The sequence below is a fragment of the Micromys minutus genome (genome assembly GCF_963924665.1).
Source record: "Micromys minutus genome assembly, chromosome: 15".
Lineage (NCBI taxonomy): Eukaryota > Metazoa > Chordata > Mammalia > Rodentia > Muridae > Micromys > Micromys minutus.
The window spans coordinates 42,657,657-42,729,745 of NC_137984.1; the positions used below are offsets into that span (position 1 = coordinate 42,657,657).

Sequence of the window (72,089 nt, forward strand, 5' to 3'; positions counted from 1 at the left end):
CTGTAACCCCACACCCAATAAAGGCTTAATATCCAAAATATATAAAGAATGCAAGCTAACCATCAAAAAACCAAAACCAAAACCAAAACCAAACCAAAACAAAACAAACAACAAAAAAAAGAAATAAAAACAAGCAAACCAATTTAAAAAAATGCGGTATATGGGGTATAGAACTAAACCTAGAATTCACAGCAGAGGAATCTCGAATGTGTGAGAAGTAGCTATAGAAATATTCAAAGTCCAAAGTTATTGGAGAAATTCATATCAAAACAACCCTGATATTCTACCTCACACCAGTCAGAATGGCTAAGATCAAAAACGTATGTGTTACCATATGTTGGCAAGAATATGGAGAAAGAATACTCTTCCATTGATGGTGGGATTGTAAACTGGTACAACCACTCTGGAAATCAATTCAGAATTTTTTTTTTTCAGAATATTAGGAATAAGTCTAACTTAAAAACCAACAATACTTTGCTTGGGAGTATATACAAAAGATTCCCCATCATGCCCCAGGGTCATGTGCTCAACTATGTTCATAGCAGCCTTATTTGTGATAGCTAAAAGCTGGAAACCACCCAGATGTCCCATGAGTGAAGAATGGGTACAGAATATTTGTTTCATTTACACAGTAGAATACTACTCAGCCATTAAGAATGAGAACATCCTGAGTTTTGCAGGTAAATGGATGGAACAAGAAAATATCATCCTGAGTGAGGTAACTTAAATTCAAAATGACATGCATGGTCACTAATAAGTGGATATTAGTCCAAAAACGTATGGGATACTTCAGATACAGTCCACAGAACTCAAAAAGTTCAAGAAGCTGAAGGGGCCCAGTGAGGATGTCTCAATCCCACTTGGGAGGAAGTAGAAAGCGAGTATAAGTGAGGAGGAAGAGAGGAAGGGACCTAGAAGGGAAAGGGAATGAGGGCAAGGGGAACATTATCTGCCATTAGGTTGGAGCAAAGGCCTGAAGCCCTGAGGGCCAGCAAAAAGAATGGAAACAGGCAACCTCTGAAGGTAAAAGGTGCAGCGGACACTCCAGAATGTACCAGAGACCTGGCAGGTGAGTAAGTCTCAGGACTCAAAGAGAGGAAACCCTAGATGACATGTTCCACAGTAAGATGAGGGAACTTGTAGAGCTTACGCTCCAGCAGGAGACTGGGCATTAAGTGAGGGATAAGGTTGCTATCAAAAACTCTGATCCAAATTTGTTCTTGTCTGAAAGAACTGCAGGGATGGAAATGGAGAGGAGCCTGAGAAAAAGAAGGTCCAGGGAAAGGCCCAAAAGGAGATCCAGCTCCAGGGGAGTCCCCAAGACCTGACACTATTACTGAGGCTATGGAGTGCTCAAAAAAGGACCTGCCATGACTGCCCTCTGAAAGACCCAACAAGCACATAAAAGAATCAGATGCAAGTATTTGCATCCAACCAGTGGACAGAAGCTGCTGAACCCTGTGGGTGAATTCGGGAAAACCTGGAGGAAGTTTAGGAGTAGGGCTATGCTGTTGGACTCCCAAGATCTCAGACACTAGATTACCAACCATGGAGCATATATGAGGCCCCCAACACATACACATTCGAGGATTCTCCGGTCTGGGTTCAGTCAGAGAAGATACACCTAACCTTCAGTCGACTGTAGGCCCCTGGAAGTTTAGAAGTCTGGCTATGTGGGAGGGGTGGGGAAATCCACATGGAGACAGGATGGCAGAGAATAGGTGTGGTTGGTGACACAGTAGGAGGGTGGACCAGGAGAAAAATAAAATCTTTGGGGTTAAAATAAAAATCAATAAATTAATTAAAAAGAAAGAAAAACATTAAAAATATTCAATTTGATGCCATATTAAAAAAAATCATAATTTGTCAAAAACAGTTTCAATCTCTGGAAATTCATTTTTAAAAAGAAAAAACATTTTTGTGTAAGAAATATGATTTTATTATGTAAAAACTTATTTAAATTAAATGTTTTCCTTTGGTCTTTGCTTTTTTCTCCCTCCCTCCCTCCTTTCCTACCTCTCTCCCTCTTTTTTTCTTTTCTTTCTGTCTGTTTTTGATTCTTCCTTATTTTCTTCCTTCATTTCTATCTTTCTTTCCTTCCTTCCTTTCTTCCTTCCTTCCTTCCTTCCTTTCTCTTTCTTTCTTTCTTTCTTTCTTTCTTTCTTTCTTTCTTTCTTTCTTCAATAATTGTTACATTAATTGGAATTCTAATTTGCATTTCTTAAATATTCACTTAATATTGGTGTGGCTTTGCAATCATCTCTTATATGCCTACAATTCCTTGTTTAAAAAGAACTGGGTATCACGATATGAACAATCAATCAGAGACATACTCTCTAGCAACTAGAAGAAATTTTATTGTAGAAACATATTAAAGAATTCCTGACAAACTTAGAAAAAGCACAACAGTTTCTGGGCTGAAAATGCCTGAAAGAAAAAAAATATGAATATAATATGAGAGTCTCACAAGGATCTTTAGGAGGAGAAGATTTCGTCCTGAGATTCTATGTGGTGTTTCAATTATGTCTTAAAGTGCAACTTGCTATCTAAGTGAAACTATGTGAAGTAACACTGAAATACTATAGAGAATGAGAGAAAAAACTTAGAAGGAACAAACTCCACATTCAAAATAAAGAGTTCAATAACTAATATTTAAGTGCATCCTTTATGTTTATGTTCTGCAAGCATAGTCGCTGGCTAGTAAGAATTATTATTTTTTATACTTCTGCTGATAAAAAAAAATTGCATTCATTTCTCAACCAAATCACAGTATAGTCTATTAAATAAATACCTGTATTGAGGGTGAATATCATCATGTATGTGCAACAAATAAATACCATTTTTGTCTCTACACCCACCGACTCAAGGTGCACTGAGAGACAGCAGGTGAGCTATGTGCATGTCAGACTTTGAAGTAAAAACATGAGAAGACAAATCAATTGTTCCGGACTTCTCACAAGATAACACAAAAGAGTAAACAAGAGAAATGTGCACATAAATTCTCAACCAGTCAGTGCTGTTTGTCATGTAGATGTGCAATACAGTCAGTCACACATGATCCAGCAGGTAGGATGCAGTGTTTAAAAATATGTGGTGTTTTTGCTTATGGAACCCCAGAAGTGGTCTAAGGTGGAGGGACTGAAAGACTCATTTTTGAAGACACACTTTTCTTAAAATGTTCTGTAAAATGCACCCTGCTTAAATAACTCATCACTGTCTTCTATTAAAGGAAGTCAAAATTGTCATTTGATATGGACAGATAACCAAGGTGATAATTAGACTTCACTGAGACTTTCAAAAATGTCTTCAAAATATATAATCAGGTAACTGACAGTGATTATATATTTTTCTTTAGAAATGATTTAAAAGACACTGAATTTGGGCTCCTAGATCTACAGAAATTAAATGCCTTCATTAGTATAGAAAAGGTTAATAGATGCAATGTATGTATCTTTTTTTCTTTACAATAATGACATTAGGTAACTCTCATTTATGCACAAAATAACTGAAAACAATCTAACTTGCATTCTGTTTTTAATCTTATATCTGATATCTGAACCCTTTATCAGTGATTTTTCAGCTGAAGTAGTTATAACTGCAAAGAAAGGATAGGGTTTTTGCATTAATTGTTTAAGTTATGGGTGGTTGTCTTTGCTTCTATTTTAAGTATATTTAGATTGCTGATTGTTACAAAGATTTGTACGTGAATATGAGTAAAATCATATTAAGTATATATATATATGTATGTATATATATACATATATATATACAGATTTTATAATTTAAAAGAGTCCATCTGCTTCTCTGTTGTGTTATAACATTTATTCATTACTCTGAAAACAATCATGTAAAATTGAAATTTTAAAATACTCATAAAAATTAATTGAGTTTCCTTTACTACCACTATGAGCTTACTGTATTGTTCATTGGATGAATATATATATTTCATTACTGTACTTTTCCATCTCATTATTCTTTCTTGCAATTGGATGAACATAACAATCTGAAATTTAAAAAGTTGTGAATTTTAAATCTGCATGAAGGCTCACTTGTAAAAATATATGATTGTCAAAAATAAATTAGGATTCTTAATCTACAAATGTAAAATATCAAAACTCACCTAAGACCTAGTTGGCACCATTCATCCATCCTCTAAGCCATTTGCATACAGATGCAGGTTATTTTTATATTTCCTCAATCTTAATAGAATTCACTAATTTTAATGATAAATGTATTGCTACTTGCAAATAATTTATGTAAATTTACTTAATTATATTCATAACTATTCTATAAAATTGATTTATTTAAAATATGTGAAAAGTTAAAGACTGCCACTTAAAGTTGTGACTGTATTGAGCAGAAGCCATCTTATTTTACATGGTACTAGGTCCACATTTTTGGCTCCTGTTACTTTGCTTTTAAGGCTCACCAACTTCAGCCTTTACTTTTATAAATTAATTAAATGTCTGGCTACCAAATATTAAAAAGCTTAATGGAGTTCCAAGACTTCCTGCCATTTAAATTTAAGAGTTTTCAATGTCAACTTATAGTTTTATTTCACTATCAACTAAACTATAAAACATCAATCAAGCTATGTACTATTTACCTTAACTAGATGAATCTAAATGTATTCCTTGCTCAAACAGAATAAAGCATTAAACATTATTTCCACCAATGTCAAACAACTATTTGTCATGTTCTGTATACTATTTAAGTACATTTTAATTTATTTGCTTATGTGTTTGTGTATATGTGTGTGCAGAGAGAAGCAGAGTGAATGAGTTTTTGAAGTTGAATAGTACATTTCTGAGTCTATTCTCTTTGTCAATCATGAACTGAGATTGTTATTCTTTTGGCAACAATCTCTACCTGCTGAGATATTTTACACTCCTCATTTCTCTTAAGTCTGTTTCTTTTGGCATACAATGGGTTTTCTTTGTTTACTGATACTTTTTACCAAGGAATCTTTATATAATTGGAAAAATATTTTCTGCACATTGTATGGGTTCATCTTCTATATGCCAGGAGGAACTCTCATGGCATACCTATCATAAATACTTAATTGCATTGTGAAATGTATTCTGCAGAGACTCCTTACAATACAGAGAACATTTGTACTAAGAAGCATACAGTACATCTCTGCATCTTTCTATATAGATGCTAACTTCCTTCCTCCTACCCTCATTTCTCAAATCTTAAGAAAATATTAGCAAATAATTGCTGATATGGCTTGATAACTATGGTTATTTTAAGGGCATCTAATTGATTTTTTGTAATTAAGTTAAATGCCTGATTTTTATTCACATAAACAAACCTATCCATATATATGAATATTAGTGTAGATTACCTTTTTAAAATATATTTTTTAGCCATACTAATTGGTGTAAGATGGAATCTCAGGGTCATTTTGATTTGCATTTCTCTGATAATTAAGGATTTTAATGTTTCTTTAAGTTCTTCTTGGCCATTCAAGTTTTCTCAGTTGAGAATTCTGTTTATCTCCGTGCCCCACATTTAATTTGGCTATTTTTTTTGTAATCTAACTTCTTCATTTTTTGTGTATTTTGTAAGTATTCCCCATCTGTAGGTTGCCCTTTCATCTTATTAATATTGTCCTCCACATAATAGAGGACTGGCTTGTCTGGCATCCATGTAAATAATTAATAAAAATGGAAAATATATTCATTGAACACTTTTATCTAGAGGTCTTATATTTTGCTCTATCATGTTAAACTTTGTCATGATAAAATTCGAATGCTTTGAGAAATATAAAATGTATATTAGGTATCATCTTACTTTGTATTTTACTTTTTTTTAATAAAAACCTATCATATAGTTTATATAAAACTGGTTGTAATGGCAGCTCTTATTACATGAGGAAGACTTTTTAGGTGATAATCTAAAAAACTAATGAAATGCAATGATACTGACATTTTAAAATAGGAAACATAACTATAAGTGAAATAATTTTATATAAAATTCTTAAGCATAAATCCACTGAAATATTTAACCATAGATTAAGCTAAGTGTCTGGAGACAGGCTGGATTTAGGGTATTTGTTCTTTCAGGAATCATGACTTGCTGACCCATACTACAAGCATTAGTCCTTTAGAAACCCATTAATTATGTCATAATTTTGACCATTGGATTTGTTTTTCATTTCAGTGTTTTTGATAATTTTGGCTATTATTTTTACTTTGTTTTTTCTTTAAAATACATATTTTTTGCAACCACAAATTGAGGTAAAGTTTCAAGAAAACATAGAGAATTAAAGAAAAGGGTGGTTTGTTAGTTTTCTTGTTGGTTAAATCAATTTAACTGTTCTTTTTGCAGAATTATCCCTCTTATTTGAAATATTTTAAAATGTACTTCTACTGAATACATTTTCTTGGTTCTAAATTATAGAATGTATTAAAGTATAAGAAATCAAAGAACATTTATATTAGGAGCAAACATAAATCAAATATATGCTCTGAATAAAAGGAATTACTGTAATTCAAATAATTATTTTGTCTTCTCAATAAACTGTATCATGAATGTTTTCTGAGCTAACACAAAAGTCAGAGTTAATCTTAATAACATTTTCTGATTTAAGTGAGCAGAAAGAAGTTATGTGGCCCAGACTTTGGAAATGATCTGAAGCATCCTGTCATCTTGTTACAGTGTTTAGTATATAGCAGTGGAATGGCTTCAGGTGGAGATGGACCACAGAACCGTGCTTCTGTTTCAGACAGTAGAGCCATTTTATCCCTATGCTTAACTTTAGTTTCATCATAATTAGTTTACCTGGCAAAATTGATTACCCAGTTTTAAAAAATTATAACTGTGAATAAACTTTTACTAAAATCACATCAGACTTAATATTATAGAGCAGTGAATATCTCTACATTCATTGTGTTTCCATAGTCTTTGATCCACCACACTCCTAAATTTCACATTAAGCATAGTTTAGAATTGCTCATAGTGTTTCATCCTGAAGGAAGATATTTCGTACTAGTTTCACATTGTACCTCATAAGAGAGCCCAGGATATATACAACTCAAGATTCCACTTGATTCTTTAACAAGAACTTATATGAAGTGTTTCACTGAATACCCTGTTGACAATGTCCAAAGTACTAACATCATGGGGACAATAATTCTAGAAAAAATAAATTGGATTTGTATTTAACAAATTTTGGACTTTATATTATTTATTGAATCAAATGGATTGTACTTTTGGTAGTGATTGGCACTTTTGGTATGAATTCAGATATGTAACATTAAAGGACAAAAGCAATTATTAAACAGAAACAAAGACAGTGCTTCCAACCCTGGCAAATGTAAGCTCATGTAATGAAAACCGATGAGAAATTATTTTCACTGTCAAACAATTAATTTCTAAAACCTACAGTTTTTAATTTTGTGTCAGTCTTCCTAAAGAACTCCCTGAATATACATACTATTAATGTATTCTGTTTCTTTTTAGTAAAGTTAATTATTTGCTCATGAAATTATTGCTTATACTTGCTGAACTTATTATTATGTAGTTTATGATTTCCATTCTATTATAAATAAGAAATTTATATTTGTAATTAACTTTTATATTTTTTATAGCTAATGTGGGAATATAATTGATTTCAATACTGGTTTTTATCATGCAGAATTACTGAACTCAACTATGAGTTCTAATTATTATTCCATAAATTCCCCAGTTTTTTTTTTTTTTTTTTTTTTTTGTGGAGTCATCTAATTTACAGAGAGTAATATTTGTTTCATATTTTCTAATCATTATATTTTTAGTTTATTTCCACTTATGTTTTCTAAATAGTCACCAGACAACTGGTCATTTTAAAATTGCTTTATTTAATAGAAATATACTAAATGCTTGTGATTTTGCTAACTGTATTTTATTTAACATAAGGTTTTGTGAAATTTTTTTCACATATTAATTATGATGATAAGAAATATAGCTTTATACATAGCTTGCTAAAAATTTTTGTCAGTGTTTTCTGGCCAAATAATGTATGTATATTAAACATCATTTTCATTAAATAGCATTTTGCATTTCATATTTGTAGATAAGAGCATGGCATACAGTGTATGAACAGCTGAATACTGTTATCTTTCTTCATCTCCTATGAAGAAAAAAGTGTGGCATGGGTGGGATGCTCATGAGTATATCTGCGTTTTTAAGAAAGCTCAGATGTGACTGTAATCAAACTGATAATTCCAATAAATTTCACAACAATTGATAAGTGGTCCTTTATATTGTTATATATTATTTAAAAATTTATTTTACTATTACTACATGGAATATGTACATGGGTGTATGTGAAAATGATGTGAGTGCAGCAATGCATGTTCCTCAGTAAAACTATGGAGGTCAGAGGACAACTGTTTGAAGAGTCTCTCCTCCTTGTCTGGAATTTGGAGGATGAACTCAGCTCCTTTGGCTTGTATTAAGTTCATAATCTCACTTAGCCATCCTGTTTCTCCTGTTGTTATCCTTTAAAAAAGCCTGAAATGTCTTATTTTATAGAATAAAAAGTATGAAAGCAATATAGAAATATATGACCTAGAGTATGAGAGAAAATATTTGCATGCCACATAACTGATAAATGCTTTACATCAAGAATATTTAAAGTAAACAGCAAAATACATTTTAAGAAGAAAATGGATCAAATGTCTCTATAATTATATCCCCTAAAGATACACAAATATCAAAGGTATGTACAAAATTACTCAACATAAGTATTCATTAGAAAGAGGCAAACCAAAATCAGAGCTAGGTAATCTCTACATCCTAGAGTAGCAGGAATCATCTCATTTTCAATATTAGTATGTTTTAGTCAAATGGAAAAAGAATATATTTAATTTTTATGTGATACAGTCATTATAATTATAGATATATAAATTATTCAAAAGTAAGTCTTAAAATATATAAAAATTTGTCTTTGCAACAGAAAAGGACTACTACAGAAAACCATAAGCAACATAGTTTTAGAGACAGTCCCATGGTCTCACCATCATGCATTACCAAAGCTAAGCCTCTAGGGACATTGGAGAGGAGGCTGCCAGAAAATTGCCAAGAGACAAAGGATCAGAGAGTTTGCTGTGAGATTGTTTCCTAGTAACAACAGAAGCATACCCATAAACTACCACAAACATGGCTATCCAAATTTGAGGTGAAGAAGAATGAAAACAATGAACATGTTAAACTAGACAGAAAAATGCCCTGGAGGATTCAACCTCACAGAAAGAACTATAGGCAACTATGTAAAATACAGAGTGGTCTATCAAGAGCCAAGCAAGTCTGCAGTGAAAACATACACTGGGCATTCTATATTTACAACTATGCAAAGTTATACAAACCTATATGTATATAAAAATGAATATAAGTATGTATTGACAATGTTTGTAAAGTGAAGCCATGAATTATCAGGAGAGAGGGAAACATGGGAGAGTCTGAGTGGAATAAGGGAAGGGAGAAAGTCATTAACTATGATTTCATAACTTTTAAAATCTGGGAGGAGAGGAAAGAAAACTTTGGTTGGGAAGCAATATATAAAAAATAAAAAAATAAATATGAAAAAGCAAAATAATATTTATGGTATCAGATATTATATCATATACTCATGATTTCTATGACAAAAATTTCTTTTTAAAAATTGAAAATGGTTTGGTGAACAGAGTATTTGTCACTAAAGTGTGAGGACATGAGTTTGGACCCTCAGGATTTATATATGGAAGTACATGGAGGCACAAGGTAGTGGCATCTGTGGAAGGAAGGAAGATGGATATTGAAGAATATCCAGAAATTTGTGGGAAAGCTAGTGAGATACAAAAGACATGCAGGGAAGGTTGATTTTGAACTCTGTGATACTAATATTAGTTGTCAACTAGAAATTATTGAAAATTACCTAGAACCCAAATTGCTGAGCACACCTAAGGATATATTTTCTTAAATTACATTATTATGAGTAGGAAGACCTACTTCTAATCTAATTTGAAGTGATAAAATCCACTTTTATTTCAGATTTATTTTTTTTAGGCGAAAACACCTGCCTTTAATTTTTACCATCTGAATGTAACCTATTTAAAGGACATGGGAGAAGGTGGATTATTCTCTTTTTGCCTGCTTGCCCTTATTGTTATTGGCAAATCTATTATTGTAAAGGCACTAAACTTAATTACTGAGGCTTCTGACAATTACTGAAAAAGATCTAATACATTTGCCACATATATTTTTGGAGCTTGAATTTTTGGACAGTAATTGTTGGACATCTCAAAGATATTAAAATAAATTATATATAAATGAATATATTTTCATTGTATAATTTTTGTTCTTTTTTTCTGAACAACTTTATTTTAAAAAACAAAGATAAATGGACAAATTTTCAGCATTTTTGCATAAAAGTATATGGATACATTTTTGTCAGTGCTTGGTTTTTTTTTAAGGCTTGATAATGTGCATTAAGATCATACTAGTTACAATGAGCATAAAGTAAATGCAAATGAGGATGTAACCTGGAATTATTCAAAGTTTTCTTGGTGTGTAAGGATTAAGCATAATGTTTTTTTTTTCTTTTTTTTTTTTTTTTTTGAACTTTATATAGTCTGTGAGTTGTTTCTGGGGCGTTCAGAACTTTCTGGGGTTAGTATCCAATAATCAGTGACTGCATATTATGTCTGTTCTTTTGTAACGGGGTAATCTCACTCAGGATGATATTCTCTAGATGCATCCATTTTCTTAAGAATTTCATAAAGTCATTGTTCTGATAGTTGAGTAGTACCCCATTGTGTAAATGTACCACAATTTTTGTATCCATTCATCTACTGAATGACATCTGGGTTCTTTCCAGCTTCTGGCTATTGTAAATAGAGCTTCTATAAACATTGTGGTGCATGTGTGTAGGTTGGAGCTTCTCTGGGGTATATTCCCAGAAGTGGAATAATTGGGTCTTTAGATAGTATTATGTCCAATTTTCTGAGAAATCACCAGACTGATTTCCAAAGATTTTGTACCAGTTTACAACCCCACCAACAGTGGAGAAGTATTCCTATTGCTCCATAACCTTGCCAGCATCTGCTGTCCTCTGAATTTTTGATCTTGGCCAATCTGGTTGGTGTAAGGTGGAATCTCAGCATTGTTTTGATTTGTATTTCCATGATGGCAAAAGATGTCAAGCACTTCCTCAGATACTTCTCAGCTATTCAATCTTCCTCAATTGAGAACTTTCTGTTTAGCTCAGAACCCCATTTTTTAATTGGTTTGTTTGATTCTCTTGTGTCTATTTTCTTGAGTTCTTTGTATACCTTGGATATTAGGCCTCTATCTGATGTAGGGTTGGTAAACATCTTTTCTTAATCTGTTGGTTGCCATTTTGTTTTCTTGACAGTGTCCATAGCCTTACAGAAACTTTACAATCTCATTAAGTCCCATTTGTTAATCTTTGACCTTAGAGCTTGAGCCATTGGTGTTCTGTTCAGGAAATTTTCTTCTGTGCTTATATGTTCTAAGGTTTTTCCTACTTTCTCTTCTAATAGTTTCAGTGTATCTGGTTTAATGTGGAGATCTTTGATCCACTTGCACTTGAGCTCTGTACAAGGAGATAAGAAAGGGCCTATTTTCATTCTTCTGCATGCCTTGTGACATTTATACCACCACCATTTGTTGAATAGCCTGTCCTTTTTCCATTGAATGTTTACAATGCATTTGTCAAAAATCATGTGAAGGTTCATGTCTGGATCTTCTATTCTATTCCATTGATCCACGTGCCTATTTCTCTACCAGTACCTTGCAGTTTTTAGCACAATTGCTTCGTAATATAGCTTGAGGTCAGGGATAGTGATTCCTGGAAATGTTTTAGTATTGTTGAGGATGGATTTCAGTATGCTAGGACTTCTGTTATTCCAGAAGAAATTGAACATTGCTCTTTCCAACTCTATGAAGACCTGGGTTGCTGTTTTGATGGGGATTACATTGAATCTGTTGATTGCTTTTGGTAAGATGACCATTTTTTTCAATGTTGATATTTCCAATCCATGACCATGGGAGATCTTTCCATTTTTTGATATCTTTCTTGATTTCCTTCTTCAGAGGTTTGAAGTTCTTGTCATACAGGTCCTTCACTTGATTAGTTAGAGTCACACCAAGCTATATCATATTGTTTTTTACTATTGTGAAGGGTATCTTTTCCCTCATTTCTTTCTGCACATTTGTCCTTTGAGTATAGGAAGGCTACTGATTTGTTTGAGTTAATTTTATACCCAGCCACTTAGCTGAACTTTTTTATCTTTTGTAGAAGTTCTCTGGTGGAATTTTTGAGGTCACTTACATACACTATCATGTCTTCTGCAAACAGAGATGTTTAAACCTATTACTTTCCAATTCATATTTCTTTTATTTCCTTTTACTGTCTAATTAATGCATCCAGGCTTTCCAGTACTATGTTGAATAGGTAGTGGGAGGTTAGGCAGCCTTGTCGAGTCCCTGATTTTAGTGGGATTGCTACACATTTCCCACCATTAAGTTTGATGTTGGCTGTTGGCTTGCTGTATATTCTTTTTATTATGTTTAGGTATGGGCCTTGGATTCCTGTTCTTTCCAAGACTATTAGCATGAAGGGTTGTTGAGTTTTGTCAAACATTTCCTCAGGGCCTAGTGAGATAATGTGTAATTTTTTTCTTTGAGTTTGTTTTTATGGAGGATTACATTGATGCATTTCAGTATATTAATCCATTTCTGAATCCCAGGGATGAAACCTACTTGATCATGGTGAATGATCATTTTGATGTGGTCTTGGATTCGGTTTGCAATGTTTTCGTTGAGTATTTTGCATCAATGATCATAAGTGAGATTGGTCTGAGGTCCTCTTTCCTTTTAGGTTCTTTGTTTGGTTTAGGAACATAGGATTGTAGCCTCAAAAACAAGAGTTAGGTTGTGTTCCATCTGATTCTATCTTGTGGAATAATTTGGAGACTATTGGTATTAGGTTGTCAATAAATGTCTGATACAATTTTTTTTTGGGGGGGGGTGGAAAAAGTTTATTCAGCTTACACTTCCATATCACTGTTCATCACCAAAGAAAGTCAGGACTGGAACCCAAGCAGAAGCTGATGCAGAGGCCATGGAGGGATGTCACTTACTGGCTTGCTTCCCCTGCCTTCTTCAGCCTGCTTTTCTATAGAACCCAGGTCTACCAGCCCAGAAATGGCACCACCCACAATGAGCTGGGCCCTCCCACCTTGTTCACCAGTTGAGAAAATGCCTCACAGCTGGATCTCATGGAGGCATTTTTCTCAACTGTGGCTCCTTTCTCTGTGATAATTTCAGCTTGTGTCAAGTTGACACAAAACCAGCCAATATACTTGCTTCTAATGGATGTGAATTCTGAGCATGTTTAACCACCTTTGACTCCGAGTGTTTTGGTTCCTGCGTGAAGCCATAGCTGGAAACTGAGATATCCAATGGACAGAATGTGCTGTGAAGATGCTCTGAGGGAATGATTTCATCTTTAATACCAGGTATAGGTCCTGAGTGAAAAGCTTCCTCTTCACCAGCTGGGTTTGATTTCATTGCAGATACACATGGTTCTCTGCTTGTGGTGATTTTATCAGAGTGCATTTCTGTTAGCACACATCTTCAAGAATGATTCCTGAAGGCCAGAAGGCTCTTTCCTTTAGTAGCAACAATCCACTGATCAGGTGACACAATTCAGGATTATGCATGAGGTGATTTTCTAAATATCATAAGTAATAAATATCTTAGGATTTAGTTTTTTGCTATAAGTTACAGAAATAATAGAACTCAGAAATTTGTTTATATGTCCAGAGACACATCTCTTTGCCTCTATTTAGAAAATCAGTTGGAGTCAGTTTGCTCTAGGCCGAGTACAGATGTGAGCTGTGCATACCAGAGAGGGTGGGCACTCGTACACAATAACCCTTGAAGGAGTTCAGTGCAACGTGGGACAGATGGTGTGGTCACTCAGTTATGATAGATTGTTTTTTTTTAAACAACTTTATTTTACAAAACAAAGATAAATGTACAGATTTTAAACATTTTTTGCTAAAAATTATACATTTTTTGTCAGTACTTTTTTTTAGATTTTAACATATTTTTTATATAAAACTATATGAATATATTTTTTAGTCAGTACTTGATTTTTTTCAAGGTTTGATTGTATGCCTTGAAAACTTAATAGTAAAAATGAGCTAAAGTACATGTAAAACAATATGTAACATGGAAATAGTTAAAGTTTTCTTGTTTTGTAAATATTTTTTTTGTTTTGTTTTGTTTTCTTTATTTCTTGGACTTCATACAGTCTGTAAGTTGTTTCTGGGGGAGTGCAAGCCTCTGGGGTTAGCAACCCACTATCAGTGACTGCATATTATGTCTGTTCTTTTGTGACTGGGTTATCTCACTCAGGATGATATTCTCTAGATGCAGCCATTTTCTTAAGAATTTGGTTAAGTCATTGTTTCTGGTGGCTGAGTAGTACTCCATTGTGTAAATGTACCACAATTTTTGTATCCATTCATCTCCTGAAGGACATCTGGGTTCCTTCTAGCTTCTGGCTATTATAAATAGAGCCGCTATGAACATTGTGGTGCATATATCTTTGTTGTGTATTAAAGTGTCTCTGGGGTATATGCACAGAAGTGGAATAGCTAGGTCTTCAGGTAGTACTATATCCAATTTTCTGAGGTATCGCCAGACAGATTTCCAGAGTGGTTGTATTAGCTTGCAACCCCACCAACTTTGGAGAAGTGTTCCTCTTTCTCCGCAGCCTCGCCAGCATTTGCTGAACTTGTTTATCAGCTTTAGGAGTTCTCTGGTGGAATTTTTGGGGTCACTCAAGTACACTATCATGTCATCGGCAAAGAGTGATGTTTTTATCCCTTCCTTTCCGATTTGTATCCCCTTGATCTCCTTTTGCTGTCTAATTGCTCCAGCCAGGACTTCCAGTACTATGTTGAATAGGTAGGGGGAGAGTGGGCAGCCTTGTCGAGTCCCTGACTTTAGTGGGATTGGTTCAAGTTTCCCGCCATTAAGTTTGATGTTGGCTGTTGGTTTGCTGTATATTGCTTTTATTATGTTTAAGTATGGATCTTGGATTCCTGTTCTTTCCAGAACTTTTAACATGAAGGGGTGTTCGATTTTGTCAAATGCTTTCTCAGCGTCTAGTGAGATGACCATGTGATTTTGGTCTTTAAGTTTGTTTATATGGTGGATTACATTGATGGATTTCCTTATGTTAAACCATCCCTGCATCCCAGGGATGAAGCCTACTTGGTCATGATGAATGATCGTTTTGATGTTTTCTTGAATTCGGTTTGCAAGGATTTTGTTGATTATTTTTGCATCAATGTTCATAAGTGAGATTGGTCTGAAGTTCTCTTTCCTTGTAGGTTGTCAATAAATGTCTGATACAATTCTTAACTGAAACCATCAGGATCTGGGCTCTTTTTTTTTTTTTTTTGATTGGGAGGCTTTTGATGAATGCCTCTATTTCTTTAGGTGCTATAGGAATATTTAGATGGTTTACCTGGTCAGGGTTTTACTTTAGTATCTGGTATCTGTCTAGAAATACATTTATTTCTTCGATATTTTCCAGCTTTGTTGAGTATAGGCTTTTATAGTAGGATCTGATGATTACTTGAATTTCCTAAGTTTTAGTTATTGTGTCTCCACTTTCATTTCTGATTTTGTGAATTTGGATGATCTCTCTTTGCCCTCTATTTTGTCTGGCTAAAGTTGTATCAATCTTGTTAATTTTCTCAAAGAACCAGCTCTTGGTTTTGTTGATGCTTTGAATGTTTTTTTTTTTTCTTTTTTCTTTTTTTTTTTTTTTTTTTTTTTGGTTCTATTCGATCTATTTCTGCCCAAAGTTTGATTTGATTATTTCTTGCTGTTTACTCCTATTGGCTGTATCTCCTTACTTTTGTTCTAGAGCTTTAAAATGTGCTGTCAAGTTGCTAGTGTATGTTCTCTCCAGTTTCTTTTTGGAAGCACTCAGAGCTATGAATTTTCCTCTCAGTACTGCTTTCATTGCATCCTAAAGTTTTGGGTATGTTGTGTTTTTGTTTTCATTGAATTCTAGAAAATCCTTAATTTCTTTCTTTATTTCTTCTTTGACCCTGCTATCATTTAATAGAGCATTGTTTAGTTTCCATGTGTATAGGGAGTTTTTGTTCTCTTTGTTGTTATTAAGGACGAACCTTAGACCATGGTGATCTGAAAGGATGCATGGGAATATTTCAATCTTCTTGTATTGATTGATGCTCATTCTGTGTCCAATTATATGGTCAATTTTCAAGAAGGTGCTGAGAAAAAGGTTATTCTTTTGCTTTAGGATGATATGTTCTATAGATATCTTTTAATTCCAGTTGGTTCGTAGTCTCTGCTAGTCTTACAGCATCCTTTTTCAGTTTCTGTTTCCATTATGTGTCCATTGGTTAGAGTGGGCTATTAAATTCTCCCACTATTATTGTTTGGGGTAAAATGTATTTTTTGAGCCTTAGTAGGCTTTCTTTTATGAATATGGATCATTTTGTATTTGGAGTGTATATGTTAAGGATTGAGAGTTCCTCCTGACAGACTTCCCCTGTAGTGAGTAAAAATTGTCCTTCTTTATCTTTCTTGATAACTTTTGTTTGAAAATATACTTTATTTGATATTAGAATGGCCAATCCAGCTTGCTTCTTGGGCCCATTTGCTTTGTACGTTTTTTTTTTCCCAAACTTTTATTCTGAGATAGTGGCTGTCTTTGTTTCTGAGATGAATTTCCTGTATGCAGCAAAATGTTGGGTATTGATTATGTATCCAGTCTGATAGCCTATATCTTTTTATTGGGGAAGTGAGTCCATTTACGTTAATAGATATCAAGGAATAGTGGTTGCTGTTTCCTGCCATTGTTGCTTTGATAAGTTGAATTGTGCCTGTGTGTCTTTCTTCTTTGGTTTTCTTGCTTAGAAGGTTTTTTTGTTTTTGTTTTTTGTTTTTTGTTTTTTTGTTGTTGTTGTTGTTGTTTTTTTTTTTTTTTTTTTTTTTTTTACTATGATGTGGTTCCCTTCATTGTATTGGGTTTTCCACCTATAATTCATTGTAGTGCTGGGTTTGTGGTCATATATTGGGTGAATTTAGTTTTGTCTTGGAATATCTTAGTCTCTTCATCTATGGTGATTCAGAGTTTTGCTGGGTATAGCATCTTGGATTGGCACTTGTGCTCTCTTAGTGTCTGCATGATATCTGTCCAGGCTCTTTTAGCTTTCATAGTCTCTGTTGAGAAATTGGGTGTGATTCTGATTGGTCTGCCTTTACATGTTACCTAACCTTTTTCTCTTACTGCTTTTAGTATTCTTTCTTTGCTTTGGGCACTTGGTGTTTTGACTATTATGTGTCTTGAGGAATTTCTTTTCTGGTCCAACCTATTTGGAACTTCTGTAGGCTTGTATTATGCTTATGGTCATCTCATTCTTAAGGGTAGGAAAGTTTTTTTTTATGATTTTGTATAAGATAATTACTGTGGTACTTAGTTGATATTCTTTGCTCTCTTCTATTTCTATTATCTTTAGGTTTGGTTTTCACATTGTGTCCTGGATCTCCTGGACATTTTGGGTTAGGTGCTTTTTGTTTTTGTATCTTCTCTGACTGTTTTGTCTATGTTTTCAATGTTGTCTTCGGCCCCTGACATTTTTTCTTCCATTTCTTGTAGTCTGTTTGAAATGCTTGCATCTGTGCCTCCTGATTTCTTTTTTAGGTTTCTACCTTTAGGTTTGTCTCTTTTAGTGTTTTCTTTATTGTGTCCATTTCCATTTTAAATTCCTTCTTCCATTCTTTCATCTCTTTGGTTATGTTTTCCTCTAGTTCTTTGAATTCTTAGACTGTTTTTCTTGTTTCTTTTTTAAAAGCTTCTAATTCTTTCTGCTTTTTCTTCCATTCTTGTTTAAGGAACTCTATCATCATCTTGAGGTATAATTTCGGGTTCTAGTCTTCTTATTCTGGAGTTTTCGGCATTCTGCTGTTTGCTGTAATCGGAGAGCTGGGTTCTGGTGTTGCCTGATTGTCTTGGTTTCCCTGGGGTACATTCTTTTGCTTTCCTCTTGCCATCTTGTTGTCTGTGTTTATACGTGGTCTTGTTGTCAGTGATTGTCCCTGACTCTCATTGTACCTAGCCTGTGTCCCTGGATCTTTGCGTGTTCCTGTTGGCACATGGTCTGAGCGTCTACTCTGTATGCATGGTCTGCCAGTTGATAATAGACAGCCCAAAGCAGGGTTCTTGGTTCCCTGAACCAAGTGGGGGTGGGGGTCAGGATGGACTTTCTGCATGCTTGGCAGAGATCTATCTGCTCGCCAACTACTCGGAAGGTCTTCTTACCAGGCCTGTGTCCCTGGATCTCTGCTGTTCCAGGTGGCCAATTTCTGTTCATTTATAGAATCTTGTCTATTAACAAAAATGAACACTTAAGTTTTTCTTTTTCCTTCACAGATGAACAATGGCCACTGTGCATACACACACAGACACACACAACACACAAAACACACACAAACACACATAAATATTTGAAATAACATGGTCTAATTTCTTATAATCCATATGTGTAAAAATATATGAAATGAAAATTGATTAAATATTGCTTGTTACTTAGTATTTTTCAGGGAAGAAATTGATATTAAATATCTAACAAATTTATACTAAATGACTTATCCTAAAGATAATGAAAAATATACTTAAAGTTTTAAAAACTTTAAATTTATGACTTTGCTATGTAAACATTGGGTGAAATAATAGTGATTAATGGATTAATGATAAATCTCAAGTTTGAATATTGGTCTTGAATTTTTATAAATAGAGACTATTTTTAAGTTAATAAGATAAAAATCTCAAGTTTTACTATGAGTAAATAAAGGTATACAAACAATTATCTTTCAGTATCCATAAGCTTATTTTGCAATTGTTTATATGCATGAATTTTATATTTATCTTCATACAGTTAATAAACCACTATTAGAAATATGAACTAATATCAAAATGAAATAACTAAAATAGAAATAACATTTGTGTTTGTATTGATTATACTAATTTCCAGATTGCCTAGAATGTCTGATTACTAATACCCAAACTCTGAGTAGGCATTACAGGAAAACTAATATTATTGATAGGCACACTCAGAAGTCTCTATGTTCAGTTTCTTTGAGGATAAAAAGATTTCTATTCATGTGTTAAGAATGTGAAATATATAGAGAAAGTTAAATTGTTATTCAGTGAATAAATGAGACTAAAAATCTCAGATTTTTTGGATGGTTGAGATGGTTTGAATACTGATTTTTATAGAAATTGGTTCACTGACCTTCAGATGATTACTTTAATTTTCAATGTCTCAGATACTCAGAAAAATGTTCTATAATACTAACGGCAAAATTTCTTCTTCCTTTCTACCTGACTGCTTTCTTCCTTTCTTTCTGTCTGCCTGTTTGTGATTCTTTGTTTGTTTGTTTATTTTTCTGTGTCCATGCTTCAGTGGGTGTCTGTCTATCAGTGTGTGGGTGTCTCAGTGACTCTTTGTACCTGTGCCTCTATGTGTTTGCATAATGCATCTGTGATTCCGTGTCTGTTTCTCTCTCTCTCTCTCTCTCTCTCTCTCTCTCTCTCTCTCTCTCTGTGTGTGTGTGTGTGTGTGTGTGTGTGTGTGTGTGTGTGAAGAAGAGAGAGAGAGAGAGAGAGAGAGAGAGAGAGAGAGAGAGAGAGAGAGAGAGAAGAGAAGAGAGAACCAGTATATATTATGTTGTCTCTATGACAGTTATAAAACAGCTTAGAGGAATCTTTTCCTTCTACCATATATTTCTCTGGTTCATCAAAAGAAAGTACGTTTTCTCATAAAGAAATATTTCATAATAAGAATATAAGAATATATATCATACAAAATAATTCTTGCAAATAAAAGGAACAAACAAAGGAATATTTATTATACTCAGAATGAGGAATTATCATACTTTGACACTGTGAAGCGAACAATTGTAGAGGTCTCTGCACTAAGTAATGAGTCTGTGAGACTTGAAAATTAACATGCAAATGCATAGTTCAAGCCTCTGAATATTATCTCAATAGTCATAGTGTAATGTCCAGTAATTCTCACTCGAGCAAATATTGCGTCAAGAATTTTATTTTATTTTCATAATATTTAAAATTACATTTATGTGATCCAAGCTATAGACATGCAGTTGGGTTACTCTCTATATGTAGCAATGAAATGAACAAAATGAACTCACCCATCAATAATATATTTTATCTATCTTGATCTGTTATTTATCTGCAACAACTCTCCATTTCAATTCCCTTTCCACTACCTTCAGTAGAGACAGCCTGCTGCCACCTGCTTTCTTCATTTGCACTTTTGTTTTCTGAAAAGAACGTTAAAGGCAGCTCAGAGGACCCCCTGTAATAAACAATGTATCTGGGTCACTTGTCTTTTAATGATCAAACTATCAAGAACAGTTCTTAAATGACAATGTTAAACACACATGCACATGCACAGGCAAACCCACACGCACACACACTCACACATTTCTTTGTTCAAAATTCAAAGAGATCACACTCACCACTTAAGTGGAACCTGAAATTGCAAAATCAATGATGAGCAGTATATTGACATGAACATTTTGTGTTCTCTTACTGCAAAATGTCTTCTCCTAATTTCAGATTCTCCATTACAGAGCTTTTCTTGACTCTCATTTATAAAGCCCTATTTTTTTAAAGTGAAAGTATACTTCTACATGGATTTTTCAGCTTTGAAGAAATTCTAAGTTAACATTTATCATCATAACCATGGTGACTGAAGCAACCATTTAAGCATAGGCAATTATCAAGAAATTGTCAGTAGATCATCAGAGCATGATATTGCACCAGGTCAAAAGAAAACTTAACTGTGTATTATGACATGTATATCGTTGACTCATGATTAATATTAACACCTAACACCAAAACTGAAATTAAAGGACTTTAGCTCAGTTGTTAAAATGTTTGTTCAGCATGCAAGAGTAACTGTTACACTGTCGTATAAGCAGGAAGTATATAAGTTGTAGTGTTACACACCTGTAAACTTTGCACATCACCAATGAATGCAAGATGATCAAAGTCATACTCAGATACACAGTAAAGTTGAACAAAGCCAAGGGCAAATAAGACTCTTGACTGCTAAATAGTTAAAGAAGAAATGCAATGTTACATCTTCCTCAAAAGGAAACTGTTTTTACATTTATTTTGTGTAACTCTATTTAGAAGTATATTATTGAAAAAGTCACTTTTAAAATATATTTAAATTGATATCATTTCTGCTTTTAATTAATTTATCTTGTTTTACATAAAATTAAGTATAAATTTGCAGTAACTTTCTAAGTTATGTCAAAGAGTGAGTGTATAGAAAGAGAACACCCAATTTTACTGGGATAGTTGGGTTCATTACTCAGGCTACTTTTAGTTAATATTTTTGTAATATACTTCAAAGTATCATTGATAGTACCCATTTGTGTACACCAAAATATAGTAATGTGTTGAGTATATTGAAGTTGTTTTAAAGTTGAGCAATATTATTTTATATATTATCAGTTTTTTCTGGTTTAGTATTTTATATTATTCTTTATTTAATAATTTCTTATTTTATTTCTTTGCAAATGCTCTAATCTTGTGTATTAAACCTTTATTGATATCAGTAATTACAGTAACTATATTTTAATGCCTTACATTTACTTAAAACCAATATTTTACTTATTTTAGAAATAAATATAATAAATTATTTATGCCATCCTAGTAGGTTAGTCAATTAAAAAATTACAATATCCTACAATTATTTTATTTCTTTCAACATATTATAATTATTTCTACAGTAACATATATACTAAAGGACATTGACATGAATGTTTTATTTACATAATTAATATGTTTAAACAGCCAATACATTATTTGCACATGTCACATATAATTGTATATATTACAATTATTTACAATTATATTTACATAAATATTATTTATTTTTTATTTTTTATTTTATTTTAATTTTTATTATTTATTTATTTTAATATTTACATAAATATTATGTAAAAATTAATTTATATTTACAATATAAATGTATTTCAATTTTCATATATTATGTTTAATTTGAAAATAAATATTTGAAACATTCCGGAATTCATTTTACCATCGTATTACATTAATACTTTTATACACATTGACCATTCATATTGGCAAAGACTGAAAATTTGTATTCATTTAAGACTATCAGATATTAATATCACTGATGCTTTCAAAGAGAGGTTTTAGTGTCACAATCATTCATAATATATTATATGTATATACCAAAATGTGTTCTTTTTAAAAGAATAATAGTCATCTTAAGGTACTTCTTTATAATTACCAAATCATTAATGTAATGAGAATTTGAGCAGCATAGAAGTTGATAGATGTAGTAATTAATTACCCCTCTCTAAGGAGAATTAGAAACAACTATGAAATTCCTTTGCCTATTCCTTATCTCTGAATTATCATTATAAAATCCAATTACAGGAAAGTTTCCAAAATGAAATTATGTAGCACCATCACAAGTTTTCATACCAAATGGTATATTACTAATTGAAGATGAACTGGACCATGTATTCCAATTACTCTCTCATACTATGCAGAAAATGCTGTGTTATAAAAATTCATTAAATCAACCTTAAAATCTCTTAAAACTGAAATATACACGAGGTTCTCAATACTGAACAACAATCAAAAAATGTATATCATATTTTTTTGCATTTATACTTCACAATATTTTAATAAAATCGGATTTTTTACATATGAGACTTATTTTTTAATATAAAACATAATTGTTTCTTACGTGGAACAATTTTTATCCAAATAGAAAAAATGTTGTTAAAAGTTTCTAACTCATATGCTGTCAAGAAAAGCTTCTTTCTGCAGTAGATGGAAACAAATACAGAAACCCATAGCCAGATTGTTTAGGGTATGAAACCAAGAACACTATCTAAATAGACATCCTTAAGTGTTCAGTAGAGGAGGCAGCTAGATTGAAAGAGCCTGAGGAAATGGAGAAAACTAAGAAAATAAGGCTTTCTAAGTCAATATCATTAACATTCATATTAACACTGAGTGAGCACAAGCACAGTGTCTGCACAGGGTTCTAGAGCTAAGAGAAGTGCACACACATACGTAGTCTCTAAGAAGTTATTACCAACTGATAACCACTTGCACATGAAAAATTAATTTTCTCCAAGAGAGTCATAGTATTGTAACAAAAATAATTTTTAGGTTGATCAAATACCCAGCAGTAGAAGACCAATATAAAATAAACTCAAGAGCATCTTTTGGATATTCTTTATCTCGCAATATTGTAAAGGTAGGTGTTTTGAATTGTTTTATTTGTTTGATTGGGTGGTTGGTTTGTTCATTCATTTTTTTTCCTTTTTTATACTGTTGTCATTGTTGCTTTTTGTTTTGTTTTGTTATGCTTTTGACTTAAAGATATTATGACTCTAGATTTTTCTTTTTATGATATTCTTGTGAGTGTGATTATGTGTTTGTTTTCTCATGCTTTTTTATTCTTTTTTTAGTTGTTTTTTGGTTTTGTTTTATCCTATTCCAATATTTTGGTTCTCTTTTATTTTATTTTAATTGTTTACATACATATTTGTTTCTACCTGAAATAGAATGTGAATGTGGAAAGGAAAAGTGGAGAGAATATTTTGAAATATGGGGAAGGGAAAACATTACCAGAATATATTATACAAAATACACTTATTTTCAATAAAAATTCACTAAGTTATTATCTAAAATTCATATTATATAATTATTAGAGAAGATTTTTGTGTATTATATAAATAAAAAGACACTGAAAAGCTTACTTTTTTCTGTTTCTTTTTAATTAAGATTTTTATTCACCATGACCAAGTAGGCTTCATCTCTGTGATACAGGGATGGTTAATATAAGGAAATCCATCAATGTAATCTACCATATAAACAAATTCAAAGAACAAAATCACATGGTCATCTCACTAGATGCTGAGAAAACATTTGACAAAATTTAACACCCTTTCATGTTAAAAGTTCTGGATAAAACAGGAATGCAAGGTCCATAACTAAACATAATAAAAGCAATATACAGCAACCCAACAGCCAACATCAAACTTAATGGTGGGAAACTTGAAGCAATCCCACTAAAATCAGGGACTCGACAAGGCTGCCCACTCTCCCTCTACCTGGAAGTCCTGGCTGGAGCAATTAGTCAGCAAAAGGAAATCAAAGAGATACAAATCGGAAAGGAAGAAGTAAAAATATCACTCTTTGCAGATGGCATGATAGTGTACTTAAGTGACCCCACAAATTCCACCAGAGAACTCCTACAGCTGATTAACAAGTTCAGCAAAGTGGCTGGATATAAAATTAACTCAAACAAATCAGTAGCCTTCCTATATTCAAAGGGTAAACATGTGGAGAAAGAAATTAAGGAAAAGATACCCTTCACAAAATTCACAAAAACTATGAAATACTTTGGTGTGTCTCTAACTAAGCAAGTGAAGGACCTGTATGACACGAACTTCAAACCTCTAAAGAAGGAAATCGACAAGATCTCAGAAAATGGAAAGATCTCCAATGTTCAAATTGGAAGGATAAACATTTTAAAAATGGCCATCCTACCAAAAGCAATCTACAGATTCAATGCAATCCCCATCAAAATTCCAACCCAGTTCTTAATTGAGTTGGAAAGATCAATGTGCAATTACATCTGGAATAACAAAAGACCTAGAATAGCTAAATCCATCCTCAACAACAAGAAGACATCTGCAGGAATCACTATCGCTGACCTCAAGCTATATTACAAGGCAGTTGTGCTGAAAACTGCATGGTGCTGGTACAGAAATAGGCAAGTGGATCAATGGAATAGAATAGAAGATCCAGAAATGAGACCTAACATATATGGTCACCTGAGTTTTGACAAAAAAGCTGTAAGCATTTAATGGAAAAAGGACAGCCTATTCAACAAATGTTGCTGGTCAAACTGGCACCCAGCATGCAAAAGAATGAAAATAGACCCTTTCTTCTCTCTTTGTACAAAGCTCAAGTATAAGTGGATCCAAGATCTCCACATTAAACCAGATACACTGAAACTATTAGATGAGAAAGTAGGGAAAACCTTAGAACACATAGGCACAGGAGAAAATTTCCTGAACGAAACACCAATGGCTCAAGCTCTAAGGTCAAAGATTAACAAATGGGACTTAATGAGATTGCAAAGTTTCTGTAAGGCTAAGGATATTGTCAAAAAACAAAACGGCAGCCAACAGAATGGGAAAAGATCGTTACCAGCTCCACATCAGATAGAGGGCTAATATCCAAGGTATTCAAAGAACACAAAAAGCTAGACACCAGAGAATCAAACAACCTTATTGAAAAATGGGGTACAGAGCTAAACAAAATGTTCTCAATTGAGGAATATCGAATGGCTAGAAACATCTAAGGAAGTGTTCAACATGCGTAGCCATCAGGGAAATGCAAATCAAAACAACCCTGAGATTCCACCTCACACCTGTCAGATTGGCCAAGATCTAGAACTCAGATGACAGCAGATTCTGGCGAGGTAGCAGAAAAATAGGAATCCTTCTCCACTGTTGGTGGGGCTGTAAACTAATACAACCACTCTGGAAATCAGTCTGGCGATTCCTCAGAAAATTGGGCATAATACTTCCTGAAGGTCCAGCTATTCCACTTCCTGTCACATACCCCAGAGACACTCCAATATACAACAACTATACATGCACCAAAATGTTCATAGCAGCTCTAGTTACAATAGCCAGAAGCTGGAAAGAACCCAGATATCCTTCAGTAGATGAATGGATACAAAAATTGTGGTACATTTACACAATGGAATACTACTCAGCCATCAGAAACAATGACTTAACCAAACTCTTAAGAATATGGGTGCATCTAGAGAATATCATCCTGAGTGTGATAACCCAGTCACAAAATATCAGACATAATATGCAGTCACTGATATTGGGATGCTAACCCCAGAGGCTTAGACTGCCCCAGAAACAACTCACAGACTGTGTGAAGTTCAAGAAAAAAACAAAACAAAACAAAACAAACAAAAAAAAGTCATTCTCAATCCTTACACACCAAGAAAATGTTGACTAATTCTGGGTTACATCCTGTTTAACATGTACTTTTTGCTCATTGTAAGTAGTAAGACTCTAATGCAGAGTATCAAACCTTAAAAAAAAGAAAAAAAAAAAAAAAAAAGCCAAGCACTGACACAATTGTATTTGTACACATTTATGCAAAAATGTTTAAATTTTTTTCTTTTATCTTTGTTTTTTAAAATAAAGTTAAAAAAGATTTTTATTAAGTTATAGTATGTTACCTCTTTTTTTTCCAGTAAATTTATAAAATAATTATATTAATATAATATAAAAAATTATCTGGCAATATCACATTTAATTTTTTTTGGTCAGCTTTTCTCTTGACCATATTTAATTGCTTCCTTGCATTGAGCTGTGAATCTTGTGAAGTTGGACTTTTAAGAGGTGCTGAGGTGTTGCTGCTGGTATAGGATGAGCTTTTTCCTCATGGTACTTCCCTGGGCCCGGTTGTGGTACTATTCCCATTCCCACTCAGTTGGCTGCTGCTTCCAGGAACTAAACTCCTAAGGCTAGGAAGACCACTTTGCTGACCATATCACAACTAACTGAGCGACTCAGGCCAGTCTTGCCTAAAGTTAAAGGTGGAAGTGGTTTGCACAGGACAGACAGGCTGGGGCTGTTATCAGAGCATATTTTGGAACCTATTCCACCTTTAGATGATTTTGGCAGAGCAGTCAAATCCACGTTTTGGCTAGCAGATGTGGCAGCAGGTTTTCTACTCCTCTTTTGTGCTGTTGAATTCAATTTTGCTATTGATGGAACAGCTGAAGAAGTTTTGGCTGCAAAAGCTGCCCATCCAGTTAGATCACTTGTTACTGAAGAATTTCCTGAAATTGGCTTAACTTTTGTTCTCTTGAATGCTAAGAATCTTGTCTCTTGTTTAAGTTTGGTTTCTAGCTTCTTATCTAGTGGGTCCCTGACTGTTGGAGTCACAAAAACAGCAGTGGGTTCTGCTTTCTCTGGTGGCTTCTTAGTTTTCTAAGACATTTTCTTCACTTTTCTGGTGCATTGGATACAGTACCACTCCAAGCAAGGGCCACTGACTTTGTTGTCTGTCTCTTGAGGCTTATGACAGTCTTTGGTAGAGGTTGTGGCACTCTTGACATTCTCCCAATTGGTTTCCAGATGTCACCGTCAGTCATTTGTCATTTGTCTACAAACAAGACAGGCCAGTACCATCTCCATGGCAAAGTCATTAGCACTAGTCTCTTCAAAGTTGGAAAGGTCAGCCATAGTTAAATCCTTGCTGGTTTGGACAGTGATGGGAAAAGTTTGTGCCTCTGGTTTCTCTAATCTACATTTGTTTGGAACAACAATTCTTCAGTGATATCTTTCATTTTATCATCAGGTCTCTGCTTCCTTCTTTATCTTCTCAGCCATGAGAACTTTGCCATTACTAACGGAAAGAAAGAAGGCTAGATGATATTTTTAGGCTCTTGCTTAATGGAAAGTCATTTTGTACTTGATATTTTGGCTGGTTCCACATCCTTTTGAGTTGGATGGTAACTTGAATCAATGCCCGAGCCAAAGACATATTAAGCAAAACTTTAAGCTTTTCAGTAGAATCTTTATTCTTTGAGTGTAAGAAACCAGGTACTTAAAAAAACTTGGATCAAGTTCCAAGTTCACAGTAGCAACCACTACAAACACTGCTCCTTCCCCTCTTTTTGTCGGTTCCTGGTAGCTCTTCACAGGAAGGCTTTCTTAATACTAGAAGAAGCTGTGCGCAGTACTGAAAAAATATCATCTTGGAGCCTGTCAATTGCACTGAAGACTGGTCTTGCAAGACACATACAATTGTGGAAGAGTGAGATGAGCATCATTATGTTGTCAAATACGCAATTATTGAGTCAAGAGTCTTTAGCTTTATTGGCCCTACTGAAGAGTCTACTACTGTTGCTTCCCTGAATGGGCACAATGATAAAATGACCCCTGATGAAGAACTTCAGAATCTACATATAAGAAGTTCTTTTAGCTCTCACCAGAGAAGATTCTGTTTGCACTAGATGGCAATGAATTCAGAGACCTGCACCTGTCCAAAGTACAGAGAGTAAGAGACTGGGATACAAGCCTGAATGGAAGATTTGCATCATAACCCTTCCCCCTATGTTTGAGAATCATTGCTGAAGAGGGGGTAAAAATAGTGCCTGAGCCAGGGCAAGTACACATATGAATTCACAGTGGTTAGGACAGCAGTGCAAACACTCACAAACTAAATCCAGGTAACATTTCAGCATGTAAAATAAGTTGCACATGAGCTCCAAATCATGCAGTAGCAAAGGACAACTCTTAGCTGCTGGGAAAGAAAGCCAGTATTTTTCTAAAAACATAGGTCCTACCAATTTGACCATAAGTTAGCAGAAAACTCCATATCTAATAACCTGAAATTAGTAAACATTTTCTTAGTGTGTAAGGATTGAGCATAATGTTTTTTTTTTTTTTTTTCTTGAACTTCACACAGTTTGTGAGTTGTTTCTGGGGCAGTCCAAGCCTCTGGGTTTAGCATCCCACAATCAGTGACTGCATATTGTATCAGGTCTTTTGTGACTAGATTATCTCACTCAGGATGATATTCTCTAGATGCAACCATTTTCTTATGAATTTGGTTAAGTCATTGTTTCTGATGGCTGAGTAGTACTCCATTGTGTAAATGTACCACAATTTTTGTATCCATTCATCTACTGAAGGACATTTGGGTTCTTTCTAGCTTCTGGCTATTATAAATAGAGCTGCTATGAATATTGTGGTGCATGTATTTTTGTTGTATATTGGAGTGTCTCTGGGGTATATGCCCAGAAGTGCAATAGCTGGATCTTCAGGTAGTACTATGTCCAATTTTCTGAGGAATCGCCAGACTGATTTCCCGAGTGGTTGTATTAGTTTACAACCCCACCAAGAGTGGAGAAGTGTTCCTCTTTCTCCACAACCTCACCAGCATCTGTTATCATCTGAGATTTGGATCTTGGCCAATCTGACTGGTGTGAGTTGGAATCTCAGGATTGTTTTGACTTGCATTTCCCTGATTGCTAAGGATGTTGAGCTCGTCCTTAGATGTTTCACAGCCATTCCATATTCCTCAATTGAGAACATTTTGTTTAGCTCTGTACCCCATTTTTTTAATAGGGTTGTTTGAATCTCTGGTGTCTAATGAAATATTTTAAAAGTAAAACTTATTTATATTATTCTGCTGCCTGTTTTGAGATTTTTGTCACAGGCTCACTCAAAATATTTGTTGTAAAACCATTTCAAATGATTCCATAATATTCTGAGGACTAGATATTAGAACTTAGGACATTTAGCTGGTTCGAATCATCCCTGACATTTCTAGAACAGTGATATTTCTTGCTTTTTCAATTTCCAGTAGTCCAAGGCCTGTCTTGAATTGTTCTTTATCTCGAGTATGCAGATGATTATAAAAGTCTCAGGACTATGATTACCATTTTCTTACTTTAATCATTCATAAACTATATCCACCTTTTCAGGAAAATTCTCCCTGATGGATCTCAACAAGCATGCTAAGTTCTAGTATAAAGATGCTTAAAGTAGAACAGCCTCCTGAAAACAGATTTTTGTGTCCTACCATTCCCATGTGGATCCCACAGATTTACCCATGAGATGTTCTTCCTGGAATAATTTATCTGATGATCTCTTCCATGATAAGGATGGTTCTTAACACAGAAAGGTAAATGCTGGGAACAAACAAACAAACAAACAAACAACAACAACAAGAAACAACAAACAAACAAAAACCTGATGTCCTCAATAGAGGATAAGAGAAATGAATAAAGTTTTGTCACTGTTTGGAATCAGTGATGAGAACATAATGAACTGGCATCTTTGTTACTGTTTTATTAATATAATAAAACACAGTGGACAAGTCGACTTATAAAATGAAGCATTTAATTGTGGGCTTAATTATAATTTCAGAGGGTAGGTTCATGATGTCATGGCTGAGATCATGACAGCAAAATTCTGTTGGACCAAATGGTTTAAATCTGATTTGTAAGTTGTAGGCAGGAAGAAAGAAATGTCAGAAGATGGGCTTTTGAAACCTCAAAGAATCCCCCAGCAATACCACCGAACACTTCCCAAATGGATCCACTAATGAGGGCAAACATTCAAAATATGAGCCACAAAAATGTTCTCTCGCAAACCACTATGTTCCAAAGTGTTACTTCCCCTGATACTGTGTCTTTCATAACTTCCTAGAGAGGAAGGCAGGGAAAAAGGTCAAGAAGATATCCCGGATGTAAAATAAGGAGTCCTATGTCCCCAGGATACACTGCTAATCTTTTTTTCCCCTTGATTATCTCTTGAAATACTGTTTCTCCCAACATCTTTACTATGACCAGGTATGATGATCCACAATCTTCAGTCACTTCATGGTCTTAGAATTATCATAGAGATTTTTATACAAAATTCCTGTTTCTAGGAATCCTCTGTGGTCTGGGAGAAGCCCCTTGGCAAAGCCAGAGGAGTCATGTGGAACAATTCAAGCCACAAATTTAACTTTAGTGGACACTTTACTAAAAATGGATGGCATTTTTTATTAATAGCACCATTGTGTTTTCACTCTGTTTCTTGAAAAAATCCAGATTATGATTTTTATTTATGGGTATTTCTAACACCAAAGACTACTATATATATATATACATATACATATATATATATATATGTATATGTATATATATATATGTGTGTGTGTGTGTGTGTGTGTGTGTGTGTGTGTCTGTGTGTGTGTGTCTGTGTGGTGTGCGTGTGTGTGCGTATCTGTGTGTACACATATATATGCAATTTGCATATTGTAAGTTGATAAATGTAGTAACTTGTAAGGTGTCACATGAAATATGCCACATTGAAAGAATTTACTAAAGACAGCAGACTTTCCTCACATTTGTAAAAACTTAAATTATTAAAATCAAAGATGTGATCACTCTAGCTAATTGTTTTAAATGTGTTGGGATGTATCTATTTTCAAAATTAAAAGTGAAATATATTTTAACTCATTGAAATAATGAAATACAATTTTTGAAAAGAATAGCTTCATAAGTAGATACATATTTTAATGAAGTAATGAGTACTTTAAAAGGCTTCAATCATACTGTTCATAAAGCATGACTAAGATGCTTACATTTTAAGTCAGTGTTGCTATGTATACAAATAGAATGACATTTTAATTCATAAATATGCATGTCTGTTTGTTCAGAAGAATCTTTATATTTTGTAGAATTATTTAACTTCCATAAAAGATTCAAAGTAAGCAAGATTTTATTCTTTATGAAATAAAACTGTGGTGTCTATTATTTGTGAAGTAAAAAGAAAGTAAGATTGTTTTAGCCACTGTTAGGAGTAATTAGCCCTTGCTTAAACCTTTACGAATGTGAGCAAGGAGGTTAATCAAGAGAAAAGGGAAGAAATCATGAGTAAGTAGAGGTTCAAAAGAAGCATTTAAGTGAAGGTTTAGATAATTTTTCTAACGAGTATTAAGTTTAATTTTATCATTAGAACATGTTACTTTTTTCCTACATATATGGGAAGCTATTTTGGCTTTCTATTACTAATTAATTCTCATCATTTAACAAATAAATTGTACATTTTCACAAATAAATATGTATAATATTTTATGAATAGAAAATAGTTTTCAAGGGAGCAAACCCAGTTAAGTACTAACATTTAATTATATGTGTTTTCAGATGTAGAATAGTTATTAAAAAGTCTTTGATAAGTGATCAGTAAACCACTTGTTTTTTTTTTTTTTTTTTTACACTATTACTTTTAGTCTGGTCATAGTAATAGGTTTCAATATCTCTGTCACAGGCATATATTTTTGCTGCTTCTCCACCATTAATGCATTGTGAATCATGTCTCTAGCCAAGGATGTGAAAGAAAGCACCACACAGATGCAGAAGAAGTTTTCAAAGAAAGAAACATAAGATTACCTAAGAACCTAAAGGCCACTGCAGCTAGGGAAACAGGCTGACAGCAGATTTTGCTATTTGTCTCCTTCTCCAAATCAGCCAGAAAGTTTCATCTTTACTTCTGTAGCAGACTACATACTGCAGTCTCACGTTCCCCCGAACCCCTATCTCTACTCATTCACACAGGAATTCACCTCCCCAGCCTAAACTTATGGTATTATCTAAGACCCCAACACTGACTGGCACTGCCTGGGAGCCACCAGACTCTTCTGCCAAGTAAATGGGGCGGGGGGAACCTGCAGATTTGTATCTCTCCCTCTTATCCTTCAAATCAGCTGTTCTTGTTCCAGCTGCTGTGACATCTCCTCACTCTCTGATCTGATTCTCGAGGTACAAAGCTGATTCTGATGTAATAACCCTGTCTGTGACATTCCCTCATTCTCCTACCTTTTTTATTCCATTCTCCTTCTAAAGTGTCCGCTTCAATGCCTAGGATAAAATTTTATCAAGAACCCCAGTAGTCACATGTATACGGATCCCTGAATAATATACTATTAAGAAACACAAAGCCACACAATCTCCTAAAAACCAGAGATGGCAGCATAAATCAAGAACATAAAAGATAAACCATATAAAATAGACCTGGTATAAGCACCAAGAGTATTATTAATCTCTCCAAATGTGCACACCTAAAGCCAAGCATTAAACAAAAATGAAAAATAATCAAAACAATAATACAACAGAAGACTCTAGCTTTGAAACCTAGCTGAAGAACAAGACAGAAACTGTGTGTGTGTGTGTGTGTGTGTGTGTGTGTGTGTGTGTGTTAGGGTTTTACTGTAGCATACAGACACCATGACCAAGACAAATGTTATAGGAGCAACATTTAATTGGGACTGTCTTAGAGGTTCAGAGCTTCTGAAGACAGATGTTTATAAAAGGAGAAAAACATACATACCATCAAACTGAGTAGTGTAGAAAAGAATGTCCCCTTGACACATAGCTAAACCACTAAACATACTGGACAACAATAAAAAATATTAAAAGTTTCAAGAGAAAATGTCCAAGAAGTATATAAAAACAAACCTATTAAACCTCCTCAATGAGGAATCCAGAAGTCAGAAGGTCCTAGACTGAAAAGAAAGCTCAAACAAAAATATCGAGCAACACTTTCAATAACAAATGGAGAAAATAAGTTTTTCTAAGAAAAAGAAATTGAAGCATTACCTATCTACAAATCTAGACTTGGAATAGGAAGTTGAAAAAAAATCTGAGCAAAAGAGGAAACTACATCCAAGAAAGAGGAAGTAAATATTCCCAACCAGCCAATAAACAGAGAGGAAATAGGCATACATGCACACACACACATATACACACAGAGGCATGCATGCAAGAATACATACACAAGCACAATTATATGCACACACACATGCCAAAATATACTACTACCACCACAACAAAATAACAGAAACTTCAAACACTACTGCAGTTCTGTGTTTCCCTTTCATAGTGGGGTGTCAGAACATTGTAAACATGGCCATCTTTCCAAAAACAATCAACAGTTTCAATGCAATCTTCATCAAAATTCCAACTCAATTCTCCATAGAGTTGGAAAGAGGAATTTGCAAATTCATCTGGAATAGCAAAAAAAAAAATCTAGGATAGCTAAATCTATTATCAACAACAAGAAAACTTCTGCGGGAATCAACATCCCTAATCTCAAGTTATTTACAAAGCAAATGTTATAAAAAAAAAAATAAAAAGCTTAGTATTGGTACAGAAAAATGCAGTTAGAACAGTGAAAAAGAATTGGACATCCCAGAAATGAACCTCATACCTATGGTCATTTGGTCTTTAACAAAGGAGCTGAAAACATTCAATGGAAAAAGGACGGCCTCTTCAACAAATCATGTTGGTTCAATTGGTAGTCAGCATGCAGAAGAATGCAAATCGATCCTTTCTCAGATACAAATGAGATCTCAACAGAGAAGAAAATCAAAAGAATATTGTGCATCCTACCTGATAAAAATAGATTATAGCTTGGTATCAGTTTCTCTCCAGCACTGCAAAATAGAACATATGATGCAGCCTTCTCTGCACCTCCTACCCTCATCTACTGTAGATCTTCCTCTCCTACTTTTCCTCCCTTACATAACTTATTGCTTCATTGCAAGCTCCAACTCTGGCAAGCATCCTCAGCAAGCCAAACTCCATTCCTTTAAGAGAAGCTGATAAGCAGACTGCAGGCTATCCTCCCCTCTGCTCCCACAGTCACAGTTCTTCCAGACTTTTCCCCAGCTCTATAGCAAAACATTCAATATGATCTCCCTTTCTTCTGTGACCCTATGTGATGCCATGAAATTGAAAAGGTTTTCTAAAACAAAGCACATCATCAATTGAACAATGCATTAAGGGAAACAATTACCCATTAACAGTGTAAGGCAAAACTTGTAGCCACTATCGAAATTAATATTATGATTTCTCAGAAAAATAAGAATTTATATAGTTTAGGATATAGCTATAGCAGTCTTGGACATATACCAAAAAGATGCTGTATCCCTATCCCAATGGCAGTTAGTCAATTATGTTCATTGGTGCTCTATTCATAATAGAAATTGAAAACAGCCTAGCTACCCTTTAACAGAAGAATAGATATGGAGTTACTCACTGTTAAAAGGTGAAATCATAAGGTTTCAGGATGGTACTTGAAAAAATAGTCTAAGTGATGTATCTCAGACATAGGAAGAGAAATATAATATTGATTCATTATATATGGATATTAGCTGTTAATAATAATAAAGCTAAAGCAAATAAATTCACAAAAGTTAGGCAAATAGAGACTAGGGTGGGTTGGTAGATAGATCTTGTTGAGAAAGCAAGACACAATAAATAGTTATAGGTTGATGGTGTGGATGAAGCTGGAACATCAAGAGGAGGATGGTAGGAAAGAAGGAAGTGTGTAGGGATGAAATTTGGAGAGAGACAGCAAAAATTAGGAACCATTTGAGATTTAGTATGGGAATCCAATACAATAGATATTTTATAAACTATATAAATATGTTATGATAATCTGTTTAAAATTGTCAAACAATTAGGGATTATATACAATATTAAACTTCACTTTTCATCAAATGAAGTTCCCTGACCCAGGATTTGTCTACATCTAATGGAGTTCTTTACCAAATAAGTTCTATGGGAATTGTAAAATAAACTAGACCATTGCCAACCCATAGGTTTCTTTTAAAACATAATATAGGGTCCCATTGCTGCTGCTGCTGATGTATATATATGCTAACATATTTATAATTTTTGTAATATATTTAATTATTTAATTTTTATGTGTTTATATAATTGATTTTATATGATTGATAATATTTTTAATTAATATATTAAGAAAAGTAAAATTTTAAAATGTAGAATATTAAATAATTGAAGCTCATTTTTTTAAATTATTAAACAACAGAGGAAGAGAAGATGACAAATAAGAGAAATTCTAGTGTGATCATACATTTTCTCATGTGAGTAGGTCTAAACCTTCTTTTACCTTTTTCCTGGAAATGGGAAATTTCATCCATGTATCTGATCAAATCATCTCAAATTGTCATTTGCATGAGTCTTGGATGTGTATCCCAGAGCTTTTAAACACAAATTATAATTAATTATCTAGCATGTGATTAGATTGGATACATAAAGTAGAATATATTTTGATAAAATTTCAAAACTTAATAACCATGAAAAGTAAAATATTATTGATGTAAGTCTAATGTACATGGCAAATATAATAGGAGAAATGCAAAGTTAGTACTTCTGGTTCAACAAAACTTTCACAGATCTTATTAAAATTTGAATATTGAAATTGATTCATTTTTCTATTCAGAGACAATTTAAATTATCTTTTACAACATTTTGTATTTCATGAATAGATAATTTACAATATTGTGATGTATACCTTTAATGAATATGATATTTGTTACAGATAGTAGAGAATGCCAACAATGTGTATGCATATACACAGAAATTATTGATTTATATAAAACCGAACAGTTTGGTACATTTTTCCTATAATTTTATTTTTACATGTATGTGCATAAATATTTAATTATACATTTTATGAAATTTGGTATCATTCAAAATGGGTAATTTTTGAAAACGTAGGTTATTTTGCTTAAATTTCAGAAAGTATACTTCTCTGATTTAATGAGATCCAGTGCTTATTTAATTCATGTGATACTTATATAAGGATGAAAGAATGTATGAGGAGGTTTGAGAAGGTGAATAAACTGCAGAAAACTAAATATTTGGGGTTGCAGAGATTATCAGTCTTATGGAAGAGTTCAGGGAAGGCTTGAAGGCACTAAAAGGGATGGGAACTCCACAAGACCAACAGTGTCAAATAACCTGGATCCCTCAGAGCTCTCAGAGACTGAGCCACCAACCAAAGAGACTATTCCAAGGCCCTTGGCACATGTGCAGCAGATATGAAGCTTGGTCTTCTTCTGGGCCTTCCAACAACTGGAGGTAGAATATGGGACTCTACCAGAAGCTGTCTCCTGGCTGTGGAATCACCAACAGGTATGCTTTGGCTGGCTAAGTGGGAGAGTATATGTCTAATCCTATAGAATCTTGATGGGCCAGGGTTAGGATTGGGTGATACCTAAAAAGGAGGTCTCACCCTATCAGCAGAGAAGGATAGGAGAGATGTGGGGAGAAACTCTGTGAAGGTGAGACCTGAAAGGGGTAGCCTTGAGATACAAATAGACACACAGACAGACAGACAGACTGACAGACTGACAGGCTGACAGATAGCTCATTTAGCAGTTTAGAGAACTTGGTATTCAGGCAGAGGATCTGAGATTACTTCCAAGTATCCCCATGTTGGCTTACAACTGTCTATAAATATAGTTGTCAGTGATCTCTTGTCTTCTTTAAAACCCCACAGGTATTAGTTAATGTACACAGCGTGCATTCTTATATGAGGGTCAAATAATTATAAATTATACAAGAAAATAAAGGTAAAAAACTAAGTATGCAATTACATTAGCAAGAAAAAAACATTTAAAATATCAAGAAGTTATAAATTGGAAATAAAGCATCTTACAATACTCTCTCTCTGTGTCCTGTCCCCCACCTGGTCCCTCCTGTTCCCATTCCCACTTTCTCGCAGCCTGCCAATATAAGTGAAGAATAACAATATTGCAGTAGAAATGTAATGTGTGAGAGAAAAAAATATCTAAAAAACATAAAAAAAACATTCAATAAAAAACCTGTCTAATTAGTCGAAGCTTGGCTTTTTCCTTCTATAAAATGTATTTGTGTCTTTAGGTCACATTAGCAAATTCCAGTTATATACTGAATTTAAAAACACATGAAGGTAAAACAGTGTGCTATGAAGAGCATGAGTTCTGTTCTACGTGTCTTACTTAGAAATACTATTACATTTTATATTTTGCCATGATAAACTTTGAAAATGAGTGACAAAGATCTGTAAACCCAGAAAAAAAATGGTAATTTTCTCACAGTGTCATGAGGTTGAATGGTAGGTGGGAAAATCATGGATGCTCTCCAGGTAGGCATCAGAGTAAATTGCATCGAAAGGTAGAAATGAACAAAATTAATTGAACATCTCATAGCCAGGAAATTAAAGAATGCCAAGGTAATGCAAGTCAAAGGTCAATGAATACAGGTTTCCTAAAATATCATAGTCGAAATTTCTTCTAATTTTTCCTTAATTTGAAACAGAATTAAAGAATGGTGTTTATTAATTCTCATTTGTGAATTGAAGAAAAAATGATATGTCTTTAACAAATTTATCAAAAATAATTTTAACTCCAACAAATGAACTTTATCAAAGTTATAAAGAAAGTAGTAAGAAAGTGAACGATGAAATTCTAAAATGCAATCAATATTCAGTCAACAAAGTGTGTGTGTGTGTGTGTGTTTGTGTGTGTGTGTGTGTGTGTGTGTGTATGTCTGTGTGTGTGTGAGTGTGTATGTATCGTAGACACACAGGCACATACACACACATATGTATGTATCGTAGACACATGAACAGTTCAATATCTAAGAACACCAGCATTTTATTTGATCATATTTATTGTTTTATCATGTCTAACATCAAATTACATCATGTAATCACAGCTAAAGAAAAAAAAACATGTCTATTTTGTTGAGTCTTCTATGTTTATTGACCTACAAACATGAAAAAACCTTAAGTAACAAATTTTTAAAACAAATGTTAAATGTGCATATTGTTTAAGGTATTGATTAAGTTGCTAAAATGTATTTTTGTTATTTATGAAAAGATTTTCCTGAATTTTAGCATATAATGCAGTTACATCATTTTTCAATTTCCAACTCCCAAACAGTACAATGTTTCAATTTCAATCTCATGGCCTCATTTTATCAAAGTATGGATACACATGACATTTTTTTTTTTTTGGTTTGTAATTGATTTTTTTAAATGTTTGACTATATGTATTGAAAAGTCTAACTAGTTACAATGAACATAAAGTACATATAAAACAAGACCAATATGGAAATATTCAAAGTTTTTTTAAAACAACTTTACTTTAAGAAACAAGGATAAATGTACAAATTTTCAGCATTTTTTGCATAAAACTATATGAATAAATTTTTTTTCAATGCTTCTTTTTTCTCAAAGTATTCGTGGTGTCACAAAGACCATACAAGGAAAGAGAACTTCAGGCCAATCTCACTTATGAATATTGATATAAAAATACTCAATAAATCCTTGCAAACTGAATCCAAGAACACAACAAAACAATCATTCACCATGATCGAATAGGCTTCATCCCTGGGATGCGGGGATGGTTTAATATACAGAAATCCATCAACATATTCAACCATATAAACAAACTCAAAGAAAAAATAAACATGGTCATCTCACTAGATGCTGGGAAAGCATTTGACAAAAATCAACACCCCTTCTTGTTAAAAGTCTTGGAAAGAACAGGAATAAATATAATAAAAGCAATATACAGCAAACCAACAGCCAACATCAAACATAATAGTGAGAAACTTGAAGCAATCCCATTGAAATCAGAAACTCAACAAGGCTGTGCACTCTCCCCCTACCTATTCAACATAGTACTGGAAGTCCTGGCTTGAACAATTAGAGAGCAAAAGGAAATCAAAAGGATACAAATCAGAAAGGAAGACGTAAAAACATCACTATTTGCAGATGACATGATAGTGTACTTAAGTGACCCCAAAAATTCCACCAGAGAACTCCTACAGATGATAAACCAGTTCAGCAAAGTGGCTGGATATAAAATTAACTCAAACAAATCAGTAGCCTTCCTCTACATATGGACAAACATGTGGAGAAAATATTATGGAAAAAATACCCATCAAAATAGTCACAAACAATATGAAATAACTTGGTGTGACTCTAACTAAGCAAGTGAAGGACGTGTATGACAAGAACTTCAAACCTCTAAAGAAGGAACTCGAGGAAGATCTCAGAAAATGGAAAGATTTCCCATGCTCATGGATTAGAAGGACCAAGATTGTAAAATGGCCATCTTACCAAAAGCAATCTACAGATTCAATGCAAGCCCCATCAAAATTCCAACCCAATTCTTCATAGAGTTGGAAACAGAAATTCGCAATTTCATCTGGAATAACAAAAGACCTAGAAAAGGGAAATCAATCCTCAACAATAAATAAACATCTGCAGGAATCACTATCCCTGACCTCAAGCTATATTACAAGGCAATTGTGCTTAAAAACTGCATTGTACTGGTAAAGAGATAGGCATTTGGATCAATGAAATAGAATAAACTTTCCAGAAATGAGTCCCCAGTTATATGGTCACTTGATTTATGACAAGGGTGCTGTAATATTCAATGGAAAAAGGACAGCCTGTTCAACAAAAGGTGTTGGTCCAACTGTCACTCAGCATGAAGAAAAATGAAAGTAGACCCTTTCTAATCTCCTTGTACAAAGCTCAAGTGCAAGTGGATCAAAATCTCCACATTAAACTTGGTACACTGAAATGAGTATAAGAGAAAGTAGGGAAAACTTACAACACATAGGCACTGGAGAAAATTTCCTGAACAGAACAGCAATAGTTCGTGCTCTAAGGTCAAATATCGACAAATGGGACTTAATGAGATTGCAAAATCTCTGTAAGTCTAAGGACACTATCAAGAAAAAAAAATGGCAGCCAACACATTGGGAAAAGATCTTTACCAAACCCACATTAGATAGAGGCCTAATATCCAAGGTATACAAAAACTCAAAACGCTAGACACCAGGGAATTAAACAACCCTATTGAAAAATGGGGCACATAGCTAAACAAGTTTTCAATTGAGGAATATCGAATGGCTGAGAAGCATCTTTGGAAGTTCTCTACATCATTAGCCATCAGGGATATGCAAATCAAACCAACTCTGAGATTCTACCTCACACCAACCAGCATGGTTAAGATCAAAAATTCAGATGACAGCAGATGCTGGCAAGGATGTGGAGAAAGAGGAACACTTCTCCAGTGTTGATGGGGATGTAATCTGGTATACCCACTCTGGAATTGAGTCTCCCAATACCTCAGAATATTGAACATAGTACTACCTGAAGACCCAGAATGATCGTTTTGATGTGTTCTTGGATTCAGTTTGCAAGATTTTTGTTGAGTATTTTTGCATGAATGTTTGTAAGTGAGATTGGTCTGAAGTTCTCTTTACTTGCAGGGTCTTTTTGTGGTTTAGGAAGGAGTTTAATTGTGGCCTTGAAAAATGAGTGAGGTACTGTTCCATCTGACTCTATTTTGTGGAATAGCTTGCAGAGTATTTGTATTAGGTATGTCAATAATTGTCTGATAGAATTCTGCACTAAATCCATCTGGATCTGGGCTTTTTTTTTTTTGCTTAGGAGGCTTTTGATGACTGCTTCTATTGCTTTAGGTGTTACCGGATTATTTAGATGGTTTACCTGGTCCTGGTTAACTTTAGTGTCTGGTATCTGTCTAGGAATCATCCATGTTCTCCAGATTTTCTAGCTTTGTTGAGTGTAAGCTTTTGTAGTGGGATCTGGTGCTTTCTTGAATTTCCTCAGTTTCAGTTGCTATGTCTCCACTTTTCTCTTTGAGTTTGTTAATTTGCATAGTCTCTCTTTGCCCTCTTGTTAGTCTTGCTAAGGGTTTATCAATCTTGTTAATCTTCTCAAATTACCAGCTCTTGGTTTTGGTTATTCTTTGAATGTTTCTTTTTGTTTCTATTTGGTCAAATTCTGCACTGAGTTTGATTATTTCTAGCCAGCTACTCCTCTTTGGTGTATCTGCTTCCTTTTGTTCTAGAGCTTTCAAGGGTGCTGTCAAGTTACTAGTGTATGTTCTCTCCAGTTTCTTTTTGGAAGAACTCAGAGCTATGAGTTTTCTTCTCAGTCCTGCTTTCTTTGCATCCCATAGTATTTGGTATGTTGTGTTTTCATTTTCATTAAATTCTAGAAAATCCTAAACTTCTTTCTTTATTTCTTCTTTGATCATGCTATTGTTTAATAGAGCATTGTTTAATTTCCATGTGTATATGGGGTTTTGTTGTCTTTGTTGTTATTAAAAACCAGCCTTAGTCCATGGTGATCTGATAGGATGCATGGGGGTATTTCAATCTTTTTATATCTATTGAGGCTTGTTTTGTGACCAATTACATGTTCAATTTTGGTGAAGAAAATGTGCTGTGAGTTGCTAAGAAGAAGGTTTATTCTTTTGTTTTAGGATGATATGTTCTGTAGATGTCTATTAATACCAATTGGTTCATAACCTTTGCAATTTTTACTTTGTCCTTGTCCAGTTTTTGTTTCCATGATCTGTCCATTGGTGAGAGTGGGGTATTAAAGTCTCCCCCTATTATTGTTTGGGGTAAAATGTATTATTTGAGCTTTAATAGGGTTTTTTTTTTATGAATATGGGTGCTTTTGTATTTGGAGCATATGTGTTAAGGATTGAGAGTTCCTCCTGACAAATTTTCCCTGTAATGAGTAAAAAGTGTCCTTCGTTGTGTTTTTGATAAATTTTGGTTGAAAATCTACTTTATTTGATATTAGAATGGCGACTCCAGCTTGCTTCTTGGGGCAGTTTGCTTGGATGGTTTGTACCCAAACTTTTACTCTGAGATACTGTCTGTCTTTGTCTCTGAAATGAGTTTCCTGTATGCAGCAAAATGCTGGATTATGTTTATATATCCAGTCTGATAGCCTGTATCTTTTAATTGGGAAATTGAGTCCATTTCTGTTAATAAATATCAAGGAATAGTGGTTGTTATTTCCTGTTATTTTTGCTTTTAGAGGTTGGATCATGCCTATGTATTTTTCTTCTTTTGGATTTCTTGCTTAGGTATTTTCTTGTTTTTACTAGGATGTAGTTTCCCTCCTTGTTTTGGGTTTTCCACCTATAATTAGTTGTAGTGCTGGGTTTGTGGTCAGACATTGTGTAAATTTAGTTTGCCCGAGAACATGTTGATCTCTCCATCTATGGTGATTGAGAGTTTTACTGGGTATATGAGCTTGGGCTGACACTTGTGTTCTCTCAGTATCTGCATGATGTCTTTCCAGGCTCTTCTACATCTCATAGTCTCTCTTGAGAAATCGGGTATGATTCTGATTGTTCTTCCTTTAAATGTTACATGATCTTTTTCCCTTAATGCTTCTAATATTTTTTCTTTGCTTTGGGCACTTGGTGTTTTGACTATTATGTGTCAGGACTATTTCTAGTCCAACCTATTTGGAGTTCTGTAGGCTTCTTTTATGCTCATGGTCATATCATTTTTAAGGGTAGGTAAGTTTTCTTCCAGTTTTTTGTTGAAGATATTTACTGTACCTTTTAGTTAATATTCTTCACCCTCTTCTATTCCTATTATCCTTAGGGTTGGTCTTCTCATTGTTTCCTGGATCTCCTGGACATTTTGGGTTAGGAACTTTTTGGTTTTTGTATCTTCTCTGACTGTTTTGTCTATGTTTTCAATGTTGTCTTTGGCCCCTGAGATTCTCTCTTCCATCTCTTGTAGTCTGTTGTAGATGCTTGCATCTGTGACTTCTGATTTCTGTTTTACATTTTCTATTTCCAATGTTGTGTCTTTTTGTGTTTTCTTTTTTGTTTCCATTTCTCTTTTAAATTCCTTCTTTAATTCATTTATCCTTTTGGTTCTAGTTTCCTCTAGTTCTTGATTTTCTTTGAGGGATTTTCTTGTTTTATCTTTAAAAGCTTCTACTTCTTTATGCTTTTCCTTCTATTCTTGTTTAAGTATTTCTATCATCATCTTGGGGTAGGATTTCGGGTCTGAGTCTTATTTTTCTGGAATGCTTGGCATTCTGCTGTTTGCTTTGAGGGGAGAGCTGGGTTCTGGTGTTGCCAGGTTGTATTTGTTTCCACTGAGTAAGTTCTTTAACCTTACTGTTGCCATCTTGTTGTCTGTGATTATATGTGGTCTTGTCAGTGATTGGTTCCTTTCTGTCCTGTATACCTGGCCTGTGTCCCTGGATCTCTGCTGTTCCTGGTTCCAGATGGCCTAGAGTTTGTTCTGCATGCATGGGCCCTGGGAGTGGAAACTGAGTCCGGAAGCCAGAGTAACTGCTGCCCTGAACCAATGGGGAGGGGGACAAGCTTTCTGTGCCCTCTGTCCAGACCTCTCTGTGCCCCGGCTACTTGCTGCACTGTCTCACCAGGCCTGGACATTTTAGGTTTCGTGCTTTTTTGGTTTTTCATCTTCTCTTACTGTTTTGTCTTTGTTTTCTATGTTGTCTTTGTCCTCTGAACTTCTCTCTTCCATCTCTTGTAGTCTGTTGTTAATGCTTGCATCTGTGACTCCTGATTGCTTTTTTGGGTTTTCTATCTCCAGGGTTGTATTATTTTTTCTTTTCTTTATTGTTTATATTTCTGTTTTCAATTCCATCATCTGCTTGGTTGTGTCTTTCTGTAGTTCTTTGAATGTTTTCTTGTAGTTTCCCTGCATTTCTCAGTGATCTCCATCATCATTATGAAGTATGATTTCAAGTCTAAATCTTTTTGGTATGTTTGACAATCTACTACTTGCTTTGGTGGGAGAGCTGGGTTCTTATGTTGCCTGGTTGTCTTCTTTTTCATAGCTTAGGTTTCTTCACTTTCCTCTTGCCAACCTGTGATCTCTATTATAGGTGATCTTGTTGTCAGTGCCTGGCACCTGTCTCTCCTGTGGCATTGAGGGCCTGTTGGCTCAAGAAGAAAATTGCTTTTGGGAGTTTGGCTCTTTGTGGGAAAGCAGTGAGTTCTGGTGGCAGTTATTCAATTCTGTCTTTATGGGCTCAGGTGGGAACTCTCGTGAGTCTGTTCTTAGAGCACATCCCTCTTCCCACAAGTCCTGAGTCCTACTGGCCAAGGCCTGGCTCTTTCTCTAGGCAAACAAGGACCTTTTTCTAGAGAGCACCATGCTCTCAGCACTCTGAGATCTCCTGTGTGACCACCCCAAGCTTGTGTCCCAGGTTCTACGATGGTCCAGGTAAAGAAGACCTTTTGCAGCTGATCTGCAAGCACAGCCTTTCCAGAGCAACTCCCAAGTCCTGATGACAGAAACCCATCCTTCACTGTTGGCCAGAAAATACATTTTTCCAGGGAGTACAAAGCTCACTGCACTAGAGAACTCCCAGAATGATCCCCCAGGGCTTGTGTCCCAAGCTCTCTGCTGGTCTAAGTGGAAAAGAGCCTGTGCAGCTGATCTTCGAGCACAACATTTCCTGGGCAGATTTTGAGTCCTTATGACAGAGACCCAGCCCTCATTGTGGGCCAGAAATGACCCTTTTCCAGAGAGCACCATGCTCTCTGTATTCTGAGAAATCCTGGAGTGACCTCCTCGGCCTATGCATCAGGCTCACATCTGGCCCAGGTGTGAAAGCACTTGTGCAGCTGGTCTGTGAGCAAAGCCTTTCCCAGTGAGACTGGAGTCCTGATGATAGAAACCTGGTCCTCACTCTACACATGACTTTCTTTAGTTGCTATTTTTTCATTTTCTTTTTTTATTTTATTTTTTTTAATTTCAAGACCTGCTCAAATGTACAAATGTACTATAAGAACAGTCCCAAGAATTAATTTTAGAAGACAAAATGCTACAAATACTATAGAACTAGAAAGATTTTATTGTATTTAAAGATTATCTTATGTTAAAAAACAAGATATAATTTTAATTTCTGTTTGTTTCTAATGTGGTACTGAATATTTATTATAGAAATATGTTACCCTTCAAAAAACTCTAGCTTAACAAATAAAATTTCCAATTTTAAAAATAATTATAACTTTTGCATAGACATTTCAAGTTTAAAATATAACATTTGCTTAGTTTAATATGATAATGTACTTTGTTTAGTAAGTGTGATATCTCACTGTATTTGACATAATGAGGTTGTTTGTTGTTCTAATTGGTAGAAACATGTACTTGTACTACAAATAATAATTGTGCTCTGAGAAGTGAGGCATTCAAACATAAAATGCTAGAATTCCTCTCTTTCTAAAATATGAATATGAAAAAAAGGAAAAAAAAAACAAAAAATAAAATATGAATATGAATTTCTTTATGCTTTATTAAAAGTTGTATTAATCTCAATGAGGCAATCAAACTTAAGTATAATTTAATCATGAGTACAGTATGCTATATTTTTTTAGTAAAGAAGAATTAATCAAAATGCTAATTTATTTACCAAAATCATTAAGAATGTGTTAAAAGTAATGAGAAGTTATTATACTTGCTACTACTGCATCTTAAATGCAGTTATTAATCTGATGGTTCGATGCAAGCTTTCTCATCTGTATCAGTAAGGCTCTGAAAAAGCCTCTGAGAAGATATCCAACTCTTGTCCTGTCAGCAAGTATGTCCTGGCATCAGCAATAGTGACTGGGTTTGGTGGCTGCATATAGGATGAATCTTTAGGTGAGACAGTCTCTGTATGACCTTTTCTTCAGTCCAAGTTCCACTCTTTTTCCCTGTATTTCCTCCCTTGAGTATTTTGTTCTCCCATCTGAAAATAAATGAAGAATCCTCATTTTGGTCTTCCTTAAACTTGCAATGTTATAAAAGATAAAAATAACCCTTAATAAAAATAACATTAACATTTATATAATATAAACAATTTTTGAAGAAAATTCTATTTTGAAAAAGTGGGGTTATTTTACCTGATTTTATATCATGTGAGTATGAACTATAATAAATGTTTTCATTTATATTTTTACACATTTCATAAATATAGGAAACATTTTATAGTGTATATTTATATATATATATCAATGTAAATTTATGTAGATGTAAAATAAATAATAAAAATATAATGAAATTAGATTATAAATACATATATATGAATGGAGAGAGAGAGAGAGAAAAAAAGCAACACAGGCAAAGGTCATTTTGCCATCTCTCTTTGTTTATGTTTGCCTGTGTTACTGTAGATTAAATACAGTCCCTAGCACTCCCTGGACTATATTTTTATCATGGAATGAACCTTCACCTTATTTTCTATATATGTTTCGTAGTAGTAAGTTTTTACTCCACCTTTGACCTTTTAGTCCCAGGATTAAAAAAAAAAAAAAAAAAAAAAAAAAAAAACCACAATCTTTATATTTAAATAAGCCTTAATTAGCACTGGGACCCCAATGGAGGAGCTAGAGAAAGGACTAAAGGAGCTGAAAGGGTTTGCAACCTGTTGGGAAGAACAACAACACCAACCAAGCAAATCCCTCAGAGCTCCCAGGGACTCAAACACCAACTGGTGAGTACACATGAAAAAACCCATGGTTCCAGCTGCCTATGTAGCAGAGGATGTGGTTGTCTGGGATCAATAGGAGGAGCGGTCTTTGTTTCTGTGAAAGCTGGTATCCCCAGTGTAGGGAAATGCCAGAGTAATTAGGTGTGAGTGGGTGGTTGGGAGGGAGAGCATTTTCATTGAGGCAATGGAAGTGGGGGAGAGTGGATACAAAACAGGGGAGAGGGAATGACATTTGAGATGTAAATATATAAAATATCCAAGAAAAAAAAGATTGCAAGTCAGCTGCTGGGTGCAGCCTTTCAGAGGACATATTCCTATCTGCACACATAAAAAAGTATCATCATTAGTTCTCTGTCTTTGTTTCTGTCTCCAGCTCCATCTCTCTCTTTATTCCCTCTGTCTCATAATATACATTAAACACACATAAACATCGACACATACATGTGTATATGTATACATATGAATGTTTACAAGACCATAAAATTATTATTTGGAGAAGAATTTTAGATTTATAATTACAATGTGTGTGTGTGTGTGTGTGTACTGCCCTATATGTATATAGGTGTATTTAAGGATATATTATATTAATTATAGGTAAACAATTTGTTTTATGTTAACTATAATCTGACATTTAAATTTTTAAATATTGAATACTAGCATACATAATGGAAATATCAATAATAAAAAGCTAAGAAATACTTATCTGTAACAATACAGAAAATTGCAATTACATACTTATTCTCTAAATTTCTAATGTTTCATTGGAAAGTATGAACATATAACTATATAAAGGTATTATGTTTTATTTAAATATTTGTTTGATTCTGATGGTACAATATTTTTATAGGATAGAAAAATATCTATGGGATGAGGTACTGTGGATATCTCACTGTGTGTATCTATCTTTATGTGTATTTCTCTGTCTGTGTGACTTTGTATCAAACAACAATTAAACAAAGTAGAGGGGAAAAATTTCAAAGCAAGCCAGAAGTGAGGGATATGGGAGTATCCAGAGGGAGAACAGAGAAAGGGGATGTTCTAATTATAATTTCAAAAATCATTTTAAAAGATGAGGAATCAACCTCATTGATTGTGATATGAAGATGTGTTTGTAATGTCTTAGGAAATGTGAAACTCTAGCATGTCAATAAGCAATACAAAATTGTGTGTATGGGATGGTATAGTGGTCGTCATAACTCACTTGCCTTTGAGTCTTAGTTTATATTTTGTGATCATTTGATGACATGTGACAATCATAAAAAAATACAATTTGCTATATTGAGGACAACAGTGACGTTATTTGTGGAAACAGCCCTGATTTTGGATGAACAGTAACTTTCATATCCAGAGGAAACACCAAGAATCAAATATACATGGTTTCTAATATCCATAAAATGCTAAAAATATTCATGAAATATTTTGTTAGTATTTTAGAATAATATTTTAGTTCTTTAACTATTAGAGGAAGTGTCCTTATTTACATTTAAATTATATATATATATATATATATATATATATATATATATATATATATGTTTCTGGTACCAACATCTTAAAAATAAATAAAACTCTACCTTGCTATATGAATCCAACACTCCAAAGTGTTCATCAAATTTTCTGTTTGGAAATTATGATGATAGAAAGTGCTTTCACCTAAGGTTTATCATGTGAAAGCTGGAGGTTGGCATTAACTTTTTATTTTTAAACTCTTTTTAAAATTATTTTATTGGATATTCTCTGTATTTACATTTCAAAATATATGCACTTTTCTCCCTCTGTTCCCATCCCCCCTCACCCTCTACTTGTCTCTACGAAGATGCACCTTCTTGCTGTCACTCTCGGCATCTCAGTGTCTTGGCATTCCCATACAATGGGAAAACATGTCCTCACTGTACTACTGGTCTCTTCTCACATTGAAGCCAAATACTGGTATCCTTTGCAACATATACAACTGAAGTCATGGGTCTCCCCATATGTGCTCAATGGTTGATGTTTTAGTCCATGGGAGTTGTGGAGGGTTTGTTTGGGTGATAATATTGTTTTCCCCATGAAGTTGCAAACCCTTTCTGCTCCTTCAGTCCTTTTGCTAGCACCTTCATTGGGGTTGCAGTTTTTAGTCAGATAGTTAGATCCAAGTATGCTCTGCTGTATCTGTATGACTCTGGCAGAGCTTCTGAGGAGGCATCCATATCTGGTTTCTGCCAGTAAGTACTTCTGTGCATTAGAACTAGTGCCTGGGTTTATTGGGTGCATATGGGATGGATTCCCAGGTGAGGCAGTCTCTGGATGATCTTTTCTCCAATAACTGCTCCTTCCCGTGAACATTTCGTTCTTCCTTCTAAGAAGGACTGAGGCATCTTCCTTCTCTTTGAGTTTCATAAACTCTGGATATTCCAAACTTTTTGGGATAGTATCTGCTTATCAGTGAGTACATACCACAGTGATCTTTTGTGACTGAGTTACCTCACTCAGGATGATAGCTTCAAGTTCCATCCATTTGTCCAAGAATTTCATGAACTCGTTGTTTTTAATAGTTGAGTAGTACTCCAATAAGTATATGTGCCACAATTTCTGTATCCATTCCTCTGTTTAAGGACATCTGGGTTCTTTCAAGATTCTGGCTATTATTAATAAGGCTGCTATGAACATGGTGGAGCACGTGTCCTTGTTAGATGTTCGAGCTTCTTTTGGGTATACGCGCAAGAGGGGTATAGCTGGGTCCTCAGGTAATATATGTCCAGTTTTCTGAGGAACAGCCAGACTAATTTCCAGAATGATTGTACCATCTTACAACCCCACCAATGATGGAGGAGTGTTTCTTTTTCTCCACATCCTTGCCAGCATCTGCTGTCACCTGAGTTTTTTATCTTAGCCATTCTATTTGGTGTGAAGTGGAATCTTAGCCTTACAAAACTTAGCAATTTTATGAGGTCCCATTTGTTAATACTTGACCTTAAAGCATAAGCCATTGGTATTCTAAGCTCTTCCCCACTATCTATTAGTTTCAATGTACCTGGTTTTATGTGGAGATCATTGATCCACTTGGACTTGAGCTTTGTACAAGTAGAAAGAAAGGATTGATTTACATTCTTCTGCATGCTAACTACCATCTGAATTTTCACAGCTAAAGTGTTACAGTGAAGTTGTTAGGGCTGTGAATCATTGAAGAATAACACTTCAGTAACCTGGAATCAAATAGGAAGCAAAAGCAAACATGTATTTCTGCATGCAAGGGCCCAATTCCATTGGGATAGAAGCATCAGACTCAATTCTCAAGTTTGGTTTAAGAGGAACATTAGGCAGAAATAGTTGATCTATATTTTGATGGGTAGGTTCTACCTCTGGCAGTCTGAGTGATGCTATAATTTAGGCTAAGTGTATTACATCATGCCAAGGAGGGATAGCTCTTGACCTCTTGGTTGTAAACTTGGGTAAATCTCTTTCCACAAGCTGTGAGGGGCTATCTGTTGGCCTATTGACCACAAAATTGTCTAATTGTCCTTTTATAACCTGGGCAGTGATCTCATTTATATGAGCCTGCAGTTGTTCTAGACTGACTTGTCTAGTTATGGACAGTGGAAACTCAGGGGCAATCTCCTGAGCTGCTAGTTTGGAACTTATTGTGGAATCAGCCCTAATCATGCCAATTTAGTTCTTTCAAAGCTCATTCTGTGATTACAATGATGAAGTCAGTTCCAGCAGTGTATCTTTTAGTAGGTACATGGTAAAATTTTTCAAATACCCAGATATTGTATTGAAAACTATTTAAAAAAAACTTTATTTGTTTTGAGAACAAGATAATTCTTGAATGGTGAAGTTCAGATGTTGTCATTCAATGATCAAATAGGCTTCAGAAAGAATCAGCATAATATACAGTAATGATTGAGTAGAAGCCACAGTCTGGATTTACATTATTGTACAGTGTCAAGGAGCAGGACAAAGGACTTAGACCATAGACCTGTTTTTTCCTCAATACTTTCACAGAACAAAATACTAAATAAATATCTCTTAAGTAAAGGGCTTGTGTTAGATGTCAAAATATCAAAATAGGAAATAATAATGCATTATCCATAGATAAACGATCAGCAGGAACAGTTCATATGTCCACAAACCCCTAGGTCTGGAGGCTATACTTCAGAGAATGTGAGCAGTAAATGCACCCCAGTTCTTTCAAACATTGGTTAATTCTGTGAGTCATTTATATCAACTTAATCTGTGGATAAGCTGATCTTTTTCAGAATTATAGTCTGAGTTGATATAAAAAGTTATAGGAGATCAGGAATGCATTTGCCAAGATAAATGAGGCAAGTTAAAGATAAGGAAGAACCAGAGCAATGATTGTAATCACATATATTGTGTCAACAGTGCCCACAGCTGTCAAGTACTTGACACTTAGCAAGACAGCTCAGCACAACCACCCACTGCATTTTAGCAACACTGTATTTTGTTGTATTAAGTAAAATTATAGTTTTGTGGCTTATAGGACAATAAAAAAAATATGTAAAATATCCTGGTTACATAGTCTATGTGATTGGATTTCATATGAAATTGGGGCATCCCTTTAATTTAAAACACGGTGTTATAAAACTACATATAATTGAGAGAAGCTAAGAATTTCTATATTTTTTCTGTTCAAAGAAATAGAGAGATAGATGCTCCTAGATAATAGCTTTAAAATATCCAGTGCTGTGTGTTCTGTCAAGTTCCAATCAAAGAGTCATAAATAGTTTCTAAGCTTATAATATTTTTCATTACAAAAGTCACTTTACAGTGGTATGTACTAGTATATTTGCCATAAAGTAATGCTTATGCTAACTTTTAAGAATTTATTTATTTATTGTTAATTATCTATACAAATATTTTGCCTGAGTGAAATCTGTTTAGTGTTTACCCGTGGTCAGAAGAGGGCATCTGACACCCTAAATATTATGGATACAGACAACAATGCTGCTCAGGAAACCGAAATCTGGTCAACAAGTGCTTTTAACTGGTAGGACATCATCCTGTCCCAATTATTTTAAATTTACTTGCCTCTTATATTCATTTAAATATATTAGTAAGACAAGTTTACAATGTTACTTTTGAAACTTACATGCACATTTGGGTGGATTTTATTTTGACTTTGAATATATGCTTTTTCATATACCAGAAAACATATCACAGAAGTTTTTCTATGCATTTTAATCAAGAATATTCTAGGCATAATTGATCTTTCTGAATAAACTGAAGAAAAAGCTTAGATTATTTTTAGATAATAGAATCTAGATAATAAGTAATGTCACTTAAATTATACGGCATTGAACATAATGATTTCTAGCCTCACATAAGTATAGTTAGACTTGAATATGTTGCTCTATGAAAATGTGTTAACATGTATTATGCTTCATCAATATTGTTAATACATTTATTTAAACCGAGCTTTTCTATATAATTTACAAAGTTCCAGGAGTTAAATGAAAGTAAGAAAGAGAATAAGAGAGAAAGGGAGGGGGGGAGGTTAACTGACTAAAGAGGAAATAGAGTTAACAGTTAACTGACAGTATTGCAATAGAAAAGAAAGAAATAGCATAGAAAGCAATAGAAATACAGGATGCATTTTATGTTTATATTTATGTTATGTAACAGAGTACATGTTAAATAAATATCAATTCATTGGATATAATATCATTAAAATGGAAGAGAATATGAAGAGAATACTTTAAAACCCTGAAAACAATAAGTAGATTTCAAAGTTACAGTAATAAAATTTAACAGTTTTAAGACTATTTCATTTTCACAAGCAAATTTGTGGGTAATCTCAGCTTCTCAGCTTTCTTGGCTAGTGTGGCTGGTGTGAAATGGACCTGACTTACATTGGAACATTCACTGTGTAGGAAACTTGTGCCAACTAGCATTTCCACTTGAGGTTTCAGCCAGACACAAAGGAGAATACTTTAAACTTGACTTTCTGGGATAGATACATTTACAACAACATAGCATCTGACCTTAAGCATCCACACTCTATGAGAATGCAGCAACTATATAGCACATTCTCCTACTTTTCCTTTCCTTGGACATCACATTATATAACTCTCATGTTTTCTTTCTAATTGTTTCTTTCCTCTTGTTTAGGATCAAGGGAAGATGATGTCTTTTCTAGTTCTAAAGGATCAAGTTTTATTATCTCATGTGATAGTTTGTGTAATTAAATATTGCTTTTATTTTTAGGAAAGATAAAATCTTTGAAATGGTACTCACATTCTGCACAGCTATCTCAAATGTAATACAAAGAGATCTTCCATAAGGTTCTCTCTTCCCAAAACGTTGTCCAATTATGTTATCAGGCTGAGACTTAAAATCCATGTATAACTATTCAAATTTGTTTCACTGTGGTAGCAAAAGAAGGATGCATTAAAGTTTTGTTTTGCTGTAAAATTTAAAAATATCTCATTTAAAATTGAGAACCTCAAGAAAGTTTTCAGTCACTGTCAACAAATTCAGAGAACAAATAAGGTCCATGTTGGACACAAAGCCTTGAGTAGGAGAAAGGTCTTAGATGTATAAATGTGTGATATGCCTTTTAGGTTCTATTTTGCTTTGGGTTTCCCTTTTAAAATTCACCAGTATTGGGAAAACTAGCTAGGGTAGTAGGCAGCTAGTTATATAACATCCTAGGCATTCTCAATTTTCCTCAATGAGCTTTCTTCACTCACAGATTGTTTGGTCCATCCCAGGAAGTAGTGCCACACCCAGTCATGGTGTGTTTCATCACCTTGGTTAATATTCAAGGGAATCTACCATAGACAAGAAAAAGACCAACTTGATATAGATTACTTCACTAAGACTTTCTTCCCAGGATATCCCAGATCATGTCAAAGTGATTGTTAAAATTACCCTGCACACCCTTTTTCTAGTTTGCACTGCTTAGCAAATCTACCCTGCCCATTTTAGTAGCTTCTCTTGATAAAAATCCTTAAAAGCATGGACATCTCGTGGCCATTTCAAATCTAAACTAGAGTGCTAACTATACCGAATTTGCAAGTATTTCAAGTAATTAAAAACATAAGCTCTGCATTTACACTATTCTCATGAATTCCAGTGTTTTGCTGGTCAGTCTTCAAGTCCTGGATCTTAGTCTCTGCACTTTGCTCCCATCTGGAGGACACTGAAATGTTCTTCCTTCCAGCAGTTTTAATCCTATACAATAGTGAAACAAATTCAGCACAATTTCAATAAATGTCTTTTCACAAAGAAGAAAACATTCTTTTCATGCGCAATCTCACAGTGTTTTCTGAGCCTTCAGGAGAGTGATGAAGATGTTCCCTTAAGGCTAAGCAATCTACAGTCACATATTTTTATAACAACAAACAACCAGGTTTCTCTGAATTTACTTCACCTAGTTGCAAGAAAAAACTTCTCTGGAAATCAAAATAGCAATTGTAGTCTGTGTCTAAACAGAAATTTAAAGAATATGTACAACCATTGCAGCTGCACTGAACTGTCAAGATAGTTTTGTAGTATTTTATTTTAAATTATATAAAATATTATGAACTACATTTTCAATTGTACTAAGGATAAATTTTGCATATGTCCAGGTTTCAGACTTGATGTGAATAGCATACATGTTTGACTTTTATAAGGGAAAATTTATAAGTTTTCTTTTTCTGTTATGCTAACAGGAATAAGTCACATTGTGATAATGTCCACATTAAGCCAGATTATGGCACAATATGTTGATGCGATCTTTGTTCCAATAATGACCTTACCTCACTAAGTATGATATATATATATATATATATTTCAAGTAATTAAAAAATAAGCTTTGCATTTACACTATTCTCATAAATTCCAGTGTGTTTTTTTTTTTTTGTTTTTGTTTTGGTGTTGGTTTTTTTTTTTGTTTTGTTTTGTTTTGTTTTAAAGTCCAATGTTTTGCTGTTCAGTCTTCAAGTCCTGGATCTTAGTGAGGTAAGTATGATATATATCCCATTCATTTGCCTGAAAATTTCATCATGGATTTGTTTTAGAAAACAGCTGAGTAATAAGCTACTGTTTAAATTTAACACTTTTTTTTCTTTATCAATCTATTATTTGAGTGATAATTTGGTTGTTCCATGATGTTATGGACACTATCAATAGATGTTGTAGCAAGGAGCATATTTTGGGTATGTGACCAGGAGTGGTATGGCTGGATTTTAAAACAGATAAAAGTCAGCTTTTTGAGAAACTCTCCCATATGGATTTTCTGCACAAGTTTGCACTCCCACCAGCAAAGGAGGAATATTCCCTTGCTTCCTATTCTCACCAGTATGAACTGTCCTTGAGTGTTTGATTGTAGCCATTCTGACAGGTATAATATGGAATCTCAGCGTTATTTTGATTTGCATTTTTCTGACACCTTAGGATGCTGAACATTTATTCAAGTGCTTCTTGGCCTTTAGAAATTCCTCTGTTGAGAATTCTTTGATAAGGTCTGCATTTGGTTTATGCAGTTCATTTATATCTAGGTTTTTGAGTTTATATCCAGTCTCTGGAGGGTTTAGTGCATCTTCTCTGACTGAACCCAAACCAGAGAATTTTCTGCTGAATATCTGTTGAGGGACTCAGATCAGGTGCTGACCTCTGTGGTTGAATTAGGGAAAAGCTGGAGTAAGCTGAAAGGGGCATTCTGTGAGAGGATCAGCAGTCTCAATTAACCTGGACCTCTGAGATCTCTCCGTTACAGAATCGCCAGCCAGGCAGCATACAGTAGCTGATACATTGCATTCTTCCTTTGTGATTGGTATTTTCTTGATCTCCATTAATGGTTTTATTACTTTAGCTAGATTGTGAAGTACTATAGTTAATAAGTATAGAGAGTGGGCACCCTTATTTTGGTCTTGGTTTTAATTCAATTATTTTTAGTATCTTTCCATTTAATTTTATGTTGGATATTAGATTACTGTAATGCACCTTTACTCTATTTTAGTGTATCTTTGCATCCCTGATCAATCCAGGACTTTTACCATGAAGGGTATTTGGATTTTCATAGTCTTCTGAGCTTCTAGTGAGAATATTGCATGTTAGTTTGTTTGTATGTTTAATATCATTCCCTATGTTGAATCATTACTGAATGTTTGGGATGAAGCCAACTTGATCACAGTTGTTTGATCTTTCTTAGTTAGTTTTAGATTTTGGATTCAATTTTGAAATATTTTAATAAATATATTTGTATTCATGTTCATGAAGGTAATTGGTCTGTAATTCTCTCTCTCTCTCTTTCTCTCTCTCTCTCTTTCTCTTTCTCTCCTTTGTTTTTTTGGTTTTGTTTGTTTGTTTGTTTGTTTGTTTTTTGTTGAATCTGTGTGGTTTGGGTATCATAATGACTGTGGTCACATAAAATATAGTCTGTCAATGTCTCTCTTGTTACTATTTTGTAAATAATTTGAGGAAATTTTTCAATAGCTTCTTTGTGAAAGTCTTGCAGAATTCTGCAAGAAAACCATCTGATTCTGGGCATTTCTTATCTGGGAGACTGTTAATGACTCCTACTCCTTGAGCAGTTATAGCTTTATGTATATGGTTAATATGAACATTAGTTAGTGGGGTCAACTGAGAAAATGACTTTTAATTTTCAAATAATTTTCTAAAAGCTCCTTGATATTCCTCTATGTTTGTTATTATAGGTCCTTTTTGATTTCTGATTTGATATTCCTCCATTTTCTTTTAGTTGGTTGAGATAAGAGTATGTTTATATTGTTGATTTTTATAAGGACTAATTCTTTGATTCATTGATGTTTTTAAATTGTTCTCTCCCCCCCCCCCCATTTGGTTGCTTTCAGTCCAAATTTTGATTGTTTTCTGCTGTTTACTCCTCGTAGGCGTGTTTGCTTCCGTTCGTTATAGAGTTTTCAGGTGTTCTCTTATGTGGCTAGTTACCTTATGCAGGCACTTAACGCTAAGAAATTTTCTCTTCTAATCCAAAAAATAAAGGTTGTCTTTTATTGAATTGGAGTTATCTTCATTTTTTTTTAAAACATTCTGTCTTATTCTAGTGATCTTAATCAAGTTGTTCAGTTTCCCTGAACTTACCAGCTTTTTATTGTTTCCACTGTTGTTTAAATCTATCTTTAGGTCTCAAAGTTTACAGGGGGATAATTGCAGTTTTCTTTTATCTGTTGAAACTTGCTTTGTTACTGAGTACATGTACAAGTTTGGAAATAAGTTTTGTGAGATACTTAGACATCATATTCTTTTATGTTTGAGTGAATATTCAGTATATATCTGTTAGGTCCATTTCAGTCATAACATTTGTAAGATTAGCTATTTCTCTGTTTAGTTTCAGTTTGCATGACATGCCCATTTACAGAAAATGGAACATTGAAGTCTCTCACTGCTAATAAATGAGGTTTATGTTTCATTTAAGCCTTAGGTATAGTTGTTTTAAAAGATTGAATCCCTTGCACCAATTTCTTTGGCATTCTCTAAGGTTCTTGAATTTTCATAAGCAAATTTTTCTCTGGGTTAGAAAAATTTTCTTCTATGATTATTTGAAAATGTTTTTGTACTCTGACATGTGAATCTTCTCCTTATTTTTTTATTATTAAGTTCTCTCTTTCCACAGTTTCCCAGATTTACTGGTTGTAATGAAAGATATAATAGGTATGTAAATTGCCATGAATATTTGAATTTGTCAATAGCTTTCCACTGTATTGAAGCAGATCTTCCTAAAATAGTGTTACCCCTCTCCCGATTGGTATTGTGCTTCTTTTTCTTTAACTGCCTTACTCAATTTCCAGGTATTTTCCCTCTCTCCTTATAAGTAATGTGTCTGTGCTTGAAACTGACTTCTTGCCATCAAATAAAAAATGTAATTGAAGTCAAATGAATTTCTATTTGTTTCTTCTCAGATTCATGTATAATACTGAATTTCTCTTTGTAAATATGGTCTTTTTTCTTATTCATATTTGGTCCCCACAAACCTTCATGCGTTTGCAGGATCAAAGTTTCTGAAGCAATTCTGTTCCTCTTATGAGCTTATGTGTGACATTCCCAATGTTTTCCAATGTTTTCTTGTTTTCTAGAGTCTGATCATGTCTACTAAAATCTAAGTAATAACATTGAAGCTGCCAATGCCCTCTCACAATTTAGACTCTCTCAATCTAGAATACTGAGTTGAGAAGCAGGTGTGATCAAATTCTCTCTCAGCATATCTTAGCTGACAAAATTAACTTTTAATTTTTTTGGGCTGTTCCTTGTTCTCATTTAAAACTCTCCACCTCATTCTTGGTCCAAGATTCTGTGTAGTCTCTCTTAGTGGATTCATACAGAGTATTTTAGAACGTCACCTGCATACTTTAAGGTTAGGTTCATGTCATCTTTCATAAGAATTCTTAGCTGAAGATAAAAGTGGACTCCTCTCAGTTCCCTTTTCTATGAATGTCTCAAGATTCATCACATTTCTATATCACAGCTATGATCTCACTTTTACTCCAGAACAATATAAATGAGTTTGTATACCCCTCTCAGCCTACTTTTATAGAAAAAATAAGTTCCTAATATGTTCTCAATCAATTTCAGCTTTTTGTATTAAAACCAAAATGCTGCATTAGAGTTACATATTTTTCAAATTTTATTTTATTTATATTTATGTGAATCTATATGTGTGTGTGCAAGCATATTTGTGAAGATACTTTGCATTGTCAAAAGAAAGTCAGACTCTCTTAAGTTGTGATTACTAGAAATTGTGAGCAACTTGGCAATGTCTCCTGCAAAACAGTATCAGTTTTTAACTGCAGAAGAATTTCTCTAGCCCCCAGTTGCACCATTTGACCATTCCTCCTTACTTCCTTCACACATTGTATTAAAGCCACTCTTTTTTTTTTTTTTTTTTTTTTTTTGTGAGGTACCTGGGACTTTAGAGCAAGCCTGAGCTTATAGAAAAACTCAATTGAGGGAAAACAATGCTGCTACAATGCTGCTGGCAGAGAGCAATGTGGTTACACTGTTCAGTCAGCACATCACTTTTTTGCTTTCCCTAGATCATGTTTGGACAATTTGATGTGACAGTTTTGTACATTGTTTTTCCACTCAAACTTAAAATATGCCAAGAAATTATGAAGTGACAAGAATAGCTGACAACACCCGGAGCCAAATTCTCCTGGCTTCAACTAAACAACATTTGCAAAGATTGTAAATAATTACCACATATTTTTGTACATCCACCCCATGCTTCCAATTCATAATATTCTTTAAGCTGTGCAGGAATTTAATTTACACAAGACCATTTCCTCTAAGGTGTCCTTGTGGTAATCTGTTCCAAATGGCATTTAATCATAGATGCCAAGAACAAATCCATCCAGGGCTATGTGTGCAGAGAGTTAATCATAGACTAATGAGCTATCACAGTTCTAACTACTTAAATAGCTCTGTAAATAAGAACTTAAGTAGGAAAAATAATGGGGATTTGTTTTTAATTCAGGAGAATAGGTCAAAGATATGGAGATTAATGAAATTAAGGGAATATTCATATGTGATACTGTAAGAAAAGAAAATGTATATATTTATATTTATTTTTTACATGTTATGTATTCATACATAGGTCCTAGATGTAGCTAAATTTCTTGTGTCTTTCAATATGTGTCTATGTGAGTGATAGTCAGTCTAAAAGTCTATATACAACAGCTTCCATAAATGATTGGGTGAATCAATAAGAACAGCTAAAAATTTGTACTGTGCCTTGGTGCAGTGAATTCAGAACACCTCTCTTTATGCAGACATGAGTTAAAACATCCCACTGAATTCTGTTCTAGTTTTCAGTTAGAACATTTATATGTAGTTGTATTCCAATGCCTAAATTTCTCTTTCAAAACCTTTCAAGATTTAAATATTCAAATCTGCTTTAAATTCTAATCTTAACTTCTTTTTAAAGATGGAGAAACCAGTGAGGTATTTTAACTCACACCTGAATACTTGTACACTCAAGAGAAGTGTTTTGAATCCACCGCATTGAGTCATGGTACAAACTTAACTTCTCTTGTTGAATTACCAGCTCAGTTATGGAAAAGTTTATATACAGACTCACTAGATTGAAACACATTCGTGTAAACCCATGTATAAAGACATGAAATGCAGGTCATTTTCGCCATGAACTACATATTTGTAAACACTTTTATTATATAGCAAACTAGCAATATTTTTTTTCACTTTGGATACTTACCTCTATGATACTTTTTTAGTTCTGAGAGAAATGACTTCATTAATAATAAAAGAAGAGCATCATCAAGTGTTGCATTTTAATAGTACTGTACCATATCCATATGTATTCACAAAAGCAAGTACTCTTTATCCAAATTCAGATATGCAAAATAGTGATAAACTGTTTGATACCACAGTGTTCAGTCAAAAATAACACTCTATATTTTTTTGTGAACAAACTTTTCTTTGAGTGCAAAATATTTTATTTTCCTCTAAAGCACACAGTGAAAGGTGATCTTTTACATCATAAAGAATATTCATATTTTTTGTTGTTTGGTGCCATATGTTTGGCCAAGAACAAAAATAGGGGCTTTGAAGTAGAAGCTTCCATATTCTGAGAGGATCCGTCACAGGTGTTGAAGCTATATAGGCCTCAGATGGTCTTAAAGATCTAAGACAACAGAATTTCTTTCCAAAACATTAATGTTTGAAGAACAACTAAGCAGATGTTCATTCTTTCCTTTAATATTTCAGACAGCTGTGTAATGGCACCGTGTTGGTTTTTTTTTGCACTTTTTAAAAATAACATTTAAAAACCAAACTCCATTTAAGGTCACTTCTGATGACAGTCTGAACTGGTCTGACAGCTGTTTAAATGTTTTTGACATCTGCCTAAGAAGTTGGAATTCTGTCTTCCTTCAGCCTGAATTGATGTTACATAGATCTAAAAGTAATTTTATTCTTTAACAAAGCTCAGAGAAAAGCACAATCCCTGCACAGTATGTTCAGAGGTGCTATAGTTGGGTAGGGGTATCTACATATTTTGCTTTTGTCTCTATGTTGAACTCCCCAAAGACATATTTAGTTATTTCTCCCAGAACTGTCATAATTTGAATGTCTCAAACATAATTAAAATTAAAAGGGTTTTCTTCATTCCTATTTTATGAACCATAAAATATTATTGCTTATAAAAAAAAAGTATTCCCAAATGTTCAGTACCTCTTCCTTCAGTGGTAAAGCAGATGGCAGGCACAGGGATATTAAAAGCAATCTGCATAACAACCTTACATATACTAGCAATTATTAGAGATTACACTGGGTATTTGCCTGAAAGAACTACGGGATGTCTAAAGCAGGCCCAGCTGCAGTTGACTTTATACAGTTGTGTGTAGGTTTTATCTGGGAGGTTAATGGCTTGCTAGGGGTTCTTTCTGTTCTGTTGAGTTTTACTGGAAGCTACCTGTGAGATACATATGTTATCATCTTAACAAAGGGGGATGAGGATGATAATCAACAACAATTGTTATGTATTCAGTAAAGTGTTACAAAGCCACAGCATGAAAGTCTCTCAAGTGCACAGGACAAGGGAAAGACAACTCACAAAAGATATCCTTAATGGTTGTACTCATTTGAATCACTGGGAAAGTCCTAAATGTAAGACACCAGGTAACTACATCAGGATGTTGAGCTGTTCCTCAGGTATGAGCTGCATCGTTTTCAGAAGTATTCTGAAGTATTATTTATTAGTAACATTAAATAGTATGCTATAAGAGTGTGCTGTCACCCTACATCAAACAGCAGTTAACATTTCATGTTTTTATATGATTCAGATGTAGACTAGTTATTTATTGCCTGCGGTATTGTGGCTAAAATTCTTTGTCTAGTCAAATTTTAATGCCTCTTTAGAGAGCATGAGATAGTTTTTGTCACCAGTATTGTAGAAAATATTTTGTAACTTCATAGTAATGGAACAGACAGTGGATAATAGAAGTCTTCTTCATTTAATAGTGGCCAAATCAATATCAGTTCAGGTCACTACAGCCAATAATAAAAGCTGATTCAGAAAGACAGCCACTTACTACCACAGGTAGATTTCTGAGCGTGGTGTCAAGATCTAAGAGAGGCTAAGCCATGTGGAGTGTTTATATTCACACCTTTAAATGAGAAAAATGAACCTTGTAACCTGAGGTTTCAGCATTGCAGTGAAGAAATTTAATCTTTTAACTCTTGATTTAAAAAAGAAAAAAAAATCAAAACTAAAATCAATACTTTAAAAAAATTTTCCAACTTTTATAAAATAATCAATTCTACTTTTGAATTTGTATATGTAGTCTAAATTTATGTTAACTAGTTTAATTTAAGTTTAATGACAAATAAATGACAAATGAGCAATTGAGTTTTCATATTTCATAATTTACAATACACAGGCTACACAATATTTAACTAAAAATACTTGATTGGAAAGCATACAAGTCAGTATTTTTTGATAACTTGTAGAGTTTTCATTACTTCTAGGGGAGTATTATTACCTGTCCTTGACTAACACCTCTGCTCCACCCTACTATGGAGGATTGTTTTAAAGAAACTTGTACTAAGCTACTTCTTGACTTTTATTTTCATGAAAAAGTATAGGTTGATATCAAGGTGATATATGATTGTACAGTAGAGAGTGGGACTGTACCTTAGTTAGGGTTCTTGTTCCTACACAAACATCATGACCAAAAAGCAAGTTAGGGAGGAAAAGATTCATTCAGCTTATACTTCCACATTGCTGTTTATCAACAAAGGAAGTCAGGACTGCAACTCTAGCAGGTCAGGAAGAAGAAGCTGATGTAGGGGCCATGGAGGGATGTTGTTTACTGACTTGCTTCTCCTGGCTTTCTGAGCTTGCTTATAGAACCCAGGTCTACCAGCCCAGGGATGGCACCACCCACAATGGGCTGGGCCTTCCAAATTTGATCACTAGTTGAGAAAAATGCCTTACAGCTGGATCTCATGGAGGCATTTCCTCAACTGAGGCTCCTTTCTCTGTTATAACTCCGGCTTATGTCAAGGTGATACAATGCCAGCCAGAACAATGGACCACTTGTCAACTTGACACACAAACACAACACTATTAAGCCTCAACCCTTACTTTCTTATTCATTCCCAAGAGTGAAAATAACATTAAGTGACCCACAGTCTTTACAAAATTTTACATAGTAAAATTTTAATCCCTTTAAAATATCAAATCTTTTAAAATTCAGTCCTTTTTCAATTCAAAGTCTCTTAACTGTGGGCTTTTACATATTTTCTTCCTTCAAGGAGGAAAAAAAAAATATCAGGGCACAGTCACAATCAAAAGCAAATCAAACTCCAAACATCCCATGTCTGGGATCCATTCAGGAACTGCTGGGCTCCTCCAAGGACTTGCGTCACTTCTCCAGCTCTGCCCTTTGTAGCACACCTTTTCTTCTAGACTCCAGTTGCCTGTTCTCTACTGCCACTGCTGTTCTTGGTGGTCGACTTATAGTGCTGGCATCTCCAGAACACTGCTGTTTTTTTCATCAGTGGCTTTCCATGGCCTCTCACAGTGCCAGGAGCCTCAGCTGTTTTTCATGACCCTTTCATTCCTTTAAAACCAGTACTACCTGGGCGACTCTTACACATTACCAAGTCTAGCCACAGCATGAGATACAAACTTTGCTATCTCTGGAACACAGCCTCTTTGTGCTTCCAGAATACATGTCCCAGAAGATTTCACCTCAGTAATGCTGGCTTCTTCTTAATCACTACTAATTTCTTAGCTCCAGCTGACCAACATCAATAGTCCCATTAATTCAAAGGGTTTGCTTGAGTAGTTCTGGTATCTGGCTAATCACAGCTGATTCCTCAGCAGCAGCTAACCACAACCACAGAATCTTCACAATCAAAATATCAACAGCCCTGATAAGAGTCTTTAATTTTCCCTCTGAAATTTAACAAGCCAGGCCTCCATCTTCTGTACTGTTCTCAATATTTTCTTCCAAGCACCTACAGAATATCCTGCAGAATTCTTAACATCCCAATGGCTCTTCTAGCTCAAAGTTCCAAAGTCCTTCTACCGTCCTCCCCAAAATATGGTCAGGTTGTCATAGGCAGGGACAAAATTTTTGTAAGGTGGTAGATTCAAGATGGAGGTAGCAGAGGAGGATGGTTTAGATCAAGGTGGACTAGATCAGTTTTATCTTGTCTATGTGGGAGGCTTATATCTTTATTAATTGGCAGTGGGAGGCTTATATCTTTTTTAATTGGCAGTGCATTTATTGTGTAGATGTACTGTGGATTTAGAATTTAACATGTAAATCTCTTTGATAAGTTTATGATTATTGAGTCATGTGTTTCCTGGGCTGTGGAGGACAGTGTGTGAAAGCAATAGCTGAGAGGCAGCGGAAGCATGTGGATCCAGCTCTGTTGCCCACAGAAAGTGAGAATGCTTTGAAACCAAAGAACAAGATGTGTGGGTGCCAGGCTTATTAACTAACCGCCTATAGGACCTTCATGAACTGGGTACCTGGCTCCACATTGGGGCAGGTCCCACTGACTGAGAGCTCCTGCAGAGTGAGACCATGGGACTGAGAGTAACAGAACCTCTTTTTTTTTTAAATATTTACTGCATTGAAAACACTGTACAGTGTTTAAAATAATGTAAATAATAGCTTTGTAGCACACATTGATATTAATATATCAGTAGATTAGTATCAAATGCCAGATTTTATGATTTGGGAGGAAAATTATCAGATCCAGATACTGATGAGGTAAACCTTTAGATGTCACTCCCAGATATATGAAAAAAAAATCACAGTTATGATGTTGAATATCAAATAACTAGAGAAATATATATCTTTCATTTAGAAATTTTATAAAAATGTATTATTTGTTTTAATTTGCATTTATATTCAATTTCCAATAACATATGGGAGAAGCCATACAATATGCACAAATTCTAATTCTTTTTTTAAAAAGGTGTTATTTTCTGTGTATAGACATAATTTTCTAATGTAGAATATAAACAATATGGTATTTATATTTTTCATGAACACATCTACTGTTATCTTAAGATCAAGCACATTGTCCTCAATATCATATACTATTCTATTCAAGTAATCTAACATTAAAAGTTGAGTACATTATTTTTTACTAAAAACAGAAAAATATCACTTGAAGTTAGAATACTATTCTGATCTTCATAAAATCTAAGCATCTGTAATACCATAAGGAAAATTTAGTAGAAAACAGAATCTTAAATATTTAAATATGCATATGGACTTTATTTGGTATTCTCTTAAATGTGGAATAGCAGACAGGCTGTTGCAGCAAATTTGGGTGCAGGGTTAGCTGATGAATAACACCAGAATGTGCCTGTACTCCACAGCTTGTGCCTGCTGAGAGAACTGTCTTGGCTTACACACTCCTCAACAGAACTTTTGAAGTGATCGGATCACACCATTGCTCATGCAGAGAGCTCTGTGGATGCTTACATACATCTGAGAATAGTTTATCTGTGCCTCAGGAAGTAAATGGTTCATCTTGTTAACATTTCCAGCACACAATACATAAAGAAGTAGCGAAAACAGTCTGTGTATAGTTTCAACATGTTTTAAATGAAATATGACAGTCTGCTTTATAAATTCCCAAATAATAAACTAGTGAAAAGATGAAAAGTAGAAAAGAAAAGACACAGGCAAGGAGAAATTTTCAGTGTTTAGAGCACTTGATGCTCTTTCATATGGCTTCAGTTCCATTCCAAGCAATGTGACAGCTCATAGGTATTTGTAACTATAGCCCCAGCACTGATGCTCCCCTTTGGCCTCTGCATATATGTGATGTACATATGTGCATGTACACAAAATACTTATTATACATAAGTGATTACTTTTTTAAAAATGTTACTCAAATTGAGCTTGCTAACAATTCATATAAAATCGTAATATATATATAATTGAAAACTATGTTTACTTCTTGTGCCATATGTGCTTTCTGTTTCCAAATATGTATATATTTTTGTGCAGATGTGTGTGTATGGGTGTGTGTGTGTGTGTGTGTGTGAGAGAGAGAGAGAGAGAGAGAGAGAGAGAGAGAGAGAGAGAGAGAGAGAGAGGATGGGGGAGAAAGAAGTGGAGGAGGAGGAGAAGGAGCGGGGAAGAGGAAGAAGAAGAAGAAGAAGAAGAAGAAGAAGAAGAAGAAGAAGAAGAAGAAGAAGAAGAAGAAGAAGAAGGAGAAGAAGAAGAAGAAGAAGAAGAAGAAAGAGAAGGAGAAGGACAGGGAGAATGAGAGGAAGAAGAATTATTAAACAATTTTATTTAAAAAAAGATAAATGTACAGATTTTAAAAGCATTTTTGCATAAACAAAATAATTATATTTTTGTCAGTATTGAATATTTTAAAGTTTGATAGTATGCACTGAACACTTACTAGTTACAATAAGCATAAAGTACATATAAAACAAAATGGAACATGGACATAGTCAAAGTTTTCTTGGTGGTAAAGATTAAATATAATGATTGTTAAATACAAAGGATTGCCAGAAGGCTGCATTCTTAGCTCATGAATTATTAATGATTTAAGATCTAAGTGTACAACACTCTGAGAGCATGCTTTACACTTTTTTTCCCCCTAAGGATCAAGGCTTTCACATTTTGGCTTTCCTTATTGTTGAGCTTCAAATAGTCTGTGAGTTGTTTCTTGGGTACTCAGTATTTCTGGGGACTAGTATACACATATCAATGACTGCATATTATGTCTGTTCTTTTGTGACTGGGTTATCTTACTCAGGATGATATTCTCTAGATGCAACCATTTTCTTAAGAATTTGGTTAAGTCATTGTTTCTGTTATCTGAGAAGTATTCCATTGTGTAAATGTACCAAAATTTCTGTATTCATTAATCTCTTGAAGGACATCTGGGTCCTTTCCAGCTTCTGGCTATTATAATAAGGTTTCTATGAATATGGTGGACCATGGGTCCTTATTATATGTTGGAGCATCTGTGGGGTATATGCCCAGGAATAGAATAACTGGACCTTCATGTAGTACTGTGTCCAATTTTCTGAGGAACCACCAGACTGATTTTCAGAGTGGTTGGAGGAATGTTCCTTTTCTCCTCGAATCCTAGACAGCATCTGTTATCATCTGAGTTTTTGATGTTTGCCATTCTGACTGGTGTGAGGTGAAATATCAGGGTTGTTTTGGTATGCATTTTCCTAATGACTAAGGATTTTGAACATTTCCTTAGGTGCTTCTCATCCATTCAATATTCCTCAGTTAAGAAATCTTTGTTTAGCTCTGCACCCCATTTTAAATAGGATTGTTTGAGTTTCTAAAGTCTAACTTCTTTAGCTTTTGTATATATTGGATAATAGACCTTTATCAGATATGAAATTGATAAAGATCCTTTCCCAGTCTGTTGGCTGCCATCTTGTTTACATGACAGTGTCCTTAGCCTTAAGGAACATTGAAAGCTCATGAAGTCACATTTATCAATTTTTGATCTTAGACCATAAGCCATTAGTGTTCCATTCAGGAAAATTTCCCCTGTGCCCATGTGTTTTAAGATTTAATCCACTTATTTTTCTAATAGTTTCAGTGTACCTGTGTTTTTGTGGAGATCTTTGATACACTAGCACTTGAGCTTCCTACAAGGAGATAAGAAAGGATCAATTTGTATTACTCTGCATATTGATTGCCAGTTAAGCCAGCACCATTTGTTGTATATGCTGTTATTTATCTATTGAATGTTTTCAGCATCTTTGTCAAAGATCAAGTGACCATATTGTGAGAGTTCATTTCTGGACTTTCTATTCTGTTCCTTTGATCTACCTGTTTATCTCTGTACCAATACCATGCAATTTTGAATACAACTGGTTAGTAATATAGCTTGAGGGCAAAGATTGTTAATATCACAGAAGTTTTCTTGTTGTTGAGAACAGATATCGCTTTTCTAGGTTTTTTCTTATTCCAGATGAATTTAAAAATTGCTCTGTCTGAGAACTTCAGACCAATCTCACTTCAGACCAATCTCACTCCCAGAGAGATCTCTATGGAGTGTGCACAAAAAGCACACCCCCCTCCCTGCCTGATCCAGGAATCAGGAACCCAACTTTGGAACTCCTGTTTCCACCCAGCGGCAACTTCAGGGCGCAGAACAGAGCTCGGCCCATCTGCCACCCGGACCAGCAGTTCCTAAAGGTTTAAAGACTGGTGAGTAGGAGATCTGGGAAGCCAGGGAGCAGAGAGATCTCTGCAGCATGAGCACGGAAAGCATGTCCCCACCCTGCCCAATCCAGGAACCAAGGACACAGCGTGGCAACCTCTGCTTCCACGAGGCGGCTTCGGGGCACAGAACAGGGCTCAGCACATCTAACACCTGGATGAGCAGTTCCTAAAGTATACTTAAGCGAACCCAAAAATTCCACCAGAGAACTCCTACAGCTGATAAACAAGTTCAGCAAAGTGACTGGATACAAAATTAACTCAAACAAATCAGTAGCCTTCCTCTATTCAAAGGAAAAACATGTGGATAAAGAAATTAGGGAAAAGATACCCTTCACAATAGTCACAAAAACTATGAAATACCTTGGTGTGACTCTAACTAAGCTAGTGAAGGACATGTATGACTAGAACTTCAAACCTCTAAAGAAGGAAATCGAGGAAGATCTCAGAAAATAGAAAGATCTCACATGTTCATGGATTGGAAGGACCAACATTTTAAAAATTGCCATCCTACCAAAAGCAATCAACAGATTCAATGCAATCCCCATCAAAATTCCAACCCAGTTCTTCATTGAGTTGGAAAGATCAATGTGCAATTTCATATGGAATAACAAAAGACTTAGAATAGCAAAATCCATCCTCAAAAACAAGAAAACATCTGCGGGAATCACTATACCTGAAATCAAGCTATATTACTAGGCAATTGTGTTGAAAACTGCGTGATACTGGTACAGAAATTGGCCCGTGGATCAATGGAATAGAATAGAAGATCCAGAAATGAGCCCTCATGTATATGGTCACCTGATTTTTGACAAAGGAGCCGTAACATTCAATGGAAAAGAAAACAGCCTATTCAACAAATGGTGCTGGTCCAACTGGCACTCAGCATGCAAAAGAATGAAAATAGACCCTTTCTTATCTCCTTGTACAAAGCTCAAGTATAAGTGGATCAAAGATCTCCACATTAAACCAGATATACTTTAACTATTTGAAGAGAAAGTAAGCAAAACTTTAGAACACATAGGCACAGGAGAAAATTTTCTGAACAAAACACCAATGGCTCAAGCTCAAAGGTCAAAGTTTAACAAATGGGACTTAATGAGATTGCAAAGTTTCTGTAAGGTTAAGGACATTGCCAAGAAAACAAAATGACATCCAACAGAATGGGAAAAGATCTTTACCAACTCCACATCAGAGAGAGGCCTAATATCCAAGGTATACAAAGAACTCAAAAAGCTAGACACCAGAGAATCAAATAAAATTAAAAAGTGGGGTACTGAGCTAAGCAAAACATTCTCAATTGAGGAATATTGAATGGCTGAGAAACATCTAAGGAAGTGCTCTACATCCTTTGCCATCATGGAAATACAAATCAAAACAACCCTGAGATTTCACCTCACACCAGTCAGATTGGCCAAGATCCAAAACTCAGAAGACAGCAGATGCTGGTGAGGTTGTGGAGAAAGAGGAACACTTCTCCACTGTTGGTGGGGTTGCAAACTGATACAACCACTCTGGAAATCAGTCTGGCTATTCCTCAGAAAATTGGACATCGTACTACCTGAAGACCCAGGTATTCCACTTCTGGGCATATAACCCAGAGACACTTTAATATACAACAAAGATACATGCACCACAATGTTCATAGCGGCTCTATTTATAATAGCCAGAAGCTGGAAAGAACCCAGATGTCTTTCAGCAGATGAATGGATACAAAAATTGTGGTACATTTACACAATGGAGTACTACTCAGCCATCAGAAACAATGACTTAACCAAATTCTTAAGAAAATGTTTGCATCTATAGAATATCATCCTGAGTGAGATAACCCAGTCACAAAAGAACAGACATAATATGCAGTCACTGATAGTGGGATGCTAACCCCAAAGGCTCAGACTGCCCCAGAAACAACTCACAGACCATGTGAAGTTCAAGAAAAAAAGAAAAAAAAAAAAAAGAAAAAAAGTCATGCTCAATCCTTACACACCAAGAACATGTTGACAAATTCCGGGTTACTCCCTGTTTTACATGTACTTTTTGCTCATTGTAAAAAGTAAGACCTTAATGCAGAGGTTTGTTTCTGTTTCACTGTGGCATAGGGGATTACAAAGTTACCCCATTCACAGCAGGCAATCTGGGACATTTAGTAAGGAAAAAGTGAAATTAGTAAAATTCATACCTTCTGTGCATGATTGGGATTGAACATTAGACAAGCTACCATGTTTGATAACTATGTGTCTTGCAGGGTCTGATAAAATCACACAACACATTAAGATGGCTTGTCATGAAGTCAAGTGACAAGAGTTCTATCATTGGAACTTACATAACAGAAGTAGAAGACTGACTCCCTAATGTGTGTTTAACCTCTTGAAGTGCTGCAGCATTAGCGCACACACACACACACACACACACACACACACACACACACACACACACACATACACACACACACACACAAAGCATGATTCAGGTTCCATCATGTGCACTCACAAGATGGTTCAAAACCTTTTGTATTTATTGACTAAGGGGAACCAACGTTTTTCTCTGGTATCTAAGGTCTTAGCTTATACATAGTGATAGGCATTCATGCAGGCAAAACACCCATGCATATGAAATAAACTAAAACATAAATAAAAAGTGCAAAGAGCAAAAGTAAAGAAAAAATTGAGTCTTAGATATTTTCCTTTTCCTGCAGAGAAATACCATGACACAGTATCTTAGAGGCTGAAAGATTTAGTTTGGTACAAAGTTCGAGGGTAATATTTCATCACTGTGGGGAGTCATGGGAATAGGAGAAGGAGAAGGCTGGGCACATTTTATCTGCAGTCAAGAAACAGGGATCACTAATGAGAGTATAAATTGACTTTCTCTTTTTATTTCATATAATACCAAAGTGCAACCGAGGACACTACCTTAATGAAGGAGGGTTTTTCTTACTATGTGAACATAACTTAAATGATCTTCCCAGTCACATATAAACAATTCACTTTGTTGTTTCAAGCTGGTCATAACTCAACCACAACTATCACAAGTGGTACTTCATTTGTACCCTAACATTTCAAATCAGAACTCATTAACCCTTTCGTTGAAATCCTACTTCCCTTCTTGGTATACCCTATAAATTCCGGTTCTTCTTTCTGAATCTTATTTTAATATCACATAGACTCATTTTTAAACCTATATCAAAGCTTACTGAATTACAATCTTTTTTAAATACATAAAGTATACACCTGAACCATCTATCTGATCTCTTTATTTGTTATCTTTATATCTAATTTAATGTTCTTGTATGTGGATGCCTGCCTTTCAATAAGAGGACACTGATAACGTATGTGATCCAAAAACTTAGAATGGGTATTTTGGAAAATGGTGATTTAACTGTCATTGTCAGATGAATTGATTTTACACAAGGAACAGGCCAACCAGACCATAGCTTATGGAACATAGGTTGCTGGCCATGGTGAATGCTCTTTTTATCTCTCTAAGAAAAAAGTTTGTTTCTTAAACACTATTTTTTCTTCCCTTCTCATCCTTAGAATTAAATGTCATAGCAAAGAACCTTTTATCTGTATTTCTAAGAAATCTTGTACTTTCAGTAGATGTAAAGGTCACAAAAGGCTTGCATTCTGGAGGTAATAGACTCCAATTATGGGAAACATACATGTAAAATTTCCATAAGCTTAAGGAACAATATTAGAAGTTTTACCTCATTTTACCTCTACTCAAATTTTATTTACTCCAAATTTCTAAGAATCTCTTCTGAGATTTTATCTAGTAAAAGGACAGGGACCTAGGAAAAAATCAAATTCTTCTCTTCTATTAAGAGAACATAGCAATACAATGACTCCTAGTGATTTTCTTCTACATTCATAAATTTGTGTTGTGCTCAGTCATCATCAGAGAAGCTTTCTCCAGCAGCAGATGTGGGCAAATACAGAGACCCACACTCAAATATTACTCAGAAAAAAAGGCAGAGACCATGTAACATAGTGCTAAAAGGGATGTCTACATCTGATACATTCCTTCAGGGGTCAGGGAAATCTTTAAAAGAGAAGATGGGAAAGAAAGGGTGTATGAGCCACAAAA

General features: G+C 34.5%; 1 pseudogene across 1 annotated transcript; it reads right to left on the reverse strand.

Moving 5' to 3' along the window:
* Positions 1-26,422: 26,422 nt before the first annotated feature.
* On the reverse strand, positions 26,423-53,181 carry LOC308430449 (integrator complex subunit 12-like; annotated as a pseudogene). Its single transcript has 2 exons — positions 53,077-53,181; positions 26,423-27,867 (listed from the first exon to the last, which is right to left on the reverse strand). The product of its transcript is annotated as an integrator complex subunit 12-like (transcript).
* Positions 53,182-72,089: the final 18,908 nt, after the last annotated feature.